At 35.3% G+C, this 72,089-nt stretch overlaps 4 protein-coding genes and 1 long non-coding RNA gene across 5 annotated transcripts; 3 read left to right on the plus strand and 2 right to left on the minus strand.

Moving 5' to 3' along the window:
- The first annotated feature begins 16,672 nt into the window (after positions 1 to 16,672).
- LOC145949820 (secreted RxLR effector protein 78-like) lies at positions 16,673 to 17,110 on the plus strand. The gene has a single exon (XM_083060710.1). It carries the CDS (start codon positions 16,673 to 16,675, stop codon positions 17,108 to 17,110), a length of 438 nt encoding a protein of 145 aa, XP_082916836.1.
- Positions 17,111 to 17,182: 72 nt separating this feature from the next.
- On the plus strand, positions 17,183 to 18,170 carry LOC145949821 (uncharacterized). Its single transcript, XM_083060711.1, has 2 exons — positions 17,183 to 17,629; positions 18,021 to 18,170. Exons 1-2 carry the CDS (start codon positions 17,183 to 17,185, stop codon positions 18,168 to 18,170), a joined length of 597 nt encoding a protein of 198 aa, XP_082916837.1.
- A 3,218-nt stretch (positions 18,171 to 21,388) lies between these two features.
- LOC145949822 (uncharacterized) lies at positions 21,389 to 24,577 on the minus strand. The gene is made up of 4 exons (XM_083060712.1): positions 24,174 to 24,577; positions 23,453 to 23,990; positions 23,093 to 23,299; positions 21,389 to 21,703 (listed from the first exon to the last, which is right to left on the minus strand). The coding sequence occupies exons 1-4, from the start codon at positions 24,575 to 24,577 to the stop codon at positions 21,389 to 21,391; spliced, it is 1,464 nt and encodes a 487-aa protein (XP_082916838.1).
- Positions 24,578 to 36,387: 11,810 nt separating this feature from the next.
- On the minus strand, positions 36,388 to 38,114 carry LOC145949697 (uncharacterized). The gene is made up of 2 exons (XR_014428100.1): positions 37,662 to 38,114; positions 36,388 to 36,642 (listed from the first exon to the last, which is right to left on the minus strand). It is a non-coding gene; the product is annotated as an uncharacterized LOC145949697 (long non-coding RNA).
- A 17,579-nt stretch (positions 38,115 to 55,693) lies between these two features.
- On the plus strand, positions 55,694 to 57,088 carry LOC109795334 (thaumatin-like protein 1b). The gene has a single exon (XM_020354793.2). The coding sequence runs from the start codon at positions 55,776 to 55,778 to the stop codon at positions 56,481 to 56,483; it is 708 nt and encodes a 235-aa protein (XP_020210382.2). The 5' UTR covers positions 55,694 to 55,775; the 3' UTR covers positions 56,484 to 57,088.
- The last annotated feature ends 15,001 nt before the right edge of the window (positions 57,089 to 72,089 follow it).

Genomic DNA, 72,089 nt, shown 5'->3' on the forward strand with positions numbered 1-72,089 from the left:
AGCTTCAGGGGTGGACACGGGGACCTCAAGACTCGGCCCCTCGCCACGAGCCTCGACAGAGGCAGAAGCCGGCATCCCCTACTCGGCAACTGGAAAGTCCACGATAGGAACCTTCGACCTTGCCTGCGAAAACCAGCGCCATGTCAAAATAGAAAAATGACAACATACAGGAAATTACGAAAATCAGGAAACACTACTTACCTCAGCAGCATGGGCAGCCTGCTCGGTGGTTACAGCCGCCACCCCCGGCAGCCTGGGCAGTCTGCCCAGCAGCCTGGTTCGCCGCCTCGGCAGCATCTCCTGCCTGTGGAAGACGGCCCTAGGTCAGAACATAGAAAAGCACAATAGAAGACATCAAAAAGCCGAAGAGACAAGGTACTCACCACCTCGGCAGATTAAGCAACCTGCTCGGCAGTTTGAGCCATCTCCTCAGAGGCCACCTGAGGAGCCCCCTTAGGCGGTGGACTCTCGGTAAGGTCCACCGCACCAGCGTCGACAACCTTGGAGGTCACCTCCTCAGCGTCCGGAGGGGCAGAGGTCCCCCCGACCTCCTTCGCTCCCCTCTTTCTTTTTCGGTTAACTTTCAGGGGGGAAGCATCTTCCTCTCGAGACTCGGGGACCTCGAGCTCGGTAACATTGTAGCGATGCTTTAGCTCACGCCACAAGTTCTTCCCCATGATATGATGGAACTAGGTGAGGAAGATTGGTGTTCCTCAACTCTTCCATGCTTAGGACCGAATTGCACTTGAGGTAGACACTTGAAGAATCTCTGAATCCTCCTTTGAAGAAGCTCCAATGGAGGTGAAGCCAAGAATGAGGTTCGGTTACTTCAAGCTTGAGGTAGAAGCTTGATGAACCAAGGCAAGGTTTGAAGGAACCTTGAAGGAAACCTTAGAGAGGAAATCTCCACGGTTTTATGACTCTTGAGTTGAGAGGAAAATCTGATTTCATTCTCAAAATATGTTCAAAAGTGAGTACAAGTGTAGGAAAATCAAATATATAGGGAATGGTAGCTTGTAGGAGAAGTTATCCCTAACCATGGTTCATTAAGAACCATGGTAGGATTAACTTAAACTCCTACGGTTTAGCTAGCTTCTAGGAGAAGCTAAACCTTGACCATGGTTCTTTTAGGAACCAAGGTAAGGTTAAGCTAACCTTGCTTGAGTTTAGAAGCTTGCAAGACAAGCTTCAAACTCAAGCAAGAATGCTTGAAAAATTCGGCCAAGGAGAAGAAAGGAAGCTAGGCGGCCCATGGTTCAAATTGCTCCTTGATTTAATTTGAAATTCTTTGATTTGGTTTAGTTAGGTTCATCATATGATGATGAAACCTAGCTAAATCAAATCTATGAAAAATTAGGAGCAAAATGAGTCCAATATGTAAAATTTTGCCTAGGCCCAACTCTGGCCCAATTTCTAAGCACACTCCCTAGCTTTGCTAAATGTCACCCCCTTTATCCTACTGAAAAAATAAAGAATGAGTGTGTCAACTAGGGAGGTTAAATGGAGTTAAACTCTCCAAGTAACCTACCTCAAAATCAATATACAAACACTAGAAAAAGCTAGTAAAGTGCCTCACAAATACAAAGGCAAAAATAACCTATACACAAGACTATGTATAAACTGTACAATATAAACAAATAGAACTAAGGCTTTCTCTTCATGATAGAGCATTCCAAGTGAAGATTATCTTGGGCCTGACAAGCCCATCAGTCTTCTCTAGATCCAGCTCTTCCTGTATCCTCCTAGCCATAGCTCTGGTCACTGGGCCCTTGGCCCATGGTCTATCATCCCCTCCTTCTTGAGAAGGATTTGTCCTCAAATCTATAGGTTCATCTTCTTCACCATAGCCTGTAAAAGGAATAAGATCACTCACATTAAAAGTGTTACTCACTCCATAATCACTGGGAAGATCTAACCTGTAAGCATTATCATTAATTCTTTGGAGGACTTGGAAGGGACCATCTCCTCTTGGGTTGAGTTTTGACTTTCTTTGAGAAGGAAACCTTTCCTTTCTTAAGTGAAGCCAAACCCAATCCCCTTCCTCGAAAATGAGGGCTTTCTTTCCCTTGCTTCTATCTAAAGCAGTTCTCTCATTTTGTTGTTGTATTTGAGTTTTAACCTTCTCATGCAATTTCTTAACAAATTCAGCCCTTGATACCCCTTCTTTATGAAAATAATGAGAAGAATCTGGTAGGGGTATTAGGTCTAAAGGAGTAAGAGGGTTAAAACCATATACAACCTCAAAAGGTGAGATTTTGGTAGTCTTATGGACTACCCTGTTGTAAGCAAATTCAATGTGGGGCAAGTACTCATCCCAAGATTTATGGTTACCCTTAAGGACTGCCCTTAACATTGTAGATAGGGATCTATTAACTACTTCTGTCTGCCCATCAGTTTGTGGGTGACAAGTAGTAGAGAAAAGTAATTTAGTTCCTAGCCTACTCGAAAGAGTTTTCCAGAAATGACTAAGGAACTTAGTATCCCTATCTGAGACAATAGTTTTGGGTAGACCATGAAGTCTAACCACTTCCTTGAAGAAGAGTCTTGCTATGTTGCTTGCATCATCTATTTTGTGGCAGGGTATAAAGTGGGCCATTTTACTAAATCTGTCTACTACCACAAAAATAGAATCCATGCCTCTCTGGGTCTTGGGCAAGCCCAAAATAAAATCCATACTAATATCAACCCATGGAGAGTTAGCAACAGGTAAGGGTGTATAGATGCCATGAGGCATTACTTTAGACTTTGCTTGTAAACAAGCTATACATCTAGAGCAAAACCTCTCAACATCCCTTCTCATATGGGGCCAAAAGAATTTCTCTTTTAAAAAGCTTAGAGTCTTTTCAACTCCAAAGTGCCCCATGAGACCACCCTCATGACTTTCTTGAATAAGGAGTTTTCTTATAGATCCTTGGGGTATACAAATTCGTCCCTCTTTATACAAGTACCCCTCAGAAATATAAAAACCTCCTTGAGGCTTTGCTAAGCATTGGGTATAGTTTTCTTTGAATTCGAGATCATTAGTATACAATTCCTTAATGTGATTAAATCCCAAGATTTGAGAACCAAGAGAGACTAACAAAGTATGTCTCCTAGAAAGGGCATCAGCCACAACATTATTTTTCCCTTTCTTGTATTTAATCACATATGGAAATTGTTCTAAGAACTCTACCCACTTAGCATGCCTTTTGTTTAGTTTGCCTTGACCCCTCAGATACTTAAGTGACTCATGGTCACTATGAATGACAAATTCTTTGGGAATAAGGTAGTGTTCCCAAGTTTGAAGGGCCCTAACCAAAGCATAAAGCTCCTTGTCATAGGTAGGGTAGTTAAGAGAGGCACCTTTGAGTTTTTCACTGAAATATGCAATAGGGTGCCCACCTTGTAACAAAACCGCACCTATGCCAACTCCAGAAGCATCACATTCTAACTCAAAAGTTTTTGAAAAATCTGGTAGAGCTAGAAGTGGTGCATGAGTAAGCTTATGCTTTAAAGTTATGAAGGCATTTTCTTGTTTCTCTCCCCATATAAATTCCACATTTTTCTTGACTAAATCATTTAATGGGGAGGCAAGTGTGGAGAAATTAGGAACAAACCTCCTATAGAAGCTTGCCAAACCATGGAAACTCCTAATATCTCCAACACTTTTAGGAGTGGGCCATTCTTGGATGGCCTTGATTTTCTCGGGGTCCACATGAACCCCTTTTTTACTAATTATAAACCCTAGAAAAACTACACTATCTACACAAAAGGTACATTTTTCTAAATTTCCAAAAAGTTGATTTTTTTTAAGAATATCAAAAACTTGCCTTAAGTGTCCTATGTGATCACTTAGGCTCCTACTATATATGAGGATGTCATCAAAATAAACTACAACAAATCTACCTATACAATCCCTAAGGACATGATTCATGAGACGCATGAAAGTGCTAGGAGCATTGGTGAGCCCAAAAGGCATCACTAACCATTCATATAATCCAAACTTGGTCTTGAAAGCGGTTTTCCATTCATCTCCTTCTTTGATTCTAATTTGATTGTATCCGCTTTTAAGATCAACTTTAGAAAATATGATGGCTCCATGAAGCTCATCTAACATGTCATCAAGCCTAGGGATGGGGTGTCTATATTTCACAGTGATGTTGTTGATGGCTCTACTATCACAACACATTCTCCACTTGCCATCTTTTTTTGGAACCAACAACACTGGAACAGCACAAGGACTTAAGCTCTTTCGAACCCAGCCCTTCTCCAACAAATCTTGGACCTGAGACTCAATTTCTTTAGTTTCTTGGGGGTTGGTCCTATAGGCAGGCCTATTAGGTAGGCTAGCTCCAGGCACCAAATCAATTTGATGTTCTATTCCTCTAGAAGGAGGAAGGCCCATTGGACCCTCGGGAGGAAATAGATCATCAAATTCTTTTAAAAGTGTTTTTACCCCCTTAGGTAAAGTCTCATGTCCACTAGATGTGGCAGTGCAAGAAAGAGTTCCTTTACAGAGAAGGAAATAAGAGGGTTGTTGAATCAAGAGGGTTTGTTTGGAAATTTTATTCTCTTGATTAACGACCTCTAGGGAGGGAACTCCTTTCTCCCTAGATTCCTCTCTATCCTTAAGTTTCACAGACTTTTTTTTTTCTCTCTTTTCTTCTTTTTTTATAAATCTCTTTTCACTATCTCTTTTGAGTTTCATTTGTGCTTGATCCTCAGCCACCTGTTGAGGAGAAAGAGGATGAAGCACAAATTTTCTTTCCTTATGTGTAAAGGTAATCTCGTTAGTAAGGCCATTGTGCATGGTTTTCTTATCAAATTGCCATGGCCTTCCTAATAAGATGTGACAAGCTTCCATTGGTACTACATCACATAGCACCTCATCTTCATAGTTCCCAATGGAAATTTTGACCTTTACTTGTTGGTCAACTGCTAAATCACCATCCTCATTAATCCAATGGAGTTGATAAGGTTTAGGATGGGAATTAGTAGTTAAACCCAACTTCTCAACCAGCCTAGTGCTACAACAATTACACCATGAGCCACTATCAACAATGAGAGAACATGCACTGTTTGAAACTTTGCATCTAGTATGAAATATGTTCTCTCTTTGTGATAGAGTATCACTAGGTTGGTTGTTGAGGAGTCTCCTAATCATTAAGAGCTCCCCTTCATAAGGAAAAGTAGACTCTACACCTTTCTCTTGATCACTTGCTTCTTCCTCACTATTACTAGAGGAAGTAGTAGCCTCATCTTGGCTACTATAAATGTCATGCCCCCTCATGATCATTACCTTCTTTGTGGGGCATTGGGAGGCAATGTGGCCTCTCCCTAAACATTTAAAGCACTTAATATCACTAGTCCTAGAACTAGTGTGTGTAGTGTCCTTTCCCTTTCCCTTATCTTTTTCTGTGGCTAGATTTTTGGAGGGTTCAAAAGATTTCTTCTTTTCAAAAGTTTTTCCCTCCTTCTTGGAATCTTTCTTTAGAAATGAAGAGTTGGAGCTATTTTTGTAAGATTTTCTCATTCTTTGTTGTTCTACCCTTACACAAAGTTGGACCAAGTCATTTAGGTCCCTGTAGGGTAGTAGCTCCACTTGGTCTCTTATTTCTAAATTAAGACCACTCAAAAATCTAGCTACAGTAGTAGCTTCCTCTTCCCTGATACAAGCCCTCATCATTAATAGCTCCATTTGTTGCCTGTACTGTTCTACAGACATGTCTCTTTGTTGGAGCCTTTGGAGCTTATTCATAAGCTCCCTCCCATAGTAGGTAGGAATGTGCCTCCTCCTCATTGCACTTTTAAGATCATTCCAATATTGAATTGGAGGATCATTGTGGAGGCGTCTCTCTCTCTCTAGGGCTGTCCACCAATACATGGCATGCCCTTGGAAGCTAAGGGCAGCCAAAGGTACTTTCCTCTCTTCACTTACCCTATGGCAAGCAAAGAGTTGCTCAACCTTCATTTCCCAATCTAAATAAGACTCCACATCATCTTTGCCAAAGAATTGTGGGAGGTCAACCTTGACTTCCCTTGGCCTAGTAATTCTCCTAGGAGTATGTTGGTAGTGATCCCCTTGATTCATGCTTTCATTAGGGGATGTGTATTGGGAATGTGAGCTCCTACTCTTTTTCCTATGTTTCTTCATATCTTCTTTCAATTTTTCCTCCTCTTGTCTTAAAATTCTCAACTCTTCCTCAAGATAAGCAAGTTGTCCTTCTCTTTCAATTCTTTCCTTCTCTCTTTGAATGGACTCTTGCTTTTTCCATAGTTTAAGTGATTTGAGCTCTTTAGTAATGTAAGAAAGACTTTTTGGAGAGCCATCACTTTCACTATGGGAGGAATCTTGAGACATTTTTAATTCAAGAGATATTTTTCACACAAAAATAGTTTTTATGAAAATAAGGTTTTGGAGTGCTTTAGACTTGGCACTTAGAGGTCTAAGAGTACAAATTGAACTTTGGAGGGAGGTGAGCTACTAAAGAGCCACTTAATAACCAAGCCTCTTCAAGTAAAAATCTCTAAACCCCCTTGTACTTTTGTCTTGCACAAAACAATTTTCACAAAGAACTTTTCTAAAGAAAATAACAAGCAAGTGCCTATGTGTACAATTTATAAAATGCTTGAAAACATAAAGAGCATGAAAACATAAATTGCTTGAAAACTTAAATGACTGAAAACATAAATTGCTTAAAACATAAATTGCTTGAAAACTTAAACTAGACGTTGAAAGCAATTAAACCTAAGTGAGAGCTTGAAAGGCACCAAAGACCTTCAAGGACCACTCTCACAAGTACTAATCGTGGATTACTATAAAAGTTCTTAAGGAGAGATGGAGATACACCAAAGGCACTCCAAGACACTCCTTAATAAAGGCCTTGTACAAAAATTTAGAAAATAAAAAATTACAAGGTAAATGAAATTCAAATTTGCTTCAAATGAAATGTAAATTTACACTCCAAATGAAATGTAAATTCACTCTCAAATGAATTTAGTGGCTGCACCTAATTTCAAGGAAAACAAATTAGCCACTAATTTAGAACAAATTTAGAGACGGATTTTGTAATGAAAAACTAGGTTTTAGAAACCAAAATTTCCGTCACTAAATTTAGTTCTAAATTTTCACAAAAATTTTCACAATTGGTTTAGTTTCTTGTTGCTCCAAATCAGCCACCAACTGCAGCCTCACAAGGTGTTTCACTCCTCTCTTTAGAAGCAACTTTGATGTTAGTCACTTCTAGGTGTTTCCAAGAGCCTAGCCACCAAGAGAGAACAAACTCCCTAAGCAACCACCAAAGCCTTCAAGTGGATGTCCTTTGCCTTGGCCTCCTACACCTTTCAAGAAGCACTCAACCACCTTCAAGACTGAATATTAGTGCTAAAACTGAAAATGAACAATTTAGGAAAGCTACACCAATTGGTAGAAGAGAAATGAGACAAGACTAGAAAGAGTTCCACAAAATTTGACAAGCAAAAAATTAAGGCAAATTTTAGAAAGCTAGCACACAAAAGAATAACCTAGGAATGGTACTAGAACGGATTAACAAATCAAAAGCTAAGATTAGAAAACAAAAACAAGACACAAATATGTGGCTGGTCAAGAAGTTTTAATGCAAAAATTAACACCAAAACCGAGAGCAACAAAACACCAAATTTCCACTCCTTTTTGGCTTTTTCTTTGCTATTTTCTTTCTTTTCTTTTTAGCAAAATATTTTTCACTTATTTTTCTTTTGATGTTCAGGAGTTTTAATGCCTTTTTAACACTTAGGAGTCTCGGTTTCAATATGAATAAACTGCAGCAAAAATTTCACACAAAACAAGAGGTGTTCACATGCATTTTGTAGTTAGTGCTTCACTATTTTGTATTGTTTTTAGGTCAAATTTTTAAGCACTCATTCTTTTGTTTTTCTCATGCAATTAGGACACTCACACCTCTGTTTTGTCTCTGTTTTAAGGTCCAAAAAATTTCAATAAGTTTCAGCCACACAACATACTCAAGGAAGACCTAAGAGGAATTAGTGTTTATGAATTTTTTTTTGACAAAACTTTTAATATGACATAAAGGAAACCTAACTCTAGGAAATTTGCTAGAACTAATAGCAAATTAAGAACTCAATTATGTAAATCAAAAGCACATATAGTAAGGTTCAGATTTAATAAGAAAAGACACACAAATTCGGACTCAACAACTCAACACAAAAACTAGGTCAAAACAAGCTAGTCTAGGAATCAATGACATTCAAAGGACTACACATGACTCTAGACAAAACATATGATTCAAAAACAAAAACATACACTAAACAATATCAATGTCCAATCACGGACTCATGTTATAGGAATAGAGAAGACTCAAACAAAAATCAAAAGCACAAGTACAAGAACCTAAAGCACAAACTGAATTGATTCAAGGAATTAGGAACAAGCAAAAATCATGAATCAATTATTTCATATGTGACATAAGGATCCATCAAAATATGTATTAGACTTAGATCCATTCAGCAAACACAATTTTAGACAAAATAAGGAAGGAACAACACGGATTCAATGAAGAAAAATTTAGAAGACATAACCTCAAGAGCACTAGGCTCTAGATACCAAAAATGATGGAACTAGGTGAGGAAGATTGGTGTTCCTCAACTCTTCCATGCTTAGGACCGAATTGCACTTGAGGTAGACACTTGAAGAATCTCTGAATCCTCCTTTGAAGAAGCTCCAATGGAGGTGAAGCCAAGAATGAGGTTCGGTTACTTCAAGCTTGAGGTAGAAGCTTGATGAACCAAGGCAAGGTTTGAAGGAACCTTGAAGGAAACCTTAGAGAGGAAATCTCCACGGTTTTATGACTCTTGAGTTGAGAGGAAAATCTGATTTCATTCTCAAAATATGTTCAAAAGTGAGTACAAGTGTAGGAAAATCAAATATATAGGGAATGGTAGCTTGTAGGAGAAGTTATCCCTAACCATGGTTCATTAAGAACCATGGTAGGATTAACTTAAACTCCTACGGTTTAGCTAGCTTCTAGGAGAAGCTAAACCTTGACCATGGTTCTTTTAGGAACCAAGGTAAGGTTAAGCTAACCTTGCTTGAGTTTAGAAGCTTGCAAGACAAGCTTCAAACTCAAGCAAGAATGCTTGAAAAATTCGGCCAAGGAGAAGAAAGGAAGCTAGGCGGCCCATGGTTCAAATTGCTCCTTGATTTAATTTGAAATTCTTTGATTTGGTTTAGTTAGGTTCATCATATGATGATGAAACCTAGCTAAATCAAATCTATGAAAAATTAGGAGCAAAATGAGTCCAATATGTAAAATTTTGCCTAGGCCCAACTCTGGCCCAATTTCTAAGCACACTCCCTAGCTTTGCTAAATGTCACCCCCTTTATCCTACTGAAAAAATAAAGAATGAGTGTGTCAACTAGGGAGGTTAAATGGAGTTAAACTCTCCAAGTAACCTACCTCAAAATCAATATACAAACACTAGAAAAAGCTAGTAAAGTGCCTCACAAATACAAAGGCAAAAATAACCTATACACAAGACTATGTATAAACTGTACAATATAAACAAATAGAACTAAGGCTTTCTCTTCATGATAGAGCATTCCAAGTGAAGATTATCTTGGGCCTGACAAGCCCATTAGTCTTCTCTAGATCCAGCTCTTCCTGTATCCTCCTAGCCATAGCTCTGGTCACTGGGCCCTTGGCCCATGGTCTATCATGATACCTACAGACAGGAAATAAAACACATCAGCAAAGGGAATTTACACAAACTCCAACAAAACCTAAACAAAATACTCACTCTCTAAGCCTCTCTCCCTGTACGCCGAGTTCGCAAGCGACAGAACGAGCTTGCAATCTAGCGGACGAGGAAGCGCGGCGAGGTTCTCGATGGCGGCCGCCTCCAAAGCCGTCAGCTTCACTTGGCCCACCCCATGAAACCTAGACGGTCGGGGGCACCAATAGAAGGGAAATTTTGGCAGCCCGCCGAAATAGAACGCCCCATCTTCCAATGGGTCGACATTCACAAGAGCAACTCGGAAAAACTCTTGTTTGAAATTTTTGTACGATTGGGAGTAGAGAGTAAACAAACCCCCATCCCTACTCCCACTCAGAGATAGTATGCCGTATGGCGGAATGCCTAACTTCAACTGGTAAAAATGAAGGAAGAAGGGAAGAGACACCTTTATCCCTAAAACTGTACACAAGACTTGAAAAGCCCTCAAAAAACCCCCAACTATTGGGGTGCAGCTGGCAAGGAGCCGAGTTGACAAAGTTCAAAAAATCACACTCGAACTGAGTGAAGGGGAGACAGACACCTAAATCCCTAAAAAAACAGTGGTACATATAGAAATGGGGAGGGTCGGTAGACTTCCCCATGTACACGCCCTCACCGGCCTGATAGGGTTTAAGCTGGATCATCCGGGAAATGGAAGGGTCACAAACCCTACACGATCTCGGGATCCCATTCACCTCAAGAAAGGACCAGAAAACGCTCTGGACCCTCGCCACCTCGCGCCTGACCTAGCCGTAACCAGGGATGCCTGGCTCCAGGTCCTTGGGCGGAGGCGGGTCCTTCTTCTCGGCAGCGGCTTTCCCGGTAGCCACCGCCTTGCCACGCGCCTTGCCCCTAGCAGGCGCAGAAGAACCGGCACCACTTCCACCAGCCATTAAGGAAAAAGAAGATTTGGGAAGAAGAAAAATAAGATCTGGGGAAAAGAAAAAAGAAAACTGTAGAAAGGAAGTACCTGGTACTATTCCTCACAAAACAACCCTAATAATGACAGGGTTACCGGAAACGGCGGCGAAAGCTGTGAAAACAGGGACGGAGACTGGACGGAAGCGAAGGTGCACAAAGCAGCTTGCGCAAGAAGCCAAGGGAGAAAGACAACGAAAAGAGTAAAGTGAAAGGTGAAGAGGCGCGAGTGAGAGAAAAGAAGGTTTTCTCCCAAATTCAAAACGACCACGCCACGTGTCAGCCAAGGGGCACGTCTGACGACACGTTAATGGAAAACCATCATTACATAACTGTTACTTCCATTAACGCGCCACTTGTACGGTAACCAGTTATGACACGTGGCATCTCAGCAAGCGGGCGTACGCGAAAGGTCGCACCCACTTGACGAGCTCGGTCTTAACTCCTTGACCTACGGTCTTCGGAGCTCGGGGGGCTAGTGTACTATCCGTATTCCAAATCCGAGCTCCGAGCTCGGTATCACAGCACGAGCTGACCTCGGACACGCGCTACGTGGCGTCAGCTCGGCACTTAAATAGATCGTAACCGATCTCAGGGAATCTCGGTCTAGGCGAGATTCTCTACCTAATCAAATCACAACTAATCTAAGGCTCAAGGCCCAACGCAACCCTAATATACATCAAGGTACGTGCATTATTTATAGGAGATTCATACTCATACAAATCCTAACTTTGGCATCGGAGTCTCTTTTGCAGGTACCACCTACCTCGGATTCCCGGTAAGAACACATACTATTTAGTATACATGAAACTTAAATATTTGTACTTATGATAATTTGTTGTAGATAAAATTTAAAGTCATTGTTATATAACTTATATAAAAGATAAATAGATCATATGAAAATTAATGAAAAATAGATATTTATCTACCATTTTTTAACCTTTAGTGATAAATTTTATTTTTCACAAGAAGGCAATTTTCTCTTAATGATAAAAGATCATTTCGCAAGATAAAGTTTTTAGACTGTTAATTTAAAAAAAAAAAAAGGAATAGGATTGTAAAACAATAGTATAAGTTCACTGAGGTATTTGATAGAAGCAGTGGATTCAATCATCTTAAATATTAATTAGAAAAATTTAGCTTAATAATGAAAAGCTGTTCCGGGTAAGAGAGGCAAAAGATTTTGTATTTTGTGGCCGATATATCTGAATTGTTATCTTCTTGGAAATCTTCGTGTCAATTGTACGTAGGTCCGGAGCCTCTCTCTGTATGTATACTATGACAACACATATAGGATATATAATAATCATGTATTTTGGTGTTTGTACCGTTGAATTATAGTTTATCCAATTAAGTTTAATTAGCCTTTATAATGATTTGGTTCTCTGTAATCAATTTGTATAGAGATATAAACAAGTCTCACATCAATAAAATAAAAGAAAAAATATCAACTTATAAAACATAAATATATTATAATGATTTAGAAGCTTTTTAGATGATAACCAAAAGTAAAATCGTGAGGGCTTAAATATCCAAAGCAGACAATATTTTATTATTGTGGAGTTGTGTGTGAAATAACCTTATAAAAATAATTCCATAAAATATCTTCTCAAACAAATACAATAAATCATCTCTGGTATCAGAGCCGCAAGATAGCCCTCATAACTCCTCATAACTCATAACTGATAATGTGATATATAAAGACAAATTCTGCTACATGAAAGGTTGGGTTCCTTGTTTGATGGGAAGATTGTTGGGATACAAACAAGTCCCACATTAATAAAATAACAACTTATAAAACAAAAAGGCCTTTTGGGTGATGATCAAAAGTAAAACTACGAGGGTTTAGGCACAAAATGGACAATATCTAATCATTGTGGAGTTATGTGTGAAATAACTTATAAAAATAACCCTCTTATAAAATATCCCCTCAGACAAATATCATAAAATAACCCCATCAATTTGGACTACGTATAGAATATTGTTTTTTTATTTTATAATTACAATCGGTCTTACCTTCTTGATAATGGAATATCTTCTAAAAGATAAAATACAATACATAAGCAAGAATGTTTGAATTGAATTTTTTTAAGGGGAATTGAATTTTTAATATACGATAAATCCTTTCGCATATTATTTTTAATATTATAAAACTGATTTTATAAGATTAGATTGAATTTAATTTCATTTTATGAAGATAATATCAAAACTTAACTGATTGATAGCAGTCCCTGCATCACAAGTCACGAGCAAATACAAGGTACGATGACTGGTGGAGGATGTAGCAGCAGCAGAGGTAACAAGAGATGTACTATGTATTTCTTTGGTAATTTTCCTGAAGCCTACGATGAGTATGATATGTGGAAAATATTCCAACGATTCGAGAGAGTGTGGGAGGTTCTAGTGGCCAGGAAAAGAAACAAGTGGGGCTGCAGATTCGGTTTTGTTAGGTTCTTGGACGTCGTTGATGCCAAAAGACTCGAAGACCAATTGGATAAAATTTATATTGGTAATGCTAAGCTGTATGTCAACCTGCCAAAGTATCCGAGGTGAGTGCCGTGCAGGATGAACACAGAATGGAAAGAAAGGTTCCCCTCGCGGCAGATCGTCTAGGGGTGACTTCGTTCGCAGCGGGTCGACCAGGGAGAATGCAGGCAAGAAAAGCTTCAACCCAACCAAAAGTTAACCTGAATTCCTATGCAGAAGCAGTTCAAACAGGTATGAAGGGTGTAGAGCGAGGAAAACGGGTTTGGAGGCGTAAATCGTCTACGTAGCAAGACAAATGGAACGACGCATCCTTTACGATGATAGAGGTTAATACACACTGGATAAAGGATTGTTGGGTTGGAAAGTTAACAGATTTAACAATGTTTGACAAATTAAAAGAGACCCGACTTTTACATGATGTGGCAACCGTTAAGGTCAGATGTATGGGAGATGATATGGTGTTGATTTCTAGTGCTGATGAAGAGATGCTGAACAATTTGAATCAAGAGAATGAATTTTGGTCCTTCTTCCACTCAATCCAAAAGTGGGAGCCCAATTCCATTCCTGGAAATAGATTAGTTTGGGTTCGGTGCATTGGGATTCCTATTCATGTATGGGGTGAGGAGTGTTTTTCCAAAGTAGTGGAAATAGTTGGCTCGTTGGTTGCTATCGACAATGAAACATCCTTTTTTAATAGACTTGACTCAGTAAGATTGCTTATTAAAACATCTGCCCTTCAACTAGTGAATACACATTTTATGGCGAAGATCAACGGTGTAACTACGTGTGTCCGTATCCAGGAAGAGTTGGCTACCTCGGTTAACCAATGCAGTTGTTGGATAAGATGTAATCCTAATATGTCGGTGGCATCTAATGAAAGTGATGCAGATTTGAGTTTCAACTCATCCTCATCAGAGTATAATGAAAACAATATGAGTGTGGAGGAGGAGAACGCTACTCCAGCGACTCAACATTGTGTGGATAAAGAGGGAAGCAATTTGAATCTTGATCCCATGGTTCTTACCCATCGGGTGGATGATAATGAAAATGACCAAAGGATAACTCATGTGATGATGTGTAAAGGGGGAAGCGTACCATCATTTCTTGGGGATGGACGACTTGACAATAAGATTGATTTGCTTGGTGGAGGATCAGGTTTGGGTTCGCCCATATTAATGAAAAAATAGCAGTTGGATATTAAGAGAACGATCTACATAGGGAGGCAGGTAAGCATGCGTCTAAGGAATGTCAGGATTATAGTGTACCAAGGTTTGACCTTTGTTATAAAGGTGGTAACCAGTTTTTGGAGGTCGTAGCTAAAGCGGGCTCCACCATTGGTTACGTGGCAAATGTATCAAGGCCCAGCTTAAGTGGTATTTCACTTACGGATAGTGTATATGGGCTTTCTAACCCTGGCCCATCTACGTCTACTATAGAACTCGCTCCAAGCCAAACCATCGTGGTAGAGTCTCTAGTTGGGATCCAAACAAATGCTATCGAAGATGTCGGCGGGAGTCGGGAGTGGTGGCTTATCTCAACCCCCAACCTGCTATTGTTCCATCCAATTCCCCATTGACTCATTCTCTCCCCCCCTTTAGATGACATGGCGGACCGGAATCACACCCTTATTTCCAAGCCGCGACCCATTAAAGGTAAACAGGTTGCTTTTGTCAAGCGGCATCGAAGAAAGGTTAGGCAAGAAGTCCTTTCGTTATGCAATTCAATTTCTGATGGAAATATTAGAAATTGAAATAGGATGTTCTGGTTAAAAGATGAGGTCATAGAGGCTAAGAGAGTTTGGGAAATTGGCAAGGCATTAGGCGTGATTTTTGATGGCGAGGAGGAACATATCGTAGAAACATTGGTTAATCTAGAGTCAAGAGATCAACAAGAGTGGCATAGGATAATTGACGAGTCAAGGGTGGATAATGTAGATGGTAGATCATGAAGTTGATGACTCTTAATGTAAGGGGGATGGGAGGGAAAATCAAGCAGAGGTATATTAAAAGGCTCATAATCGAGGAAGACATTCATATCTTGTGCTTGTAGGAAACTAAAAAACAGGTTGTAACAAATGAGGTTTGTTGTTGATTGTGGGGGCACAACGATTGTGACTGGAGGATGGTTCCTGCCATTAACATGGCGGGTGGTCTATTAACTACTTGGAGGAAAGACAAGTTTGATTTGGTCAATCAATTTGAAGGTTTGGGATTTCTAGGTATTGTGGGTAGCTGGAAAGATAATGGTGCGCAAATTGCGGTTGTTAATGTTTATGCCCCATGTCAATCAATGTTAAAATGGGAACTGTGGGCTGAGCTAATTGGTAAGAGGAGTGTTATTTCTGTATCTCTCTAGTGCCTAGCTGGAGACTTCAATAGTATCAGAGTGGCATCTAAAAGGGTCAATTTGGTGCGCGAGAACCATAACCCGACTGATATTTGACTTTTAAATGATTTTATCTTTAATATGGAAGTTGAGGATATTCCTATTGTTGGTAAGCGATTCACATGGTTTAAGCCAAATGGTAGGGTTAAGAGTACGTAGGTTGGACAGAATCTTGGTTTCTAGGGAGTGGTTTCTTATTTGGCCTGGCTGTCTACAGACTGTATTAAATAGATGTATTTCTAACCACTGTCCAGTCAAGATGCAGGTGTGTAACTCAGATTGGGCACCAAAACCATTCCGTACCCTAGATCATTGGTTTCAAGACCCTTCGTTTAAGAAGTTTGTTGTGGACTCTTGGGAAGGAATCTCAATTCATGGGTGGGGTGCATATGTCCTAAAGTAAAAGTTGAGAGTGTTGAAGTCAAAGCTAAAACAGTGGAATCTAGAGTCGTTTGAGAATCCACAGGCCTTACAACAATGGATCGTCAGAGATCTAAAATACTTGGATAAGAAGGAGGAAAACCTTGGGTTGATTGAAGAAGAGATCTAGAAGAGAGTGGAATTACAAAATGAGTTATGGAAAGTGGCAATTAGAAACGAGTCGGTTCTATCACAACAGTCAACAGTGAAATGGTTTAAGGAAGGGGACTTGAATACAAAATTCTTTCATCTCATGGTAAGTTGGAGGAGAAAGAAAAATGCCTTGAAAGGACTATTCATTGATGGTTCTTGGTCAGAGGATCCTATAGTAGTTAAGGGACATGTTAGAGATTTCTTTTATCAGAGGCTTCAAGAGCAGTGCCAAAATAGACCAAGACTAGATTGTACACATTTTAGATCACTTTCACAAGATCAAAATGAATTGCTCATTGCTCCATTTTCTGAAGAGGAGATTCGATCTGCAGTTTGGGAGTGTGGTAGTAATAAATGCCCAGGTCTTGATGGTGTGAATTTCAAACTCTTAAAGGAATTTTGGGAAACTTTAAGAGGGGATATATGTCTCTTTCTTATGGAATTTCATCACAATGGGAGACTGCCTAGGGGCATGAATTCTGCCTTCATCATTCTAATACCAAAGAAGTAGAATCCATAAAGGCTTGAGGATTATAGGCCCATCTCTTTGGTTGGGTGTATGTATAAGATTTTAGCCAAAGTTCTTGCCAATAGGGTCAAGCGAGTGTTGTTGAGTGTTATTGATGAGCGACAAAGCGCCTTCCTTGAAGGCAGAAATATATTACATAGTGTGCTGGTTGTTAATGAGGTTATTGATGAGGTTAAGAGGATGAAAAAACCTATCATATTTTTTAAGGTTGATTTTGAGAAGGCGTATGACTCTGTGTCATGGGAGTACCTACTATACATGCTTCGGTGCTTGGGTTTTAGTTCTAAATGGATTGGATGGATCAGGGAGTGTCTCAATACAACTTGTCTATCAGTGCTAGTTAACGGTAGTCCCACTGACGAATTCCCAATGAGAAGGGGGTTGAGACAAGGTGATCCCTTGGCCCCCTTCCTCTTCACGATTGTAACAGAGGGGTTGTCAGGATTGATGAGGGAAGTAGAAAAGTAGAAGAGATTTAATAGTGTGAAGGTCGGAGACAATCAAGTTGAAGTTAGTTTGGTTCAATATGCAGATGATACAATGTTCTTTGGAGAAGCTTCTTTGCAAAACGTATTTCTGATAAAAAGTTTAATCAGATGCTTTGAGGTGGTCTCAAGGTTAAAGGTTAACTTTTTCAAGAGTAAATTTGGTTCCATTTGTGTGGATCAGGCCCTAGTTGAGGATTTTGCACATTTGTTAAATTGTACACTTCTATCTCTACCGTTTCCCTATTTAGGCCTCCTCGTCGGGGCTAATCCTAGGACTGTGGTCACCTGGAGGCCAATTATCTCAAAAGTTCAGAAGAAACTTGCGATGTGGAAGCATAAAGTTCTCTCTATGGCTAGTAGGGTGTGTCTGGTGAATTCTGTGCTAACTTCCCTCCCTCTTTATTATTTGTCTTTCTTCAAAATCCCAAATCGGGTGGCTAAGGAGATAGTTTCCCCACAAAGACGCTTCTTGTGGGGTGGAGTCGGGGATCAAAAGAAGGTTTGTTGGATTAGTTAGGATAAGGTGACCTTACCTAAGGCAAAAGGGGGATTGGGAGTCAAAAATATCATATTCTTCGACAGAACGCTACTGGCTAAGTGGAGATGAAATCTCTTCCACCAATCCAGCTCTATGTGGGCTCAGGTTCTACAATCAAGGTATAGAGGTGGGCACAATCTGTGTGCTCAAGCCTCCTCTCAGAAGGATTCTATATGATGGAAGGATCTTTTAATGGTGTGTGGTGGAGTTGAGGAGGATAATTGGTTTGATAAGTTGATTGAGTGGAGAGTTGGATGGAGTGGGGTCTAAAGTTAGATTTTGGCTAGATAAGTGGGTGGGGCCTACTAATCTTGCAGTTGCATTCCCTAGATTGTTCATTATCTCTGATCAGCAATTTGCTTCTATTGCAGAGATAAGGGCAGTTATGAATGGAGAATGGGTGTGGCACCTCAAGTGGAGGAGAAATAGATTTGAGTGGGAAATTCCTTTGGAACAACAACTTTTGCGCCAAATTAATAGTCGCATCTTCAACTCCTCCTAATGTGTAACGACCCGCCACGGTCTTTACACTTAGTGGAATCGCACTACAACTAGTTAACTAAGAGAATATTAAACTAGATAACACATACATACAGGCATAAATATAAAGATCAAAATAATTAAGTTTCTGTATATAAAATATAGCACCATATATGTACAGTCATCCCAAAATATTCCTTAGTGCCGGTCAAGCACATACAAAAAAAATGTTACCCAATATGGTAACTCAAAACACGAGACTCAGCTCCCTGTCTCACAACGATCACCTCTACTCCAAGCTATCCCTGACCGGCTCCCATACCAAGTATGATCATCGCAGTTCCACCACATGGAAACAAAAGGGTAAGCTAGAATTCAAAAATCAATAGTACAAGTACAGAATAAAATCTATATTACACATGTATCCCAAATCCTGTCCCTGAGGACCCTTTCATCTCAATCAATCATTCATTCAGCAAACATGAAGTCAAACACCACACTTCATCATATTAATAATCATGCAATAAATGCATCTCATGACAGATATCAATGCATATCAATCATCTAATGCGTCGTCACGCATACACCTAGGAGATCTCCATAATAATAGAGCTGTATAAGTGACATTACATCCTACCGAAACCACCCCAACTGTTCTCACGCCCAATGCGCCCGCTCGGTCACAGCTAAACAGGATATATAATCCTCACTCGGGTTTACTCGGATGATGTCACTTACACACTTGGAAGTCCAGATCCACCGTCAGGTATAGCACAGCTGGGTACGGGCTTACCACGACCTTGGCATGGATTAACCAAGTCAACTGTGGAGTTCTCCCACCGACTATCCGCAAGGATCCACGCACCTTCCCGAGTACTTGGTTAAGGGAATAACCCTCGACCTCATACCCTGCTCCAATACTAGCTAAGGACTTAGAGGAGACTCACCCAACCCAGTGGCCTATCTGAGCACCACTCTCAAGAAACTCTATGTGAGTTCTTCCAGTTCGAAAATATTTTTCCTCTCCTCAAGTCCTAGGCTAGACTCATGCCATAGGCATCACATGCAATCATGCATCATACATCATAATGGTCTGCCCACCATCATGATCAACAATCATACACATGTCATAAGACATCACATGCAATAATGCATCAAACATCATAAATCATTATGATCAATAAACATACTCATATCATATCCAACCATTCATACGTATCATCACAATCATACATATGAATCATACCTCACCATACATCATATATCATACATACATGATCTAAACTTCGACTTTAAACATGCATAAGCATCAATTTAAATTAATTATTTATAAATATAATCACGATCGGTGCAGTCAGCTTGCGCCTAGCCTAACACCAACCCAAGAGCTCTAAGCTCTTCCACGCCTGACGCGCTCAACCTGCACCGGGCCTAAACCTATTTAAAGAGTTCAAAACTCTCATCTAAACTAACAAATTCAACCACATGCAAACAATCTAGCTTCCCTTACCTGAAGATTGGCTCAGATAGCCAAAAACTGAACAAAAGTAGAATTTCCCTTTGAGGCTCAACTCGGAACTTCAATCCTCCCAAAACAAGCTTTCTAATCTGAATTTCAAGAAAAGACAGAAGGAGTTATTGATCTAGAGGAGAAAATGAGTTAAAGAGAGAAATTTGGGAGAGAAAGGAGCTCACTGACCCAGAGACCTTCTCTCTAAAACTTCTCTCTAAAACCTCTAATTCTCCTCACGGCCCCCTCACCCCTATTTATAGGCAATCCGGAGTGGCCAGAACGGCCTGTACCGATACTGGAACGGCCCGTTCTGAACTACCAGATCACGCACAAAATCGACGCCCAGAACGGCCCGTTCCGGGACTCATCCGGAACGGCTCGTTCTCCCTATGGAACGGCCTGTGCTCCCTCTGGAAAGGCCCATTCTCCCTCCGGAACGGCCCGTTCTCCTTCCCAGAACGGCCCGTTCTCAACTACAATATGTAGTTCAATTGAGTAGTTTGTAACGACCCGTTCCAGTTTGGGAACGGCCCGTTCTGGGCTACTGAATCAGCCTTTTTTTTTTTTTTTTTTAACATTGTTACAATACTCCCCAACAAATAGGAATTTTCGTCCCCGAAAATAGGCTTACCTGAAAAGAGGAATGGATACTGTTCCTTGAACTGACTCTCTTCTTCCCAGGTTGCCTCACCAGTAGCTGCATCCCAAAGAATCTTCACCAAGCTAATGGACTTGCCACGAAGCTCTTTCAATTTGTGATCAATCACAGCTACCGGTCTCTTCTCGTAGGTCAAGTTCTCTCTAACTTGCACCTCATCCATCTCTATCACGTGACTCGGATCTCCGATGTACTTCCTCAACTGTGAAACGTGAAACACATCATGCAGGTTGGACAGAATCGGAGGTAACGCCAACTGATAAGCTACCAGACCTACACGACGAAGGATCTGATAAGGACCAATGAACTTCGGTGTGAGTTTCTTGGCCCTTACAGCCCTTCCCACTCCAGTAGTAGGTGTCACCCTGAGAAACACGTGCTCTCCCTCCTCAAACTCTAGAGGTCTCCTCCTCTTATCAGCATAAGACTTTTGTCGACTCTGAGTAGCTCTCAACCTCTCCTGAATCTGTCTCACCATTTCAGTAGTCTGAAGAACTAACTCTGGACCAACCACTACTGACTCACCCTCCTGATACCAACATAATGGAGTCCTACACCTCCTGCCATATAGAGCCTCAAAAGGTGCCATGTCAATACTCGCATGATAACTATTATTGTAGGTAAACTCTACCAATGGCAACACCTCCTCCCAGCTACCCAGATGATCCAACACACAAGCTCTCAGAAGATCCTCTAGTGACTGAATTGTCCTTTTCGACTGACGATCTGTCTGTGGATGATAGGTAGAACTCAACCTCAATCTCGTCCCCAACGCCTGATGTAGAGTCTGCCAAAACCCTGAAGTAAACCTTAGATCTCTGTCAGAAATAATACTAGAAGGCACTCCATGCATTCGTACTATCTCTTGGATATATAACTGTGCAAGCCTCTCCAAGGACCACCTCTTGTTGACAGGAAGAAAGTGAGCACACTTTGTCAACCTATCAACAATCACCCAGATAGAGTCACTGTTCCTAGCTGTCCTAGGAAATCCAACCACAAAGTCCATAGTGACACTATCCCACTTCCACTCAGGAATCTCCATCAACTGTAAAACCCCTCCGGGCCTCTAATGCTCAATCTTCGCCTTCTGACAAGTCAGACAAGCGGCTACAAACTCTGCTATCTCCTTCTTCATACCAGGCCACCAAAAACTTTTCTTGATGTCTTGATACATCTTAGTCATACCAGGATGTATGCTAAGACGACTCATGTGTCCCTCCTCTAGAACAGCTCTCCTCAACTCTGAATCACAAGGCAGACAAATTCGACCTCTAAATCTGAGAATTCCATCTGTACCAAGCTCAAAACCAGCTGCCCTCTCAGTACCAAGTAATCCCAAAGTCCTTAACAGCTCTGGGTCCTGTAACTGTTTAGTTCCCACCTGCTTCAAGAACTCATTAGTTATGGTGATCATACCACAACTAATGTGATCCTGAACAACCTCCACCTCTAGTCTCAAATCTCGGAACTGCTCAATCAACTCCAACTCCCTAATCATCATAGCCGACATGTGAATGGATTTCCTACTCAATGCATCAGCTACCACATTTGCCTTTCCAGGATGATACATCAACTGGAAATCAAAGTCCTTTAGAAATTCCATCCACCTCTTCTGCCTCATATTCAACTCTTTCTGATCAAACAGATATTTCAAACTCTTGTGATCACTATATACACTAAATCTCGCACCATACAGATAGTGCCTCCACGACTTCAAGGCAAACACCACAGCTGCAAGTTCCAAATCATGAGTAGGATAATTTCTCTCATGGGTCTTCAGTTGCCTCGAAGCATATGCCACTACTCTCCCTCCCTGCATCAACACACAACCTAACCCCTGATGAGAAGCATCACAGAACACATCAAAATGCTCACCAGTGTTAGGTAACACCAAAACTGGAGAAGTGGTCAACCGTCTCTTTAGCTCCTGAAAACTCTGCTCACAAGCGTCCGCCCAAACAAAAGGCTGATCCTTTCAAGTCAGTTGAGTCAAAGGCATTACTATTCGAGAAAAACCCTCAATGAACCTCCGATAGTAACCCGCCAACCCAAGAAAACTCCTAATCTCTGTAGCAGTCATCGGACGCTCCCACTGAATCACAGCCTCCACCTTGGCTGGATCTACTGCAATCCCCTCTGCCGATATCACATGCCCCAAAAATCTCACCTCGGACAACCAAAACTCACACTTGGACAGTTTGGCATACAACTGTCTTTCTCTCAACACCTCCAAAACCGACCTCAAATGCTCACGGTGATCTTCCAATGATCTAGAATACACCAAAATACCATCAATGAAGACCACCACAAATCTGTCCAAGAACGGTCTAAAGATCCTGTTCATGTAATCCATGAACACTACTGGAGCATTAGTGACACCAAAAGGCATCACCACATACTCATAGTGACCATACCTAGTCCTGAAAGCAGTCTTCGGTATGTCACTCTCCTTCACCCTGATCTGATGGTATCCGGATCTCAAATCAATCTTTGAAAACACTAAAGCTCCCCTCAACTGATCCATCAAATCATCAATCCTCGGATGTGGATACTTATTCTTTATCGTTAATTTATTCAGCTGCCGATAATCAACACATAAACGGGCCCCACCATCTTTCTTCTTTACTAACAGTACCGGGGCACCCCAAGGAGAAACACTGGGCCTCACCATCTGTTTCTCCAACAAATCCTCAATCTGTTTCTTCAGCTCTACCAACTCAGCTGGAGCCATCCTATAAGGAGCCACTGATACCGGTCATGCACCTGGTACCAGATCAATGCTAAACTCAACATCACACCTGGGTGGCAATCCTGGCACATCATCTGGAAACACCTCAGGAAATTCACTGACAATCTCGATCCCAGCAATAGCTCTCTCTGTCTCAATACTCAAAGCTGCAAACAACATGAAACACTCAGCTCCATCCCTCATCAACTGCTCAGCCTGACCCGCTGATACTAACACCTCATCCTCCAACTGAGGAAACACCAACTCTGTCCAAGCACAATCTATAAGGATGTGATGGGCAGATAACCAATCCATCCCTAAGATTATGTCGATATCCACCATGGGCAACACAATCAGGTTCACTCGGAACCTCCTACCAGACACCTCTATCGGGCATCTCACACACATCTCCGACGTCACTACAGAAACTGAAGCCAAAGTAGACACAGACAAATCAACATGCAAAGAAGATACTGACAAACCCAATCTCTTCACACAATCAACAGAAATGAAAGAATGCGTGGCGCCAGAATCGAACAAAAATAAAACATCCTCATCTACTGCCTTCCCTTTCCCCTTCACCAAGTCTGATGAAGTGGAAGCCTCTGCACCTGATAATGTAAACACTCTCCCCGCAGCTGTAGGTCTGGGTGGCCTCGGGGAACTCCCAGATGAAGTCGACGGTGTCTGACAATCTCTAGAGATGTGACCTGGCCTACCACATCTAAAGCAAACATTCTCCGGAAGGGAACAATCTCTAACCATATGTGCTCCTCCACATCTGTAGCACCGCACTGACGATGCTCCACCCTGAGGAGTAGTAGGACGAGGTCCCCTACTAACAGCTTCTCTCTGAGACTGTACAGGTCTGTCATAGGGTCCCCTCTGCTGGCCTCCCCTCCTGTACCCGGATGATCCCTCCTGAACTCTAGCAGCCTTACTGCTGCTACCACCACCCTCCAAACTCTCAACAGTCTTTGCCTTCTCAACCAAGGCAGGAAACTCCACTATGGACATAGGGACTATGACCCTTTTCAGCTCGTGCCTCAATCCCTCTGCAAACTTTCTACATCTCCAAGCCTCAGATATGGCCTGAGAGTAGAAACGAGCTAGATGCTCAAACCTCATAGCATACTCAGAAACAGACAAGCTCCCCTGATGTAATCTCATGAACTCTGCCTCCTTAGTGTATCTAACGTTGTCCGGGAAATATTTCTCCAAAAAGACCCTCCTGAAGCAATCCCAGTCAACAAGCACACCCCTGCTCTCTAACATCTGCCTGGTGCCTCTCCACCAGTACTCAGCCTCGCCCCCCAGCATGTAAACTGCATAAGCCAACTTTCTCTCATTAGAAGATCCCAAAACACTAAAAATCTTCTCCATATCCCTCAACCACTGATCTGCCACATCAAGATCTGAATCCCCTCTAAACTGAGGAGGCTGACATCCCCTAAACTCTGCTAAATCTCTCCCCTCCTGAGAGACCATCGGTCTAGCTGCCTCAGCCGCAGCTCTACCTGCCTCCATATGAGCAAAGTGAGCACTCTACTACTGCATCGCCATGGCTATCATCTCCATGGCCCTAGCAATCTGGTCATACTGGGGTCTCACCATACTACAAGAATTCAAACATCCTATTAGTAACATAATACCCCCACAATTCACCAAAGGCTAGCACATATCAGAGATATGACACAACAGAAACCTAGAAGGATCACTCCCCACAAAGTATCCTAAAAGACTCGACCGACTCTGATACCATAAAAGTGTAACGACCCGCCACGGTCTTTACACTTAGTGGAATCACACTACAACTAGTTAACTAAGAGAATATTAAACTGGATAACACATACATACAGGCATAAATATAAAGATCAAAATAATTAAGTTTCTGTATATAAAATATAGCACCATATATGTACAGTCATCCCAAAATATTCCTTAGTGCCGGTCAAGCACATACAAAAAAAATGTTACCCAATATGGTAACTCAAAACACGAGACTCATACAAGTATTATCATCGCAGTTCCACCACATGGAAACAAAAGGGTAAGCTAGAATTCAAAAATCAATAGTACAAGTACAAAATAAAATCTATATTACACATGCATCCCAAATCCTGTCCCTGAGGACCCTTTCATCTCAATCAATCATTCATTCATCAAACATGAAGTCAAACACCACACTTCATCATATTAATAATCATGCAATAAATGCATCTCATGACAGATATCAATGCATATCAATCATCTAATGCGTCGTCATGCATACACCTAGGAGATCTCCATAATAATAGAGCTGTATAAGTGACATTACATCCTACCAAAACCACCCCAACCGTTTTCACGCCCAATGCGTCCGCTCGGTCACAGCTAAACAGTGTTGAGCTTAGGAGAGCTTAAAGAGTTTTGATGATCACAACATGAGAACAACAACTTGGAGCACAAAAACAAAGTCAAAGAAGAGTCAAGAAAATGCTATGAGTTGGAGCTATGTAATAGAACTTAGGAAATAAATTGTTGTGAATGAATTTTTGTATTGTGTGTGCTTAGTATGCTTTGTGCATAATCAAATCTTATCTAAACCAAGTAGAGAGTATATGATGATGAGTTAAAAACATTGGAAAGTTATTTTGAGTCTTAAAATGAAGTTTTAAGAACTAACTCAAAATAATCGATTATTGTTAAATATAATCGATTATTTCAGCAAATAGGTTAAGTGGAATGCCTTGCTGTAATAATTGATTATTTGCCAAAATAATCGATTATCCCAGGAACAACTCTCTGGAATAATCGATTATCCAGCTAAATAATCGATTATATTGTTCTTGGTTGATTTCCAGAAAATCTGAAGAACAAAATAATCGATTATTCTTTAAAATAATCGATTATCTGTGTCTGAAACTTTTATAAATAGTTTGAACTTTGAGAAACTTTAGACATGAGTTAGAACTGATAAACAATTTGTGAAAAACGTTTTTGTGAGTCTTTGTGACATCTTGGAGAGTTTTCTTTGTGAAATCCAAGAGTGAAAACGTTTGTGAAAAGCTTTGATAGAAGATCATCATCATCATATTCTTGAAAGGGGAAGATAAAGATTTGTTCAAGAATTCCAGGTGAATTCGTTCCTTTTATTCTTTGTGAATCTTTGTGGAAAATCTTGAGAAGGGTTTCTCAAGTAATAAGGTTTCTTGTAGTGGGTTCTACAAGGGGTGCTTTCTTGGGGTCAAGAAAGTGGTTATCTTTAGTATAGAAGTATATGCATGTATGTTTGCTTGTAAACCTTCTTGATTAAAGATAGTGGAACAAATCTTAATCAGGTGTTGATTAAGGACTGGATGTAGGTCACATGTGGAGTGGCTGAACCAATATAAAAGACTTGTGCAATCTTCTTCTACCTTATCTTTTACTTTGAGTAATTGCTTAATTGAATATTAAAGAAGATAAAACTTGATTAACAAGTGTATGTGAATCTTGATGGTTTAAATCTATAATTGAACATTATTGTTGAACCTCATTATGTTGTAATCAAGTGAGCATATTGCATTCATATTTTTGTAACAAGTCTTTAGAAGAGCTTCATTTGGAAATTCTGTCATAGAAAAGTTTTGATTGAAATTAAGATCCAAAATACTCTGATAAATTTTTAAAGGGTCATTGAATCCAATTCACCCCCCCTCTTGGATTGTGCCATTCTTTTCTATCAAACAGGATATATAATCCTCACTTGGGTTTACTCGGATGATGTCACTTACACACTTGGAAGTCCAGATCCACCGTCAGGTATAGCACAGCTGGGTACGGGCTTACCACGACCTTGGCATGCATTAACCAAGTCAACTGTGGAGTTCGCCCACCAACTATCCGCAAGGATCCACGCACCTTCTCGAGTACTTGGTTAAGGGAATAACCCTCGACCTCATACCCTGCTCCAACACTAGCTAAGGACTTAGAGGAGACTCACCCAACCCAGTGGCCTATCTGAGCACCACTCTCAAGAAACTCTATGTGAGTTCTTCCAGTTCAAAAATATTTTTCCTCTCCTCAAGTCCTAGGCTAGACTCATGTCATAGGCATCACATGCAATCATGCATCATACATCATAATGGTCTGCCCACTATCATGATCAACAATCATACACATGTCATAAGACATCACATGCAATAATGCATCATACATCATAAATCATTATGATCAATAAACATACTCATATCATATCCAACCATTCATACGTATCATCACAATCATACATATGAATCATACCTCACCATACATCATATATCATACATACATGATATAAACTTCGACTTTAAACATGCATAAGCATCAATTTAAATTAATTATTTATAAATATAATCACGATCGGTGCAGTCAGCTCGCGCCTAGCCTAACACCAACCCAAGAGCTCTAAGCTCTTCCACGCCTAACGCGCTCAACCTGCACCCGGCCTAAACCTATTTAAAGAGTTCAAAACTCTCATCCAAACTAACAAATTCAACCACATGCAAACAATCTAGCTTCCCTTACCTGAAGATTGGCTCAGATAGCCAAAAACTGAACAAAAGTAGAATTTCCCTTTGAGGCTCAACTTGGAACTTCAATCCTCCCAAAACAAGCTTTCTAATATGAATTTCAAGAAAAGACAGAAGGAGTTATTGATCTAGAGGAGAAAAAGAGTTAAACAGAGAAATTTGGGAGAGAAAGGAGCTCACTGACCCAGAGACCTTCTCTCTAAAACTTCTCTCTAGAACCTCTAATTCTCCTCACGGCCCCCTCACCCCTATTTATAGGCAATCTGGAGTGGCCAGAATAGCTTGTACCGATACCGGAACGGCCCGTTCTGAAATCAGAACGGCCCGTTCCGAGACTCATCCGGAACGGCCCGTTCTCCCTATGGAACGGCCTGTGCTCCCTCTGGAACGACCCGTTCTCCCTCCGGAACAGCCCGTCCTCCTTCCCAGAACGGCCCGTTCTCAACTACAATATGTAGTTCAATTCAGTAGTTTGGAACGGCCCGTTCTGGGCTACTGAATCAGCCTTTTTTTTTTTTTTTTTTTTTAACAATGTTACATAGTGCGACTCTTGGAGTTGCGTGGCAGAGTCTTCAGGGATGTTTTCTGTTAAGTCGGCTTATCAAATCATACTAGCTGAGTCAGTCATTACTGAAGATCATGATATCTTCAAGTTAATATGGTCTATCCCCACCTCTCCTAAAGTTCTCTTCTTTGCTTGGAGGCTTGTAAATCGAGGACTCCCAACTGTGGATAATGTGGCACGCAGGAATATATTACTTGGCAAGCATGAATCTAGATGTATCTTTTGCAAGGTTGATATTGAAACCACAACACATATCTTTTGTACATGTCCGATGGTTGACAGAGTTTGGAAACAGTGCCTTTCCTGGTTAAATTGTCCTGCACCTCTCCCTAGGCAGATTTTTGACCACTTTTCTTTCCTCCCAGCACTAATTCAGAATGAGTCAGAGGCAGAAACCTAGCATACTGTGTGGCTGGCTACAATGTGGACCTTATAAAGGTACATGAATAAGTGTATCTTTGACAGTGGAACATTTGAACAAGGTAGTATAGTTAAAGACATTCTCATTTTTTGTTGGAGGTGGCTATCCACCCTCAAACCATCCTTTGCCTATTCTTTCTCTCAACGGAGTAGCAATCCTGGGCCGTGTATTTGTTTCGACGGGTGTGGATAGGGTAGAATTTTCTGATAATGAGGAGATACAAATGTATCAAGTATTTCTCTGTAATCCTAGAAAACTCTATACTTTGTATATGGGTTCGGGTACCCCTTGTACCTGTTATATATTAATTTTGTTGTTTTCAAAAAAAAAATATCAAAACTTATATCATAGTAATTAATGATTGTTATTTGGTCTATTGTGTCACTCATGATCAAATCATTATCAAATTACTTATATGTGTCTAATTTTGGTTGTTTCAAGCTTAAGATATCTTATACTCAACCTGAGGAGATGTGTTAGAGATCTCATATTGATGAATGATAAGATAATAATAGTATATATAAGTAAAGATTAATCCTCACTTTTAATTTTATAAGGTTGAGTTAACTTAATATATTTTCATGACATTGTATATATGTTTTTTACTTTTCATAATCACTTGTTTGACTTCTGTTGCAATTGTGGCTTTCTTTCATCAATCTCCATCCATTGCAGTAGTGCATCATCTAGTCACGTTGTCATTTGTCATTGTCACATACAAAACAAGGAAATAATAAATAGAAATAAAAAAATTATTTTTATTAGGCTAAGAAAACTTCAAAAGAAAATGGTATGAATGTAATGACATGGCATAGTCCTTACACGTAACAAAATCACTAACTATTGGTAAAAAAAATACAATTTTTGTCTAAGATTATCATATAAACAATTCTTGGATATACTAACAAAAATATATACATATATAGAAATTTGCATCAATATCTGAAATACTAAACAAGTATATATGTATATAGAGTAAACCTAAAGAAGCAAGCATAATGTAACCTAAGTTTCCAGTCAAGCAACACTATACAAAACTATACAGAAGTAGCCCTTTAGCTACACCTCCACCTATTAGCACGACTCTCCACACGCTCGACTCCTTAAACCTAGCCCTGTCATGCTGCCATGTAAACCTAATCATCACAATCCAACCATTAGGAAATATGCAATGATAAACTAGATTTCAAAAGAAACCAACATAAAGCAAATATAAAAGTATAACAAATATACAACTAACAACCACATGTAAACCAACAACAAGATATAACTTGTGATTTATATCATACAACATCCAACATGGCATCAACAAGTTCGAAAGGCAAGCAATTCAAACAAATCATACTCACACCATAACCATGCCATACAACCATGTAATCACCAAAGCAACAAATCATGCCTAAATGCCTTAAAACATTTTTAGCATCACACCTCAACAATATACATTTATATGCATTATCCCAAGTCAATGGATATATATCTAACAATATTAATTAACTTACAACATATCAATGCATTTCAACAAATTCAACCAAACGACCATATAAGAGGCACATCCCAGAAATTGGGCAAATAAGGATAAAACATGATAAAAAAGTGAAATATCGTGAAATAAAACCCTCTTGAGAAGCCATCATCCCTCTCAACTTGTGGCGTTAATAAGAGGCACATATCCCTCACAAATTTTTGACGGAGTTAATCCGTCACAAATTTGTGAAGGATTTAAATTTGTGACGGAGTCACAAATTCCATCACAAATTTGTGACGGAAACAAGTCCCTCATTAAGTTCGTCATAATTTGTGACGGAATTTTATTAATTTATGGACATTTAATATTAGAAATTAGTGACGGAATTTGTGATGCCTGATATTAATTCCATCACTGATTGTGACGGACTGAAATTATCTGTCACTAAATATTTTGTGACAAAATCAGTTCCATCACAAATTCTGTCACAAATTTGTGGCGGAAACAAGTCCCTCATTAAGTTCGTCATAATTTGTGACGGAATTTTATTAATTATAGACATTTAATATTAGAAATTAGTGACGGAATTTGTGATGCCTTATATTAATTCCGTCACTGATTGTGACGGACTGAAATTATCTGTCACTAAATATTTTGTGACGCAATTTTTGTGACGAAATCAGTTCCGTCACTAATTCCGTCACTAATTTGTTTTGTGACGGATTTTATAAAATTTAGTGACGGATTTGTTCCCTCTCTAATTTTAATTTTTCTTATAGTGCCTTAACAACATACATTTATATGCATTATTCCAAGTCAATGGATATAGATCTAACAATATTAATTAACTTACAACATATCAATGCATTTCAACAAATTCAACCAAACGACCATATATATATATGTGAGTGTGTGAGAGTGTGTGTGTGTGTGTATATATATATATATATATATATATATATATATATTATTCCAAATCAATATACATAGAACAACTATCACCAATCAACATACAACATGCAATAGATTCACCTAATTAACCTATTCATGTTTAACACTTAATCATACATTTAACAAGAATTTTCAAAGCAACCTGTGCCTAGTGCCACACACCTTAGGCCTAGTGTCATTGAGGTAGGGAGCCATTTGCCTCACCTATGTTCGACGCAATACAACTCGTTCCTAGTTGGATTAGGTAGAAATCCTTGGGTCTTCACACTTGGCATGGCAAAGTCCCACGCCCAAGGCCATTTCAATATAAGGCAACTCTTTCTCCTCATATCTGGTGCCACTTCTTTGGCACCTAATGTCAATCTAAGCAAAGTGAATTCTCTCACCTCACACCCAATACCATTCAACCCACACTTGAGGTCATTTTAACCTGAGACAATTTTCTCTCCTCGTGCTCGACATCACCAATCTTGCGTCCAACATGAACAAGATAGAGAGTCTTTGATTGAAACAACATTTGATGCCATGAAAGCTCGCTTAGGGTGATGGTGAGTTCTACTGTTACAAATTTGGTTCAAACCACCTAAAAATAGAATATCACCAACATGGAAGGCAAGAAAACACTTATACACATCATTAATAACTCATTTTGCACCAAAATAAAAAAAATGCAGCAAAAATTCTCCAAAATCACTAAGTTTTCTCATTGATAGCCAAAAATATCAAATTCAACTATCACCATTCATAATCATGCAATTCAACCATATAATTGCAACTATTTAACTTCCAAATCACATAATCAATCCATCAACAACCAAACAATTCAACAATAATCGAGGATTTAGCTTCCCTTACCTTAACTCCAAACAAAAATGAGAAAGGAGAATAAGAAGAATGGCTTTGCCAAGAACTCTATACAACACACCTTGATTTTTAGCAATGAGTTTTTAATCAACACCCACCACAAATCATTGATGATCTTCTACACCTTTGCGAAGCCTAAAAAGAAGAAAGGGAAGATTAGAACTCTAAACTCATTCTCTCTAGTTTATCTTTCTAAGTTTCTGAAAGCTTATTATGTAACATCTTGATCATTTTCCATAATATAATAAATTAACTTTTATAGAAAAATTATATTATTATAGGCTTGATTAATTAATTAATTAAATTTATAATGTGAACAATATTTTATTAATTAAATAAAATAATAAAAGGAGTGGTAGATTAGAGAGTTTTGATTGGACTCTAGACCCAACCCGAAGGCTTATTAAAATGAAATAAAATAAAGGAGATTAAGTTGTTATGCATCTTTTGAAAAATCTAGAGCACTCGAAAGACAAAACCTTGAGGAAATTATTATAGGAGACATGAAATAGTGGTCAAAGCTATAATTAAGAAGCACATTGTTCCACAGGATTGTCACTCTAGGTAGGGGGAGTGAGATTGTCAAATTCACAAGCATATATGAGGGATAAGGATAGAGAGGTGAACCCTAAGCCTCTTAGATTATTTGTTGAAATTGTATCATTGTGTATGATTATGATTGTGAATTGAAGAATTTGATTGCATAAGCATGATTTTTGGGAGAATAAACTATGCAAATCATGGGTTTGTGAAGTGTGAATTCTATAATGGCGTTAGGCAGTTGTACATTAGTTTTATTCAAACAATATTTTTTATGTATTTTGTTTGTTTAATAAAATTATGGTTAAAGTATTGTGAATCCTTTTACAATGTATTGATGAGAAAAAATTCATTATATTTTTTTTATTTTATAAAATTGTTATATTGTAATTATTTATTTATTTGGGGTAGAAGAGTGTCATATATGAGATTCAATTCTTAATAGAAATCTTAAATGCTTCTTTATGCAGGATCAAACTGAATCTCTATTTAGAGAAAACCTTTTAAAACACTTAAAAACTCCTAAGAAATTCCTTATCTCCTAGAGTCTTTCAACATTTCACCTCATAATAACTCAACACATAATTAATGATAAATAAATATAATAATTAACAAAAGGTACAATATTATAATGAAAAGATTATTAATTTGATAATCAATTATGCATTAAAAAATAGAAAATCCGTTATTACATTCATAAAAATTATTTTCCTTAACTAATTGTGTAATTAACTAGTTATTACCTCTTCGATTTTTATTATTAAACACAATTTAAAAAAAAATAATGATTATTTTTATAAGTCACTTTACAAATTAATCAGATCACCTTAAAATAAAGAGAGATAGATTATTCACTTTAAATGTTCTGATATTGACAACTATCTCCTCTTAGTAAGTTTTCTATACCAAAACAGACTTTTATTCAAATTGAAGTGTGTTTATTTAATTAAATAAATATTAATTCTAAATCGAAGCTTTCAACCTAAATCTTTCTCGTAGTAAATTCAAGTGACCCGTCAAAGGGAGTATTTGAAACACGCATACATGTTCCAAAGAAACGTATTTTAGCAGGAACTTAACCTAAATCTTTCATTTTGATTTAGCCATTGATTAGCAACATCTAGACTTGTATCAATACCAGGGTCTGGTACTTGTCGCTTTCAAGTTTGAGTTTGAGCTTTGAATAAAAAGCCAACAGAACCGAAAGTATAGTCTTTCATGAAATTGTGGAGCTAGCGGTAGTTAATAGGAAACTGGAAGTGGGAAAGCTGTTATTGCAAGTAGACTTTAATGTGTGGCCACATTATATCTTTGCATGCCAAGTGCATCGGTAGAATAATATATTCTCCGTTCAATAATGATTATAAAAAAAAACTCTTCGATCTATTTTAATTGCTGTTTTAGCATTTTTTTTTTAAATTTTACTATCGCTTTTCAATATTAATATTAAAGTAATATCAAATATATATTTTCTCCTGTACTTTAATCATTATTAATATATTCTTTAATTATTAGAAAGAATTCGAAAGGTTTAAAGTATATTGAAAAATTGTATAAATTATTTTATAAAATCATTGTATTAATTGTACTTTTTAACTTGTGCTAAACTTTTAAGGGTCTATTTGATGGTAGAATAAGATAATTATATTCTATCTTGTTATAATTTGTTATTTGTTGTGCCAACATCATATGAGAGTGTTATTGGTAATATATATATATATATATATATATATATATATATATATATATATATATATATATATATATATATATATATATATTATCTTGGGAGAACAATTGGATTAGAAACTAACAAGATAGAATAACTTTTTCTTCTATTCTTTTTATATTCATTATATTATATATAATATTATATTGAATTATATTAAATAATATATAGTATATTAAATTATATTATATAATAATGTATATTATTTCATACAAGTGTATGTTTTGACTTGCTTAAAGTCTAACATATTTATATATAATAATAAAAAAAAGAGACACTTAATGTCTCTTTATAGTTTCTTTCTATATATTAAAATAGTTGTAGCAAAAAAAAATTTGAAAATGGATAATCTATATAGACTAATTTTAAAAATTAAGGGTAAAATTGTTGAATCAAAAGTGAAAACCAAAAAGGCTGATTATTGAAACATATCTCCTTTATATAATAGGTGTAGATTATGTATTATATTATAAAACAAAAAAATATATAATAAATATTACACATAAAATATTAAATATTAATTTAAAATATATATTATAAAATATTATATATATATATATATATATATATATATTATAATGTATACATTAATTTATATAATATATATTAAAATTTTCTTTCAACATTTTATTTTATAATGTTTTAATTTTAACATGTAAATTTAAATTATATTTAAATAAAATATTAAAATGAAAAATAGTATTTAAATAATTTTAAAGAAAATATTTGAAAAATAATTATAATTTTGAGAAAATTGTATAATTTTAAGAAAAGTAACTATATAAATAAAATTATATTTTTATATAATATAGTTAAAAGTATATTTATAATTTGAAATTTTAAATAATTAAATTAAATTTATTTTTAAAAAGTTTTATGTAATTTTAATGAAACAAGTTTTATTTTTACTTGAACATAATTTGTGTCATATCTTAGTGATGTATATTAAACACAAAAAATATAATATAACTATGTTATCTAGTTTTTACCTAATCTCCCCCACTTTTGTCATCAACCTTCTTTTGATTTTATTTTAATTGACCATGTTACAAATGATTGATAGTCTTTGTGTGTAACATCCTATTTTTTAAAATAAATAAATAAATTAATTAAAATATTTATAAATAAAAGAATATATTTTATTATTAAAATAAATGGGGATAGCTCATAAAAAATAATTGAATTAGACTCTAGGTCCAACTCGAAGACTAGAGAAAAATAATGAGAGTTAGATAATTATGTGCTTATTTTGAAAACTTAAATATATGAAGAGAATCAAACGAGCTTGTTGGGGAAAGCTTAGATTGATGGCAGAAGCTACCGGAGGGACATCGCTTCTTGAGACTCGTCATTCCAGGTAGGAGGGAGTGAGATTGTTGAATCCATTAGGCATATATGAGGGATAAGATAGAGGAACGGTCTCTAAGTCATGTTGGTTGTTGAATTTGCTAGCTCTATGTGATTGCTTTTGAATGAATTGATGTTTTATTCTCTTATATTATATGAGTACGAGTGCTAATTGACATCGGATTGAGTAATATATTGGTATAATTGATGTATTAATAGATTAGGGTATATTGTGTATGAACTCGAGAAGCTTGATGGATTAAATGATTTGCATGATTTGAGGGTATATTATTATTATTTGAGTGTGGATAATCTAATTGTCTAATTGGATGATAAATTGAATTAAAATGATGTGTATGAATATATTAGGGGTTAGGGTTGATGTATGGCTTAAGAGTTTTGGTGTAGTTTGTTTAATTTTGAAAATTTTGGTGTGAACATATCTCAGTTTTTGGGTTATTTCTCTCTACATAATAAACCAAATACATTTCTATTTGTTGGGTTAAAAACTAGACATTTGGGGTTATAGTTTAGATTGAGTTATCATATAAAAATGTTAAGAAATAATTGAATTATATAAGTCACAAGATGAGTCTTGTGACACCCTCTACCCCATTATTAATATACAACAAATACAACAATAAAATATTTCTTTTCTTCTTTTTGGGTAAATAAAATCTTTCATAGTTGACAAATATTTCAAATATAACAAGGTAGAAGATTCACATTCGTAACTCATAAATCATAACTCCAGTGTAGAAATTATAAAAGAAAAGAAGTTAAGATTTTCAATACAATTTAGTGTAAAACAAGAAATCATATATATACAAATAATAATAAAGGAAATATAAATTAACTCCAGTAAAGGTGGCAGTGCCTCCTAGTTAGGAATCAATTTATATTTTCCAAATCATGTAATAAAATATAACAAGGATATTCATTCTGGTCTTTTATCAAGAACGTTCAAATTACAATTCTTAACATACATTTTCCTTGAATTATAAACTTTATCTACGTTATCTCTTCGTTAGAAATTACAAAGAAGAGAAACTAAAGTTATTAAAACAATAACATATTAAACTAAAAATAACTATGCCCCGATGTCACATCCTATCAGAGCATGCCCAATTGAAGCCTTTAAGCCTCATCACCAACATCCTCATGATGCTGATCATCTGCAACACAATTTAAAACATATACAAAAACAACAAGGGAGTGAGAAACATCTCACTCAGTTTCAGGTGCAGAAATAACTGCTAGATAGCACACACACACACACAACATATATAAGTCACATGTAAACAATACATAAATAGTCAATATCACATATATATACTCATTTATCATGCTTATGATGTCATGGACTCAACTCATAAATGCATGCATGTGGCGCCATACGGAAGATTCACAATTCATCGTTGGTGACCCTAAGGTACACCTGGTTACATCACTGGTGACCCTAAGGTACACCTTGTTAGCATGTTACATCGTGGGTGACCCTAAGGTACACCTTGTTAGTCGTGGGTGACCATAAGGTACACCTTGTTAGCATGTTACATCGTGGGTGACCATAAGGTACACCTTGTTAGTCGTGGGTATGCGGCCTCAGCGGCACACCTGGAGTAATATATGCATATGATGCATGTCATACATTCATAATCTCATGGACTCAACATTTAACTTATTACATAATTTCATTTAGTACATCATATCATTATTTGTCATAGTATCATAATCATAGTTTGTCTCAATAGTCCATTCTTAGGTCTCATGTCATTTGTCCATATTTCACATGGTCATGTCATCAATACTCCTCATAAGGTCCGCATAGGTATTCACAGAGATCCAGAGAGCATTCTTATTCATATTAAACCTCATGTATTATTAACATTAATTTCATATTCATTTATTACTTCAACAAAGAAAAAGGTAGAGTAAATAGAAAATCAGACAGAACAACGGCACTTTCAACAAAAACAAAATAGAAAATCGGACAGAACAACGGCACCTTTAACAAAAAGCAAAGTAGAGTAAATAGAAATTTAGACAGAACAACGGCACCTTCAACAAAAAGCAAAGTAGAATAAATAGAAATTAAACAGAATAACGACAAAGGATTGGGGGCCAATCCGACAAACAACTATCCAACAATTATCCCCACACCCCTGAGCGAGGTTCTCACTCCCCCCCTTACCTGGATAAGCAGGAGCTGGAACTTGGGCAGGGCCTCCTCCTCTGGATTATCTCTTTCTTCCCTCTCTTTCTTTCTTTCTTTCTTTCTCTTTCTTTCTCTCTCTCTCTCTCTCTCTCTCTTCTCTTTCTCTCTCTAAAATTTCACTTTCTTCCTCTGTATAAAAATTTTCACCCCCCCTGCCCTATTTATAGGCAAACTGGTGTACCCGGAACGGCCCGTATTGAATTCGGAACGGCCCGTTCCGGATCCTTCGAATTTGTGCAAATTTCTCAACTGGAACGGCCCGTTCAAAATCGGAACGGCCCGTTCCCAAAAAGCAGAACGGCCCGTTCTGAAACCAGAACGGCCCGTTCTCAAACCCAGCAGAACGGCCCGTTCTCCCTCCTGAACGGCCCGTTCTCCTTGTTGGAACGGCCCGTTCTGGGCCCGTTCCCAACCTAAAATTTTAGCTTATTTTAAATGCTCAGAACGGCCCGTTCCACTTTCGGAACAGCCCGTTCCGAGTTACTCAAATGCCCCTAATACCTTTATAAAATTACGAAAATGTCATCAACAAAAATAATAATAATAAAAATTTGGGTGTTACAAGTCTCATGTTTTATGCGTGAAAACGTAATGTCTAAAACTTATAAGCTTTGTGAGGACCCTTAGATGACCAAATTATATTTTGTTGTATTCATAAGAGTTGTAGGATTGGATGTTAGTTTTTCAATGACATTGAAATCACTTTAAAAAAAGTGTAGAACTTAAGTTATGATTTAATTAGTGAAAAAATAACAAGTTATTAGTTAGGCTTAAGTACTATGGATTTGTAATTTTTAAAAATAGTCAATTATAAAATCAACTTTTGAGGCCAACATAAAAGTTGTAAATAATTATCTTAGTTTTTTAATAAAATTAAGATTAACATGATAACATAGGTATATCTCTAGATAACGTGCTTAGATCACACAATGTCACAAAAGCTTAAGATAAGAAAAAATAATTTGAGTTATGTTGGTGAGTTATTTTATTCTTTAGGTGCCTGTATGTAATATGAGTAATAATAGTGTATAATGTTATGATGTTTAAGATTCGATGATGATGATGATGTTATAATGATGAATGCTATAATATGTGATGGATGAATAGTATGAGTGATAATAATGTAGAATGTATAATGTTATGTTGTGTGAAGATGTTGTTGTATGAGAATTTATAGAGGTATGATGTTTTGAAGTACTATGAGTAATGTGATGAGATATGATGAATAAGTCCAATGCTACGAACTAGCACTCGAGAAGTGAAGTATGCATACTACGTTATCGTATTAGTGTATTGAGTTCATGCATTCATACTTTGTTTCATGAGATCGATAGTGTGAGTCTATCTAGGTGGGATATCATAGGTTGTCTACCTTTGTCTTAGGGTATTATGGTGGGGAAACCTCTATCAAGAATGAAAGACTACCATGACTAGTTATAATACCTCGATTAGACCGTAATTGACATCCCCTAATGAGGTGGTTTGGGGGGATTGTTGTTGTAGAGTGATCCCTACACTATTCAATGGGGTGATCTTGTTCCATTACTCCTAGGCTATTATGTACACTCAATGATGATAAAGAGATTGGTACCACATGTATTTAGAGTTAGGAGCATACATCTCATGAGTCTTAGTTGATGATTATGTTATATTTGTGATTGATGGAATAAAGGTGATAGATGAAGTGTGATGTATTAAACTGCTACTAATATTGTACAAGAGAATTGATGGAGTATGAGATGTAATTGTTATTTGATTGGTGTGTGTCTATCCTTATGTTTTGTATATGTTGTGATACATGAGATGTATTCACACTCCTTGTGTTTGTATTTTTATTTTTCAGTTAATCATCACTTGTAGGAATAAAACAGATACAAGATGATGAGTTTGAAGAAAGAGAATAATAAAGAAGGGTCTAGCTCTAATAGTGTAAAATAAGGGTCGAGTTTTAGGGTTAATAAATATTTTATGTTGAAGTTTATATTAAGTTGTTTTGTAGTCAAAACTTATTTGATTCAAGATGTTTGTATTGCTTTTTAAATGATGTTTTATATGTTATTGAAGAACGATACGAACCCTTTACAAGCTTATGAGAAACATTATTACATTGTTTTATTTTCTAAAAATTTTTGTAATATTTTATTTGTTAAATCTTTGGGAATGGAAGGGTGTCACACTTTGAGGTGCCAACATTGTTGGTACATCTTGGATTTATAATGATGTCATTACATGTCTCACTTTTCACTTTAAAAAAAAAACTACTTTGTTATCATCATATACACTAGATATTGGATATGATTAAAACTTATCATGTTTTAATCCTATCTTACCACCAAATGGACTCTAAACATCCAATAAAATGGAATGGATGGAGTATATGCTACCAAATAAGATTTCCCCCCTTTTTAGGTGAAAGTAGGTAGCTAATTAAATATGTTGGGTAAAAAACTCTTCCCTTTCCATATGCATTACAATAAGAGAATACACGAAAACATTATAAAAAATAGGAAAAATTGCACGAATTTATTTAATGTGATTTAGATGTACCATGATAACATCTCAATGAATATTTATTATCTCAAACTTATTTAATGTGGTTCAACTCATATGCTTACATTTTTCCATAACATCTCATATGACCCTTTCTCACATTTAGGGAAGTAAACCTTTTCTATGTGTTCAATGATTTTCTCATCTCAAGAGTTTTTTTAATCAATCTTGCATTCTAAATCTTAAAAGAAGAAACAAAATTTTAAAATAAATGCAATATTTTAATTTTAAAAATACCCTAATAAAATCATATTATTTTTCTATATATAAACAATATTTTAGAGATTTAAAATTGGAAATTTGAATTGTTATTCTAACAATTCCTCCCTAAGTTAAAATTTTCAAATTTCATCTTTAATTATTGGATCATGGATGCTTGTCACAATCATGTTGTTGCTACACAATATTTATTGTTAGCTACTACCAACAAAGCACATCACTTGATTTATACACTACCATGAAGGCTTTTGACATGCAAATCCATCATTAATTTCATCAAATTTCAATACTCATGTGATAGGTCACCACTCACCATGCTACACAAACCTAACTTTGATATCACTATTGGGACATCATAAAAGAAATAGGAAAAGATCCCTTAAATTTACTTATTGTGATTTGACTTCTCATGTCTATGTTCATGACAACATCTCAATCCATATTCTCAAATTTATTTTTATTATGGTTTATCTCATTATGCCTACATTTACAACAACAATTCATATGATTCTCTCTCTTGATGACCTCTCTCTACAATGTACGTAAGATAATTTTTCTCATCTCAATGAACTCTATTTATTAATCTTGCATCATAATCTTAAAAGATCACAAGAATTTAATTAATATAATATTTTAATTCTTAACAATATCATCATAAAAGGATAATATATTTTTATATATTTAAACTATTTTCAAAATTTAAAATGAAAATTTTGAATTCTTATCCCATAAATACGCGAATCTCACGTACTTACAGCCAACACTTCAATGTAGGGGAGGAAATTGTATTCAATTCCATCGCTAGTGCTTCTGCACCAAACATTATTTTAAAAAATAATTGTGCGTTCAAGAATATGTTATACCCCTTGTAATATTTAGTTTTTTTTAAAGAATAATAAATTGTACTCAATAATATAAATTATATATTTTCTTAATAAGAAAATAAATTTATTAACAAATACATAAATAGATAACGTAGAAAGAGTGCTAAGCTACTATAATACAAATTTAGTTTATGGATTTGCCTCATTTTGGAGTAAATAAAAAAAATTAAAATCTCTAAATGACATGTAAAACTAGTAAGCCCAATGGTTACAAGACGACATTCTATGCTTGTAGCCTTGGGTTCAACTCCTAACTCTAACATATTATTTTTATATTTTTTTTATTACAATGCTTTTTACAAGACAAAACCAAAATAAACTTTATAACTTAAATAAAATAGAAACAACATTAAAATATCCCACTTAGACCTTTTAGCTCTCCATGCATGCTATACATATTATCGACCTTGTCTCCTCTATGTGTTGAGCCTTCAACAATTGGGCCTCTAGTAGATTGTCCACCTCTTGTTACAATGCCTCGTGACCTTTCTAAGCCTGCCTCTGATGATGGGTCCAACTAAGTTTTGAAATAGGTCTTGATCTTGATGCTCTTCATCATAGGCTTGGGCTTGCTGATCATTCTTTTCATGGACTTGAATTTTGACGTCCACATCATTCCCTTCTTCTTGAGAAGGATTTGATATCAAATCCAAAGGTTCATCATCTACATTGAAAAGAGACAAGTTAGAAAAATTGAAAGTAACACTTACCCCATACTCACCTAGAAGATCAATTTTATAAACATTATCGTTGATCCTCTCTAATACTTGAAAAAGACCATCTCCCCTTGATTGGAGTTTGGACTTCCTTTACTTAGGGAACTTGTTTTTCCCCATATGAACCCAAACCCAATCACTAGGTTTAAAAACAAGATTCTTTTGCCCATTGTTAGCTTGCTTGGCATAAGTCTCAATTTTCTTTTCAATTGTTCCCTTTACGTGTTCATGGAGTTTCTTTACATATTCAGCCTTATCTTTTGCATCCTTATGCTTAAAAACATAAATATTAGGCATAGATAATAAATCAAAGGTGTCAAAGGATTAAATCCATACACAATTTCAAATGGTGAGTAATAAGTTATGCTATAGACAATCCTATTATAAGCAAATTCTACATGAGGCAAACATTCTTCCTAAGACATAAGATTCTTCTATAAAAGTCCTAAGCAAAGTGCCTAAAGTCCTACTCACTACCTCAATTTATTGTCCATCTGTTTGTGGATGACAAGTAGTAGAGAAAAGTAACTCAGTACCAAGCTTACCCCATAATGTTCTCCAAAAGTGACTTTGGAACTTGGTATCCTTATTACTTACAATGCTCCTGGGTAGTCCATGGAGTCTCACAACTTCCTTGAAAAAAAAGTCACCTACATGGCAAGCATCATTATCCTTTTTATAGGGTATAAAATGTGCCATTTTTTTAAAACCTATCAACAACCACAATAGCAAAATCCTTGCCATTCTTTGTTCTAGGAAATCCCAAAAAAAAGTCCATAGATATATCCATCCAAGGAAAATATGGAATAGGAAAAGGAGTATATAAACCATGTGGCATCACTTTTGATTTTGCCTTTTTACACACAATGCAATGTTGACAATATTTATACACATCATGTTTCATATGAGGCCAATAAAAATACTCATGCAATGTTTCTAAAGTCTTATGGATCCCAAAGTTTCCTATTAGCACTCCCTCACAAGCTTCTCTGACTAAGAGATTTCTAACAGAACACTTTGGCACACACAATCATTTCTCTTTGAACAAATAACCATTATGCCTAAAGTAACCATTTTTGCTCAAAGTTTCACAAGTAGCATAGATTTCAACAAAATCAACATCATATTCATACATTTCTTTTAAAGATTCAAGTCCAAACATTTTGGTTTCAAGAGTAGAAAGAAATACATGCCTCCTAGACAAGGCATCAGCTACAATGCTCCCTTTCCACTTTTTAGATTTTATGACATATGGAAACTGCTATAAAAACTCTACACACTTTGCATGTCTTTTATTTAACTTCCTTTGGCCCTTTAGGTACTTTAAGGACTCATGATCACTATGGATTACAAATTCCTTAGGCAAGAGATAGTGTTGCCAAGTTTTCAAAGCTCTCACCAAGACATATAATTCCTTATCATAAGTGGGATAGTTTAGGGCACCCCTTTTTAACTTCTAACTAAAATAAGCAATTAGATGACCCTCTTGCATCAGAACAGCCCCAATACCCGCATTAGATACATCACAATCAATTTCAAAAGATTTAACAAAATTAGGCAATGCAAGAATAGGGGCATTAGTCAATTCACGCTTAAGGGCAACAAATGTATTTTATTTCTTTTCTTCCCATTTAAACCCAACATGTTTTTTTTTTATTGATTTCATTCAAAGATGTAGCCAAGGTACTAAAATTTTAACAAATCTCCTATAATAACTAGTCAAGCCATGGAAGCTCCTCACTTCGCTCACATTTTTAGGGGTAGGTCATTCTTATACTTTTTCTCTGTCCACTCAAACCCCTTTATCATTCATAACAAAACCTAGGAACAAAATTTGATCAGTGTAAAAGGTACACTTCTCAAGATAAGCATATAATTATTCTTGCCTAAGAACTTTCAAAACAACTTTCAAATGACCAACATGCTATTCAAAAGTGGTGCTATAAATCAGAATATCATCAAAATATACCACAAGCCAAAAAATTCTCTCAAAACATGGTTTATTAATCTCATGAAAGTTTTTGGGGCATTAGTTAACCTAAATGGAATTACAAGCCACTCATACAACCCATGTTTTGTTTTAGAGGCAGAGTTTTCCATTCATCTCCCTCCCTAATCCTAATTTGATGCTACCCACTCTTTAAATCAATTTTAGAAAATACATAAGAACCATATAGTTCATCCAACAAATCATTTAACCTGGAATGAGGTACCTATACTTGATGGTAATATTATTGATTGCCCTGCAATCTATGCATATCCTCCAAGACTCATCCTTTTTAGGCACCAATGTGACTAAGATAGCACATGGGCTCATGCTTTCTTGCACCCATCTGTTACTCACCAATTCCTCTACTTGAGCTTAAATTTCCTTGGTTTCTTGAGGGTTGTTTCTATAGGATGGCCTGTCAGGTAGAAATGCTCTTGAAATAGGATCAATGTGATGCTCAATTCCTCTTAGAGGTGGTAATCCTTTTGGCACTTCCTTTGTGAACTGATCTTGAAATTCTTGTAAGACAGATTCAATGCTATAAGGAAGTACAATTGAATTAGAATTTTCAAAAATCAAGGTGTTACTCTTGTAGTAAATCAAGAACAGGGGTTTGTGTGCAAAAAACATCTTTTCATCTAACTCACTTGGGCTAACCCATTCAACTTGACCTCACTTGTTTCACTCTTGCTATCAAGTGTTTAACTATTACCCTCAAGTGTTTCACTCTTTTTATTTTTATGCTTTTTAGGTATTTCACTCTTTGTCTCAAGTGTTTCATTTTTCTCTCTTTTCTCTTGCGCTCTCTTTTCTCTTATTTGTATTTGATCCTCACACTAGTGGAAAATCAGCATATTACGTCACCCCTTTTACTTCGGAAAAACAAAAATTTGACGTATAAAAAATGCGGTGGCATTTTTGTAATTTTCGCGAACTTTTTTACGTCGGACCTGGTAAGGTCTGACGTAAAAAGTCAAATCTATGTCGGAGGTATGTTGTGTCCGACGTAGATTTGACATTTTACGTCGGACCCTACCAGGTTCGACGTAAAAAAGGACGCAAATTTGAATAAGAGAGCGCGAGGCACACCGCGCGCATTCACTCTTCATCACTTTTCATTTTTTCTCTATAAATCCTCTCCCTCTCCTTTGTTACTAAATCATTTTTTTGTCTTTTGCAGAGGGATGAACTCTTTGTTACTCATTCGCACATTGTTGCTGCTCCTCAGGTATGAATCAAGGTTTCGTTAGCACTTTTCTACTTCGCATTGCTACTTTGGCTATCTATTTTATTCGATTTTTTGGTTGTTCTATTTGTATAGGTAGTGGGCGTTTTCTTTTGGGTTGTTCTACGAAGCAAAATGGCTTGTTCTGATTGCAGAACAGGCCGTTCTGCTTGCATTCTTATGCTTTTTTTTTTTCACTACTTTTTTACGTCGGATTTCGTAATGTCCGACGTAAATTTACGTCAATTTTGCAGGTCCGACGTAAAATTTACGTCTCTTGCTTCTACGTCGGTATATTTTCTGACGTAAAAAGCTCAAAATATCCGACGTAGTACACCTCTTTTGTACTAGTGTCACAAGCCTCACTAAGAGATAATGGTTTGAAAACAATTTTTCTGATCATTATGCTTGAAAGAAATTTTGTTGGTGAATCCATCATGTATTGCTTTGGTGTCATACTACCATGGTCATACTAAAAGGATATGACTTGCCTCCATTAGAACCACCTCACATAGCACCCTATCATTGTACCTACAATTTGAGAAACACACATCCACCTGCTGGCTCACTATCATCTCTCCATCTTCACTAAGCCATTGAAGTTTGTACAACCTAGGATGTGGGTTAGTCTTCAAATTTAATTTGGACACCAATCTGGAACTGACCATATTTGTACGACTTTCACCATCCACTATCAAATAAAACAATTTACCATTGATGGAACACCTAGTGTGAAAAATGTTTTCTCCTTGGTTTCACTCCAATGGTTGCATTTGACTTCCTAGCAACCTCCTAACTATCAATATATCATCTTGTAGTAGTTCCTTTTCTATCTCCTCCTCCTCTTCTTCTTCACTAGCCAAGGATTCAATTGTAGTTTCCCCATAATATCCTTCATGATCATTGTTCTCCTAGTTTGACATTCAGATTCAATGTGTCCTCTACCCAAGCATTTAAAGCACTTGTGATGTTTTTGGTCCCTGTTTTTGAAGATGATGTATTAGGTTTTGTTAGTGATTTTTCCATATGGAGAAGTCACTACTGGATTGGATAAAGATCCCCCTCCTCCTTAGGCATGTCCCTCCAATTCGGATTGTAAGAACTCAAGGAATTTCTCCTTGCAATGCTCTTCCTCTTGAGTTTTTTTTCAACTTGTAATTCCTTATGTAATAATTCTTCTAACTCTACATACTCATACAACTCCACAACATCTCTTATATTTAGGTTCAGTCCACTGAGAAAATGAGCCATTGTTGCCTCATTATCTTCCTCTATATTGGCTATCATAAGTGTTATCTCCATCTTTTTATAGAACTCTTCAACAGTCATACTATCTTGTGAAAGCTTTTGCAGTTTTAGATGTAAGGTCCTATTGTAGCTGGTTGGAACATACCTCTTTCTCATGACTTTTTTCATTTCAACCTAAGTATCAACTTCTGGTTCCTCATCTCTCAACCTTTCCCTCTAATATTTATTCCACTAGATAAGTGCATAGTCTAAAAATTTAGCTGTTGTGAGTTTGACCTTCTACTCCTCAATGTAGTAATTGCAAGAAAACATATGTTCAATATTCATCTCCCACTCTAGATAAGCATCTAGATCACTCTTACCTTTTTTCTAGCTCTTTTATTTCCATTGTTACCTCCAACATCTTGATTTAGTTGATTTTCAATTCCTTCAATCTTTTCATAGAGATCTTCATTATTTTGCGTCATCAATCTTTGCATTTGTGTAGTTATAGCTTCAAGTAACAATCTTTGAGCTTCATCCAAATTAGGAGGGTCACCACCACCTACTCCTGTCATAATTTAAGCTAAAGAAACAAAAGTGACAATAAAGAATCCCACCACATTTCTCACGTGTTTGTAATCAAAGATATATCACTCGTGTTTAGTGTTCTCTTTAATGGTTTTTTCTATAATTGTTCTCTCTTGCCTTTTTTCACTCGTTCTCTAACTCGAGGTTCTTACAAGAATCAAGCAATCTTTAATCAAAATTCACCTTTTCAAGATAGCAATCATAAGGCTCAAACAATAGAATTTTATCACCAAACAAATGAGAAGTAGCAAAGAACAATTCCATTACCTATAAGCAAGCAAGACAAACATGGAATTATATGGAAAACAATTATTAAAAAAGACAATTGATACTTAAGAATTTTATCAAACAAGTAGTGTATATATGATATAACAACGCTATATATATATATGTATATATATTTGTTCTATTTTTTTATCAATTTCAAAAATTGCACAACTAGGTAAACTTTTTTTTCCTTAACTTGGCTGAATTCTTGTTCAAAATTCAAAAGATGATAGATGCAAAGCAATATGTAAATAAAAATTCACAGAAACAAAGAAATAAAATGGACAGTACCCGTGATGAACAGTAACGATGAATAGTCATGAACAATGCCCATGAACAACAATGTGAACAGTAATAACTTGAACCTTGCTCTGAATACCAAATGATGTGACTCAAAATTGGGATTTTTTAAAATTGGAAATTCAGGAGTTGGGATTTGGAATCAGTTAGAATTGGAGAATTTTTTTAAAAAAAAATTCAAATGAAGAAAACAAGAAAGGAATGAAAGGTGCCACAAACAATGTTGTTTGATAAGCCTAAGGATCACCACAAGAATTGGAGAATTCTTGATAAGATCAAAAGATGCAAGGAAGAACCCTAGCAGAGCTAAATCTCATATTTTAGAAAATGATCAAATGTCCCTTCCATTCTAGAATCCAAAAGGATTAATACAAATTTAAATTATGGGTTTGCCTCATTTTGGAGTAAATAAAAGAAAATTAAAATATCTAAATGACATGTAAAATTAGTAAGGCTAGTGGTTACAAGACGACATTCTATGCTTGCAGCCCTAGGTTCAACTCCTAGCTCCAACATATTATTTTTATATTTTGTTTTTTATTATAAAGCAAGACAAAATCAAAACAAACTTTAGAACTTAAACAAAATAGAAATAACATTAAAATTATCTCCTAATTGGGCCTCCTACTCTCTATGCAAGTTATACATATAATCGACCTTGTCTCCTCCATGTGTTGAGCCTTGAACAATTGAGTCTCCAGTAGATTACCCACCTTGTGCTGCAATGCCTCTTAGACCTTTCTAAGTCTGCCTCATGGGTCCAACTAAGTTTTGAAAAAGGTCTTGATCTTGATGCTCTTCATCATAGGCTTGGGCTTGCTAATCACTCTTTTCATAGGCTAAGTTTTGATGTCCACATCACTTTCTAATGTGTCTACAGCCACATTAGCTTTACACTAATGATAATGCAACTTAAAATCATAATCCTTCAAAATATTCACTCATCTAATTAGCCTTATATTCAATTCTTTAGAGAAAATAATATTTGAAGCTCTTATTATTACTAAAAACATGACAAACTTATGACTATATATATAGTGTCTCCAAATCTTAACTGCAAAATAATGGGTGCTAATTTTAAATCATGGTTTGCATAGTTTTTCTCATGTGGTCTTAGTTACCTAAAAACATAAACAACTACCTTCTTATCTTGCATGAGTACAAAACTTAGGCCTAGTTTAGATGCATCATAATCAATTTCAAAAAGTTCATTAAGGTCAAGTAATACTAACATAGGTGAGATAATTAACCTTTTGTTTTAGTTCTTTGAAACATTTCACATTTTTTTATCCACACGTAAAGGCTTGACGCTTTCTTAGTAAGTTGAGTCAAATTAAGGCATATCAATCTCGGAGAATCCTTCAATAAATCTCCTATAATACCTAGCCAAAGCTAGAAAGGTATGAATTTCAGCTTTGGTGTTTCCCAATGCAAAACCACTTCTACTTTGGTTAAGTCTACAAATATTCCATTCTTGGATATCCATGCATGTCCCTAAAAGATATTAACTCTTTTAACCAAAACTCACATTTAGACAAGTTAACATACAATTAATTATTTGTCTTTCAAAATTGTAAAAATAATCCAAATATGTTCATCATGCTCCTCATGAGTCTTGGAGTAAATGAGAATGTCATCTATATAAAGACAATTACAAAGTGATTTAGAAATGAGTGAAAAAATATGTCCACATAGTCCTTGAATCCTATAAAAGCATTTAGTTACACTACAAGAAATGTTACATATAGTGACATACAAAAAGTCTCACTATAGGTATAATATATGTAGGTATATATCTACTTAACATATAGTTACATACAATTTTAATGTTGATTTGGAATGAGATTTAACAACATATTTTGTGACACTATAGCTTATACCTACACTTTTTAACAGTATACTGACATACTTATAAATTAAATTTTAATATTTTAAATAAATTATTAATTAATTTAATATATTTATTTACCTTAAATCAAGCATATAAAATTCAAAAAATGTATTTATCCTTGTTTTTTTTTCTTATAATTATCAACTATTAATAAAATACTAACTTAAAATCTTATCTAATTATATATAATATTCTCATATCAAATTTAAAACCAGATATTAGTTATACAACAATATTAAGATCATATAGTAAATTGTCAATAAGATTCTAGTTAAATAATTTAAAATAATTAATGTTTCAATTATATTGTTAATTAGCAAATAATTTATTTTAAAACTAATTAATTTTTTATATTAATTATTAGTAAAATTTAATAACTTTTAATTTAACAATTAATTGGATCGATAAAATTCAACACACACCATGAGTTATTGAGCGGAATAACTTTACCAAGAGTTATTTTGTAAGTTATCTTAAATCAAACATATAAAATTCAAAAAATGTATTTATCCTTGTTTTATTTTTTAATTATCAACCATTAATAAACTACTAACTTAAAATCTTATCTAATAATATCATAATATTTTCATATCAAATTTAAAATCAGTTCTTACATTTTTCGACAAATATAAATTTGTCTGAAATATTTCATCAATAATATAGCTTTTCCTACAAAAATTTTCTCATCGAAAATATAAATTTTTCAACAGATTTAATTTTGTTTTATAATAAATCATCTTCGATTAATATAACATTTTGTATATATGATTTAAGAGTAAAAGATTTTTAATTTAACGGTTGAATTTATAAAATTCACATTTAATATAAAGTTATACGTCATCTTGTAACTGATTTTGTCTAAAAAATAATAGATAATCATACCCTTAACTGATTTTTCTTTTATATATTCTAATTTTATTTGTAATAATATGGTTATATATTTAAATAGTTTAATTTTAATAATTTTTTAAGTATATTTTTGTCTTTTCACTTAAAATATTTAAATTTCTATATTTTAATTTAAATTATTGTTTAAGTATATTTTTGTCTTTTTGTCTTAAAATTTTGAATTTCTATATTGTAATTTTAATAAATTTTTATTTCTATTATTTATTAATTCTTTTCTTTTTTAATGTTTTATAACTATTAAAATTTTATAATTTTAATCTCTCTAATTTTATCTTACTTTTTATTTTATAAATATAATTTGGATTATTCATTTTATAATTAAATTAATTTTTTTTAAATTTTTTATGAGTTTACATTATAAAAATGTATTGAAACCCTTCAATCTTTATGAATGAACTTGTTTTGATTTACATAATTATAATTGATTTAATATCTTTAAATAGGATAATTATTTAATACAATTTTGAATTAAAAAAAAAAATTCACAGAATTTCCCACGGATTTATCCGTGGGTAATTTCCCACGGATTTGTCTGTGGGTAATTTCCCATGGACTAATCCGTGGGTAATTTCCCACGGATTAGTCCGTGGGAAATTTCTCACGGATAAATCCGTGGGAAATTACCCACGGATTAGTCCGTGGGAAATTACCCACGGATAAATCCGTGGGAAATCCGTGGGAAATTCTGTGAATTTTTTTTTAATTCAAAATTTTATTAAATAATTATCCTATTTAAAGATCAATGAAAGTTTTCATGAAAATGACATGCATAGTATTGGATATAATTTAGAAATAAATGATAGATACATATATATGATATTTGTATAACATAATTTAACTTTTTTCTCCTTATTTAATTAATAACGTTATTTTCAAAGAGATGAGTGATTTTTAATAATTAAAGAAAAGATATGGTATTCTTAAATTTGAACGTCATGTGTTGGTATTTTAAGTAAAAAAAAAACACATTTATGCTAATTAGTTTATAATTTATAATAACCTAAACATATAATTATATATAGGTAATATAATATAAGTCATACCTCACACACTTTGATTTATATTTATCTTATTTATATTTTGAAAACACCCATATAATAATGAAAATATTATATAGTGCATTGTTGTGTGTATCGATGCGATTAGGATTGGTTGCATTTGAAAAATAATTGGCTTAAATTTTATTTAATAATTTCAGACGGATTTAAATCCGTGGGAAATTCTGTTCAGAAATTTCAGATGGATTTAAATCCGTGGGAAACTCTGTTCAGAAATTTCAGACGGATTTAAATCCGTGGGAAATTCTATTCAAAAATTTCAGACGGATTTAAATTCGTGGGAAACTCTGTTCAGAAATTTCAGACGAATTTAAATCCGTGGGAAACTCTGTTAAGAAATTTCAGACGAATTTAAATTCGTGGGAAATTCTGTTCAGGAATTTCATACGGATTTAAATCCGTGGGAAATTCTGTTCAGAAATTTCAGACGAATTTAAATCCATGGGAAATTCTCTCAAAAATTTCAGATGATAGATTCGAAGACTTGTGGTGGTAAATCATACAAGCAACAAATAGAGTTAATTAAGTAGGGTGCAATTTTAGCATAACAGAATATCTATGCTAATCATATAATCAATTTCATGCATGTGAACGTTGATGTGCATCGAATAAACAAAATGTATATTGACTGTAGAAATCATATCCTTCATTCGATGTTAACAGAATTACAATTCGTAAGGATAATGAAAAGGATTCAGAAGACTACACTAAGCTATGCTACGCTACGCTAAAAAGGAAAAAGAAATGGTGGTCGAGAAATCGTACCCAGCCTTCTCGTGCACGTGAGCCATATGCGCAAGCGAAGAGTGCGTGTGAGGTTTTGTGAGTTTGAGATTTCTGACCCCTTGCTACGAGCATGACTCGTCAATTTATAGAGATTTGGGGAATTGAATTAATTGTATCTGACGTGACCCAAATGCATAACCGCTCTAAACCTCCACATTGTGGTTCATTTTCGGGCATGTCTCTTGATAACTCCTGGAATCGCTTATAACTTCCCTAAATTGTTCTCCAGTCTTGACACTCATCCCTCGATTTACTTCGATCGCTCTTAATCATGTCTCTTTTACGTTCTTCATTCTGAGAGGTTGCGAAGTATGCTCGTGTATGTCCAGATCCCCGGGATTTCGAGTGACCTACGAAAACATATACTTGAGTGTTTCCTGATTCTTCTTGTACTTTGAGAGGTTTCGAAGCCGTGTGGCCTTTTCATGAGCAGCAGCTTCAAGGTTCAAGGCTTTCGAGTGTTTCAAGAAAAGTGTCTTCGCGTATCTCTTGATTCTCCTCAGGCTTCGTATATCTCTACTTCAGAAACTTCTCCGCTCTTTTCCGATCATCTAAGATATCGAGAACCCCTGTATTTCAAGTATCTTCGAATTCTCTTTTCTGGTACTAACAGGTCCCTTATAATATTTGTTTGTTTCAATTTAGTCCCACTTTAGTTTTTGGTTTCAATTGGGTCCCTAATAATTTAAATTATTGCAATGTCGAACTTCCGTCCAAATTATTTAAACGGAGTTAACTGTTGGCCACGTGGATGCCACGTAGATGCATAAGTGGATCCAAATTTCTTAAATACACCTGGAACCAGAACGGCCTGTTCTGAAACCAGAATGGCCCGTTTTGTTGCACTCATGTTGTGTGTTAATTTTGTATCTGTTATGGTTTTAGAACATGCTGTTCTGGATTCAAAACGGCCCATTCCAGAACGTCAACTACATACGTACGTTCAACAAAATACCGCAATGTGATTCAAAAATTGAAAATAAAAATTCATAACATATTATAAACTCAAAGACAGAAATATGGTTCAAAAACTGAAAACAAAAATTCAAAACATAACATATACTAAAAAAGTTCAAAGAAATTATTGGGAAGAAAAATCATCTGGATAACGTTGAAGCTGGTGCCAATAATACATCTTATCCACCATATAACACTGAATGGCTGATAGGATATCAACATTATCTACCTGTACATGTGGTTGTGTGGTAAAATATTGGTTCTGTGTATTCTCTTCCTTTACTTTAGGTTGTATCTCCTCAAGAACAAGTTATTGTTGTTGGGGTACATCGTCAATGACTTCAAGGGGAAACACTATGATGTTTCATCCTTGACTGTATATTATCAATTTGGTAGTAAGTGGTTCACTCTAGTTTGACTAACAATGAAATAAAACCTGCTACCATTGTCCTTAGTGATACATTACATTGTCCTTAATGATACACTGTATAGCCCAAATGTTTAGCAATTGAAGTTATCAATCCCCATTGACAATATTACCAAATCCAATATTTGAAATGCTTTGTACCTTGGGTCTTTTTCCTTGTACGATTCACAACCGTGAACGATGATTATCGATCGTTTGTGTTTGACATTCTAGAACCAGAACGACCCGTTCTGAAACCAGAATGACTCGTTCTAGTTACACTATTGGTGTGTTAATTCTGCATCTGGAACGACTCGTTCCAGGTACAAAATAACACACCAAGAGTGCAACTAAATAGACCGTTCTGGTTCTAGGTGTATTCAATAAATTTGGCATCCACATATGCATCTACGTGGCATCCACGTGACATTCACGTGGCCAACAATTAACTCCGTTTAAATAATTTGGACGGAAATCTGACGTTGCAATAATTTAAATTATTAGGGACCAAATTAAAATAAAAAATTGAAGTGAGACTAAATTAAAACAAACAAATATTATAAAAGGACTAAATTAATATTTTAACCTTTATACATAACCTAAAAGTCGTATCTTTCTTTTTTAATTACTAATAAAATAAGACCTCCCAAGTTGATGCACTAAAACAAAAGAATTGTTTTTCATGTAACTCTTCTAATTGTATCTTCAATTTAACTAACTCCTAATTTGACATCTTATATGTGCTATTGTAATTGGCCCAATACAAGACATTAAATAAATTGAAAATTCAATTTTTCATATCAACTGGCAAACCAAGAATGCCATATGGAAATACTTTAAGAAAATTTTGCATAATTGCTTTATTTTTTAAATTGACTTCCACATTCACTTCTATAAAAGATAATAACAAAAATCTTTTAATTTTATTTTTCGAAAATGTATTTATTCAATCGACAGGTGAAATCATAAGATCGTCATGATTGAGAAAAATTACATACTTCTTTACACGGTTGAAACTTGAGAAGGTCATAAATAAAAATAACTATTCCATACCTAAAAATATATCTATTACAAAGGTCGGACGATTAAAATCGTTGTTCTTTATAAAAAAAATCGTGGTTAAAAATAACTATTCCATACCTAAAAATATATCTATTACAAAAGGTAGGACGATTAAGTTCGTTGTTCTTTATAACAAAAAAAAAAAAAATAAATAAAAAAATCGTGGTTGACCCCCACAGGACCACCATCTAGAGGACAGCAGTAACTTTTCGAGAGAAAAAACTGAAATACATTTCTAATTTCTGAAATTTGAATTGCATGCATATGTTATCGGTCTTTTAATTTATATTTATTTAATTAATAAAGTTGCATATAGTTTTGAAACTAAATAATTAAACATGTGTTATCAAAGTAAAAATTTAATTTTAATTAAAAATAATACCAATAGATATTATAAAAACATATATAAAGTGTATATTATGAAAACATTATTACGTGTGAATTCAATACCTCATATCCAAATTTCCTCACGTGCCCGACACGAATAGTTGAAAATTCCAGCCTCGTAGCATTATATATAGCAAGACACGTTGGAACTCATACCTCACCAGCAAACTTGCAAAAACAAAAGCACAACCCCTACGGAAATAAGTAACCATAAATGATGAGAACTCGTTTTGCTATATATCTTAGCTGTGTATTCCTCTTCTATGGTACATTAATTCAACTTTACAAATTTCATTCGACCACTTCTCTTTCTATTTTTTTTATTGACTTAATTGTTCATTTTATATTTTATACATTGCAATTGTGCAACTTTAATATCTGGGTTCCAAATCCAATCGCATAAATTAGGTCCTATGCATATTTCAATTATGATCCCTTCTTCAAATTTTTTATTTATTAAATGTTTAACAAATTTTGTTATTATTACACTAGACGATGACATGATAGATGATGTATTGCACCAATCTGTGGATTATTTATGGTAAATCTAAAATATAATTTATATATTTAAAAATATTTGTTTATATATAATTTATTATAAAGTTTAATTTTACGATAAATATGTTATATGTATATTTCACGTACTAAAATACTAATTTTATAATATGAACAAATATTTTGGTTGGCATGCAGTGGCTCAAGGAGCGAAGGTTACATTCACAAACCAATGCACATACACAGTATGGCCAGGAACCCTAACGGGTAGCCCACCTCAACTGAAAACAACGGGTTTCGAGTTGGCTTCAGGAGCCTCCAATTCTGTGGACCTTCCATCTCCATGGTCGGGTCGGTTTTGGGCTCGAACCGGATGCTCCGACAGCAACGGAGGGTTCACCTGCGCCACCGGTGACTGCGCCTCCGGCCAAGTCACATGCAACGGCGACGGTGGAAAGCCACCCGCAACTTTGGTGGAGATTACCATAGCGCCAAACGGAGGACAAGATTTCTACGACGTGAGCAACGTGGACGGGTTCAACGTGCCCGTGTCGGTGACCCCGCAAGGTGGGAGCGGTGAGTGCAAAACCTCGATTTGTAAAACTGATAACATCAACGCTGCGTGCCCCACAGAGCTCCAAATCAAAGGCTCCGACGGGAACGTGATCGCTTGCAAGAGTGCTTGCGTGGCTTTCGGGGAAGATCAATATTGTTGCAAAGGAGCATATAACAGTACCGAAACATGTCAACCTACCAAATACTCTTTGTTTTTCGAGAACCAGTGTCCCGATGCTTATAGCTACGCTTTCGATGATATAAACAGCACTTTCACCTGCTCCCAAGGGCCTGACTATGCCATCACATTCTGTCCTAATTGAGAATCCTCGACCTCTACAAAAGACACACTTTGTTGTTGCTCCTCAATTAATCAGTATAAATAAGTGCATATATACCATTACCAATTTATATAATGAGCCATAGGTGAGGCATAAATAAAGCATTATGTGTGCTTTTGGTGACGACATGAGTAAGGGCATACCGGTATATATATTATAAACACTTTGTTGCTTATATTAGAAAAAGTATATGATTTTTGTTGACATGATTATTAGTTAATCAGTTAATGCATATTTGTACGCTTTTAATGATTGTATTAATGAATTATGTTGCGTACGTGTTACTCAAGTTGTATAATTTTAGTTTTCAAAATTTTAACCGATTAAATCTAGTCACTCAAGTGTTCAAGTATTACTATCATGTGATTTTAATTCTTTAATTTCTAATTGCGTAATTATAATATCTTAAGTGTTAAACTTATGTAACTTTAATTTTTTTTTATTAAAAATTTAATAATTTTGTTGATACGACAGTAACAAGTGATATAATATATTGTACTTCTAATTAATTTTCTTCTATTATATTTATTTTATTTTAAAAGTATTGTGATATATACTAATTTATATTCCTAAAAATATTAATTTATCTATAAATATATTAATATATATATATATATATATATATATATATATTTTGTTTAGTAACAACAAATAAATATTATTTTACATGAATGAAAATTATAATATATGTATCTTAAATAGTTTAACAATTTCATAATTTTAAAACATTATATATATATATATATATATATTATAATTTAAAATTATTATATTTTAAAAGGGAGGGACTAAAATTATACAATTACGATATTTAAAAGATTAAAATTGTTCGATTAAAATATTAGAGACTAGAATTAAATATATTGTGACACTACATTAACTAAATTTTTTTAATTAAAATCTTCAAAATCAAAATTATATAATTGTAATATTTGAAAGTAAAAAAGGCAATTAAGCCATGTATTATCATTGAATTTTTATAATTTTAATAAACTCTGTGATTAGTTTGTTCTGGCGTTTTGTTTGTGTCGTACATCGATCGGAGGTATTTTAAAAGGCCTCAAGTCTCACATTTGCTTGAATGTATATTAGCATCTGTGTTTATATATTAATTTGCATAAAAGATGTTTCATGTTTCAAGGAGACAAGCAAACGGTATAAGTTCTCGCGTGCGAGGATGGTCTTGTGGGTGTGTGGTTTATGGTTTTGGGGTTTTGAATTTCTTAATAATTTAAATATTTTAATTAATTTTATTCAAGTGTGTTTTATCTTATCCAAAATGACCATTTTGGACTTGGTGTTCAATGTAACACCCAAAAAGTACAATATTAGAAAATAAAATAGAAAATATTTTTTTTGTTCTAATAGTTACTTATTTTACATGTCATAATACTAAAATAAATGTCATGTAGTAATACAATACTTGTTAATAAAAATTACTTTTACTTAAACTATATATAAATACTATATATGTTCGTATATTATTAAAGAGTGTAAATATATATATAGACTATAATGACACATAATATATGATGTTAAATTTTATTTAAAATTAATACTAAAATTATACGTAGCTAAGTTATATGTCAAATTGATTTATATATATATATATATATATATATATATATATATTGTATCTTTAGTGACACTTTTTTTATGTCACTATATACTTGAACGAAATTAGGTATTACTAGTAGTTATTATTAATGAAAAAAATTATGAAAAATAGTTAGTTTGGCTTAGACCCATTAATGAATAATAATAAAGACAATAATATATTATGTGGTTAATCAAGTAATTAAATAAAATCAAGTTAGTAAATTATCAAATTAACTAGTTTAGATTTTTTTTCTTAAAAAATAATATAACATAAAACTTAGGTAAGTGACTAATAGAGATATTATAGGGTGATTATAAATAGATTTACCAAAAACTAAGTGAGATTTTGTAGGTCTCACTCAAACACTAGCTTGACCCCTATATAACTAAAAAAAATAAGTCTCCCACCACCTTCCTTTGTGTGTGTTGACCAATTTGTGAGGGAGAAGAAGAATTTTCAAACACTCTTCACTTTGTTCTTTCCATAAGTGAGTTCTCCTACCCCTATCCTCAATACCTTTTTCTCCCTTTCAACCCCTTTTTCCTCTTCTACATTCTTCATTTTCTATTAAAGCACTTTGGAGCTTGTAAGGAGACTTTGTCCTTGATACCCACACTAAAAACTCTTGATTAAGGAGGTAATAAAGGAAGGGGTTGGACTCTTTTTTCTTTTTTATCTTACTATTTGAAGGGATTCTTTAGTCCCTTGTTACATTTATTAGTATTTTTGAGTTGTATGGAGTTAATTTTCTATATGTCTTGTTTGAAAAAATGGAAGTTGTCCAACACCATTTGCGAGGGGCTAAAACTTTGTTTTAATGCTTCAAATTAAAATGATGTATAGTATATGAAAAATGGTAGTGGGGTGATATACTATCTATTGAGACTTGTTTGCATATGAAAATAACACAATAAGATTGAAAAAGTTGTCTAAAATTTGCATCTATTGGTGGCTACGGATTGAACTATATAAATTAGGAACTATGCTCTAAATTGTGTTTGGGGACTTGAAATATGTATATTATGAACTATAAAGATATTAGAATTAATTTGGTTGAATTTGAAATTAATTTGAGTAATGTATGCCCTAAAAGAGTGACTTTTGGCTCAAATAAATAATTATATTCATGACAACTTCTTTTTTATGTTTAAACATAGTTCAATGTTTCAAATTGTGTTTGGAGACCTGAAATGTGTGTATGTTATGAATTGTAAAGATATTTGAATTTAATTTGATTGAGTTTGAGTTCAAGTTGAGCTTGAATGTGACTTGAAAGTGTAATCTGTAACACCCCAATTTCTTTAAAAGGATATTTTTATTAGTAATGACATTTCTGTAATTACTGAGGACATTTTCGTAATTTTATAAAGGAATTAGGGGTATTTGAGTAACTCGGAACGGGCTGTTCCGAAAGTGGAACAGGTCGTTCTGAGCATTAAAAATAAGCTAAAATTTTAGGTTGGGAACGGGCCCAGAACGGGCCGTTCCAACAAGGAGAACGGGCCGTTTCGGAGGGAGAACTGGTCGTTCTGCTGAGATTGAGAACGGGCCATTCTGGTCTTAGAACGGGTCGTTCTACTTTTTGGGAACGGGCCGTTCCGACTTTAGAACGGGCCGTTCCAGTTCAAAAAATTGCACAGATTCGAAGGATCCGGAACAGGCCGTTCCGAATTCAATACGGGCCGTTCCGGGTACTCCAGGTTGCCTATAAATAGGGCCAAGGGGGGTGAAAATTTTATATTCAGTAAGAAGTGAAAATTTTCGAGAGAGAAAGAGAAGAGAGAGAGAGAGAGAGAGAGAGAGAGAGAGAGAAAGAAAGAAAGAAAGAAAGAGAGAAAGAAAGAGAGAGAAAGAAAAAAAGAGAGGGAAAGAAAGAGGGAATCCAGAAGAGGAGACTCTGTCCAAGTTTCAACTCCGTTTATCCAGGTAAGGGGGGGAGTGAGAAACCTCGCTCGGGGGTGTGGGGATAATTGTTGGATAGTTTGTTTGTCGGATTGGCCCCCAATCCCTTGCCGTTGTGCTGTCTTATTTTCTGTTTGTTCTACTTTATTTCTTGTTGGAAATAATAAATGATTATGTAATCCCAATCCCTTGCCGTTGTTCTGTTTGATTTTCTATTTACTCTACTTTGTTTTTGTTGAAGGTGCTGTTGTTCTGTCCGATTTTTTATTTATTCTACTTTGTTCTTTGTTGAAGTAATAAATGAATATGGAATTAATGTTAATAATAAATGAGTTTTAATATGAATAAGAATGCTCTCTAAACTCTGTGAATACCTATGCGGACCTTATGAGGAGTATTTATGACATGAGACCTAAGAATGGACCATGAGACCTAAGAATGGACTATTGAGACAAGTTGTGATAATAAGAATATGAAAAATAATGACATGATATACTAAATGAAATTCTGTAATAAGTTAAATGTTGAGTTCATGAAATAATGATTGTATAACATGCATCATATGCATATATTACTCCAGGTGTGCCGCTGAGGCCGCATACCAGTGATGCTAACAAGGTGTACCTTAGGGTCACCGGTGATGAAACTTGCTAATGAGGTGTACCTTAGGGTCACCGGTGATGTAACTTGCTAACGAGGTGTACCTTAGGGTCACCGGTGATGTAACATGCTAACAAGGTGTACCTTAGGGTCACCGGTGATGTAACCAGGTGTACCTTAGGGTCACCAGTGATGTAACCAGGTGTACCTTTGGGTCACCAGTGATGATATGTGAAACTTCCTTATGGCGCCACATGCATGCATTTATGAGTCGAGTTCATGACATCATTGCATGATAAATGAGTATATATGTGATATGTGTGTATTGTTTACATGTGACTTATATATGTTGTGTGTGTGAGCTATCTAGCCTTTATTTCTGCACCTGAAACTGAGTGAGATGTTTCTCACTCCCTTGTTGTTTTTGTATATGTTTAAATTATGTTGCAGGTGAACAACATCATGAGGATGTTGGTGATGAGGCTTAAGGCTTCAGTTGGGCATGCTCTGATAGGATGTGACATCGGGCATAACTAGGCTTATTTTAGAAGTTATTATTTTAAAAAGCTGTAATCTTCTCTTCTTTTGTAATTTTGAACGTTCTTGAGAAAAGACCAAAATGTACATCTTTGTCATACTATTTTATTACATGATTTGAAAGTGATATATTAATTCCTAACTAGGAGGCACTACCACCTTTACTGGAATTAATATATATTCTCCTTTATATGATTTCTTGAGTTTAATACTTATATTTGACTTTTTATGATTGATGAGTTACGAATGTGAATCTTCTACCTTATGAGATTTGAAACAATTGTTTTATACATGAAAGATTTTATTTACTCAAAAAGAAAAAGAAATTATTATTTACATTTATTGTGTATTAACGTTGGGGTAGAGGGTATCACATAATCTAGACATGTTACACGTTGATTTTGTTATGACATCTCTATCTTCTTTATGGCTCTAAATATGAATGTTTGAGATGATATTTAATGTAATTTTATGCTTTAAATGAGGCACCAAGTTTGTATATGAATGTAGTGTGATGTCAGAATTCTTAAATTGATTATGTTGTTTGTACAATGTGGTTTATACACATGGAAATTTACTACAAAATTATGCAGAAATATTTACCCATTTTAATGTGAAAAATGAGTGTATTATGAAATGGTGGGTACAAGTGTTGACATATTTTGATAACTTATTAAACTAGTTTTGGCTTGTTATGATGATTAGAAATATAGGAAACTTAAAAAAATTAGTTGGCTGCCCTACATCTTCAAACAAGGGAAAATATGTTTTAAAACTTACAATAAAAGTATCAAAAGTTGCTAAGAATATATACCTAATATGTAGTGTAACACCCTAGAATTTTTTATAATTAATAATAATTAATTAGAAAGATAAAAATGATTTTATTTTATTTTTTGATTAATAATTTTATTTTATTTATTTTAATAGATTTATTCATTAAAAGGAGAATTAGAAATAATTAAAAATAGATGGGTTTAGAGAAATAAGGAGTTATACATTAGAAGAGAGGACAAAGAAGGTCTGATATATTTTTTTTTACCTTCACGTTCTTTGACCCTCTTGTGCTCTTAAGAGAACACATCTGGAGAGTAAGGAGAAGGGATCATTGGAAAGCAGGCAAAGGCTAGATTTCATATGTTGCATCGCTCTAAATAAAAGGGGAGTGAGAACACTCATCTCTGGAAATTGGGTGTATGCATGAAGGGTAGAGGGATTGGCCCCAATCCCATAAATGTTTCGTTTGATGAAATCTTGTGTGATGCTATTTGTCGAATGGATTATTAATATGAACTTTATTTGGTGATCTGATGTTTTGTAAGTAATTAATTGAATGGATTATTAATAGAACCCTAAGGGAGAAATTTTGATGAATTTTAAGGGTAAGAGTCATAGATGTTTAATTGATGAATGCATATTGAATGGTGAATTCTTGTTGGACGTAAAATGAGTTCTGATTGATTATAATTTGTATGATTGATTATGGTGATCATTGTTTCAAGAATTTTGTTTCGATGTTGGTGAATTTTGTCCTGGATCACAAGCGGCACCAGGCTTGAGTGCTCTGAGTCGAGTGTGCCTTGATGATTGATTACATAATGATGAATGTGTATCTATATACCCTGTGATGATGATTATTATCTTGATGTGTGACTATTGATGTGGATGAATATAGATGTTGATGAACGATGAATTATATGATGATCATGATGTATTTATATAAAAGCATTGCATGGTTGTGGCATGCATCATACTTGCATGATTTTGTGGTTCTGGTGGGAACCTGATTTTGTGGTTATGGTGAGAACCTGTTGGTGTTCTAGTAGGAACACTTTTGTGTTGGTAGCCTAAGATTAACTTGGGAATTAGATACCAACTATATATTCTTGAAGATGATGGTCGTGTACCCCATGCATTTAGACGTAGGTGCACACCGCATTGCATTACTGTGTATGTGTTTGTGAGATTAATTGATGGTGTTTACAGTTGAAGTTGATGTAGTAATTATTACTATTATATTTGTTATGGTGAAGGGATGGGATATTGAGAGTTACGACTCATTTCCTATAGAGTAAGATTGTTCTCACTCCTTGTTTGTTTATTGATATGTTTTTGTATGTTTTGAAAACGAGGATTCTTAGTATTTGGAGGAGTAAGGAGATATCAAGGTGCTTGTGGAAACTCTGATGATGCCAATGTGACACTGGGGCTTGGGAGTAGATAGGAATTATGTTATCCCTTTTGTTTTAGTTAAGTACATGCAAGTTGTAATTTGACTTCTACTACTTTGTTTACTTATTCTTTAGATGAACCAGATTATTTTATTTATAAGTTTATATGAGGATGAATTAAGAATTTATGAACTATGTATTTATATCATTAATTGGTATCTCTCTTGGGGGTAGATGGGTATCACATATAGTATAAATAACCCATGAAGTTTGAGATGATTTAGTGCTTAAAATAATAAGTTATGACCCTAGGAAATTGCCTTTACACTATAAGAAAAACGCAAATTTCCGATGGACATAATCCGTCGGAAAAGAGGAATATCCGTAAAAAATTCTCTATTTCTGAAGGATGCAAATTCGTCGAAAAAAGGGACGTCGGAAAAAAATCTGTCAGAAACATCTTAATTCGTCAAAAATTTCTAATGGATACATCCATTGGTAATTATCCGTCGAAAATTACCGATGAAAATTTTTTACGGATAATTTTTGTTTAATTTTAATAAATTATTAATGTAACAACCCTTTTATTTGGTCTCTCAAGGGTTCTATTTCACGACATTTCATTTTTTAGTGTTTTATCCTTACTTGCGCAATTTCTGGGAAACTTTCCAGAATGTCACCCATCCTTATATTACTCCAAGTCAAGCACGCTAGTTGTGAAGTTCTGATGAGATAAGCTACCGAAATATATATGCATGTTGTCAGTATAACTTGTACAAATTAATTCGTTTAAGTTATCTTCGACTATACAATCTCATACTTGTACTATAATAATAATATATAATAATTTTATATTACGAATAATAATAATAATAATAATAATAATATATTTAATTAATCTTTATTTATATGTACTATTTTATAATTAACAATCTACATATTTCTATTTAAAATTATAATTTAAATTACTTATTTTAATTTATAATGATAACATAATTTATAAAATTATAAATATTTATTTATTACACACTTATAAATTAAATTTTAATATTTTAAATAAATTATTAATTAATTTAATATATTTATTTGTCTTAAATCAAACATATAAAGTTAAAAAAATGTATTTATTCTTGTTTTATTTTCTAATTATCAACCATTAATAAAATACTAACTTAAAATCCTATCTAATTATGTCATAATATTTTCATATCAAATTTAAAATCAAATACTAGTTATACAAAAATATCAAGATCATATAGTAAATTGTCAATAAGATTTTAGTTAAATAATTTAAAATAATTAATATTTCAATTATATTGTTAATTAGCAAATAATTTATTCCAAAGATAATTAATTTTTTCTATATTAATTATTAGTAAAATTTAATAACTTTTAATTTAACAATTGGATCGATGAAATTCAACACACACCATGAGTTATTGAGCGTAATAACTTTTCCAAAAGTTATTTGATTCCTCCTCTCTCTCTCTCTCTATATATATATATATATATAAATATATATATATATATGTATATATATATATATATATATATATATATGTATATATATATATATATATATATTCTCTCTATATATATATATCTCTATATATATATATATATAGAGAGTGAGAGAAAGAGAAGGGTTATACTAATACCGGTGTAACCTTTACTAAGTATAACACATCACTCAATAACTTTATATTAAATGTGAATTTTGTAAATCCAACCGTTAGATTAAAAGTTCATTTCACTTTATATATTTATATCAAATTTTGTTAAAATTTAACAATAACGTGAAGGTAATCAAAATGTTCATATTTTAGTTTATTTTGAAATATATATATATATATATTACGTTAATTTTGTTTTATAAGAAATCATCATCGATTAATATCAAAATTTTGTATATATGATTTAAGAGTAAAGAATTTTCAATTTAACGGTTGAATTTACAAAATTCTCATTCAATATAAAGTTATTAGCGGTGTAATACGTAGCAAAAGTTATATCGGTGTTATTACAACCCTCCTCATATATATATATATATATATATATTTAAAATTTTATTGATCTTTTTTAATATATAATAGTCAATTTTTGTATAAAATTCTTACATTTTTAACAAATATATGTGACACCCTTCTACCCCAACATTAATACACAATAAATGTAAACAAAATATTTTTTTTTCTTTTTCTTTTTTTGAGTAAATAAAATCTTTCATAGTTGACAAATGTCTCAAATATCACAAGGTAGAAGATTCATATTCATAACTGATAAATCATAACTCCAATGTAAAAATTACAAAAGACAAGAAGTTAAGATTTTCAATACAATTTAGTGACAACAAGAAATCATATATATATATATATATATATATATATATATATATATAATAATACAGGAAATATAAATTAACTCCAGTAAAGGTGGCAGTGCCTCCTGGTTAGGAATTAATTTATATTTTCCAAATCATGTAATAAAAATATAACAAAGATATTCATTCTGGTCTTTTATCAAGAACGTTCAAATTACAATTCTTAACATACATTTTCCTTGGATTATAAACTTTATTTACGTTATCTCTTCGTTAGAAATTACAAAAGAAGAGAAACTAAAGTTATTAAAACAATAACATATTAAACTAAGCTAACTATGCCCCGATGTCACATCCTATCAGAGCATGCCCAACTGAAGCCTTAAGCCTCATCACCAACATCCTCATGATGCTGATCACCTGCATCATAATTTAAACATATACAAGAACAACAAGGGAGTGAGAAACATCTCACTCAGTTTTAGGTGAAGAAACAAAGGTTAGATAGCCAACAATTATCTCCTCATAAGGTTCGCATAGGAATTCATAGAGAACATTCTTTTTCATATTAAAACTTATTTAGTTTTAGCATTAATTCCATATTCATTTATTACTTTCAAGGAACAAAGTAACAAGGAACAAAGTAACAAAGAACAAAGTAACAAGGAACAAAGTAACAAGGAACAAAGTAACAAGGAACAAAGTAACAAGGAAAAAAAGTAACAAGGAACAAAGTAACAAGGAACAAAGTAGAACAAACAGAAAGACAGAACAACAGGCAAGGGATTGGGGGCCAATCCGACAAACAAACTATCCAACAATTATCCCCACACCCCGGAGCGAGGTTTCTCACTCCCCCTTACCTGGATAAGCGGAGTTGAAACTTGGGCAAGGTCTCCTCCTCTGGATTCCCTCTTTCTTTCCTCTCTTTCTTTCTCTTTCTCTTTCTCTCTCTCTCTCTCTCTCTCTCTCTCTCTCTCTCTCTTTCTTTCTCTCTCTAAGATTTTCACTTATCACTCCGTTATAAAATTTTCACCCCCCTGCCGCTATTTATAGGCAACCTGGTGTACCCGGAACGGCCCGTATTGAATTCGGAATGGCCCGTTCCGGATCCTTCGAATCTGTGCAAAATTTTCAACTGGAACGGCTCATTCCAAAATCAGAACGGCCCGTTTCCAAAAAGCAGAACGGGCCGTTCTAAAATTAGAACGGCTCGTTCTGGGGTTCACGTTTACACTTATTGACCATAGTTGGAACGCCCAGTTTCTAACACAACTTTTTAGGCATTTTTAAAATCTCGGAACGGCCCGTTTCCCTTTGGGAACGGCCCGTTCTGGTAAAACAAAAATGGGTCTTTTTATTACTTTGGAACGGCCCGTTCCACGTTTGGAACGACCCGTTCTACTGCTCGAAAAATAGTATCTTTTCTTCATCTGGAACGGCCCGTTCCATTTTCGGAACAGCCCGTTCCGGCGTAAAAAAATATATATAATTTTACAAAAATTTTATAACCCTTTAATTAACTAAAATAACTATACAAAAATAAATAATAATCAACATTATATTAGTAGAAAATTCGGGATGTTACAATTCTCCCCTCCTTTTAGAAATTTCGTCCCCGAAATTTACCTGAAAACAGAAATGGATAAGCTTCTCGCATCTTGCTTTCTAACTCCCATGTAGCACTTTCTTCAAAATTTCCTCCCCAAACGACCTTAACCAAAGGGATTTCCTTTCCTCTTAGTTGTTTCACCCTCTTGTCATCAATCCTTAAAGGAATCGTTTCATAGGTGAGATTATCCTTCAACTGAATGTTGTCAGACTCAATGATATGGGAATGATCATGGACATACTTTCTGAGTTGGGAAACATGAAAGACACTATGGAGATTTGAAAGAGATGGAGGCAAGGCAATTTGATAGGCTACTTCACCGATCCTTTTAAGAATTTGATAAGGACCGATGAAACGTGGAGTAAGCTTACGGGATTTCAGTGCTCTACCTACTCCTATCCAAGGAGTGACTTTAAGGAATACATGATCGCCTTCTTTAAACTCAAGGTCTTTTCTCCTCTTGTCATTATAACTCTTTTGCCTACTCTGGGTTGCTCTCATCCTCTCTTGGATCATCTTAACCTGTTCAGTAGTTTGTTGAACTATCTCAGGTCCTAACATGGCATCCTCTCCAGGTTCTACCCAACATAAAGGTGTTCTACATCTCCTACCATACAAAGCCTCATAGGGTGCCATCCCAATACTGGAATGGTAGCTATTATTGTAGGTAAACTCTATTAAAGGTAGGAAACTATCCCAACTACCCCCATGTTCTAAGATGCAAGTTCTCAACAAGTCTTCCAAAGATTGTATGGTTCTCTCAGTTTGGCCATCTGTTTGGGGATGGTAGGCTGAACTCAATCTAAGCTTAGTGCCTAAAGCCTTATGCAAACTCTCCCAAAATCTAGAGGTGAACCTAGGATTTCTATCAGACACTATACTAGTAGAAACTCCATGCAACCTCACGATCTCACTGATGTACAACTTGGTTAACCTCTCTAAAGGATACCTAATATTAATGGGAATAAAATGGGCAGACTTAGTCAATCTATCCACAATGACCCATATAGCATCCAAGTTCTTCACAGTCTTAGGTAATCCAACTACAAAATCCATAGAGATGTTATCCCATTTCCACACAGGCACATCTAAAAGTTGCATCAGACCTGAAGGTTTTTGGTGTTCTACCTTAGCTTTCTGACATACTAAGCAAGTATACACAAATTCCTCCACTTCCCTCTTCATCTTAGGCCACCAAAACATCTTTTTAAGGTCTTGGTACATCTTAGTGGCTCTTGGATGGATACTAAGGCTACTCTTATGACCTTCTTCTAGGATTGCTCTCTCTGGCACACTAGGAATGCACAACCTATCCTTAAATCTCAACACTCCATCCACTCCAAATCTAAACTCACTCTCTACACCTTGATTCAACTTCTCTACTTGACTTAATAAGAAAGGATCTACCTTCTGACCTTCTCTAATCTCATCTATCAAGTTATTAGTCACTTTCAAAGCTCCCAACTTAATACTCTTAGAGGTCAACTCACACCCTAAGCTCATATCCCTAAACTCCTCAATCATTTGCAATTCCCTAATCATCAAGGAAGACACTCTCAAAGATTTTCTACTTAAAGCGTCAGCTACAATATTAGCCTTGCCGGGGTGATAGTTCAATTGAAAGTCATAATCCTTAAGGAATTCTAACCATCTCATCTGTCTCATATTCAATTCCTTTTGGTCAAACAAGTACTTAAGGCTTTTATGGTCACTAAACACCTCAAATCTAGACCCAAACAAGTAATGTCTCCACAACTTAAGCACAAATACTATTGCAGCTAACTCAAGGTCATGGGTAGGATAGTTTTGCTCATGAATTTTAAGTTGTCTAGAAGCATAGGCTACTACCTTACCCTCCTGCATAAGCACTCCTCCTAAACCCATTTTAGAAGCATCACAAAATACCTCAAAAGTCTTATTAGGATCAGGTAACACTAACACAGGGGCACTAGTTAATCTTCTCCTAAGCTCTTGAAAGTTTTCCTCACACCTAGAATCCCACACAAAAGGTTGGTCCTTCTTTGTCAGCTTAGTCAAAGGAAGAGCTAGCCTAGAGAAATTCTCTATGAACCTTCTGTAATAACCGGCTAGTCCTAGAAAACTCCTAATCTCAAATACTGATTTAGGTGTTCTCCACTCTAACACAGCTTCTACCTTAGCAGGATCTACAACTATTCCACCCTTGGATATCACATGCCCTAGAAAGTTCACATTATCCAACCAAAATTCACATTTTGACAATTTAGCATACAACTTCTTTTCCTTAAGGGTTTGAAGAACGATCCTAAGGTGCTCAACATGCTCCTCCCTAGTCTTGGAATATACTAGGATATCATCTATGAAGACCACTACAAATCTATCCAAGTAAGGGTGAAAGATCCTATTCATGTAGTCCATAAAAACACCAGGTGCATTAGTCACACCAAAAGGCATAACTAAATACTTATAGTGCCCATAGCGGGTCCTAAAAGCAGTCTTAGGAACATCCTCAGCTCTCACTCTAATCTGATGGTATCCTGACCTTAAATCTATCTTACTAAATACACAAGCTCCAACTAGTTGATCCATAAGGTCATTTATCCTAGGCAAGGGATACTTATTCTTAATGGTCACTTTATTCAATTGTCTATAGTCTACACATAGTCTCATGCTCCCATCTTTCTTCTTAACCAATAAAACAGGCGCTCCCCAAGGCGAAACACTAGGCCTAATGAATTGTTTCTCTTGTAGTTCCTCTATTTGTTTCTTAAGCTCAACTAACTCTATTGGGGACATCCTATAGGGTGCTATAGATATAGGTGAGGTACCTGGTACAAGGTCTATGCTAAACTCAATCTCTCTCTCAGGTGGTAAACTAGACACATCCTTAGGGAATACTTCTAGAAATTCTCTCACTAAGGGAATCTCATCTAGCTTACTATCAGTCTTAAGTGTTAGGAAGCAAAGATCATGTATACTCTTTCATTTTCCTTTAAACAAGTTTTAATGTCGGCAGCACTAAGAAATTCCATACTCTTACATTCACCAAAGGAAATACATTTCTCAAAGCAGTTTAAAAGGACATTGTGAGAAGATAACCAATCTATACCAAGAATTACATCTAATTGACTAAGAGGCAAACAAATTAAGTCAACTAGAAACTGCTTATCAGAAACTGTCTATAACGACCCACCATGGTCTCTACACTTAGTGGAATCGCACTACTACTAGTGAACTAAGGAAAATATTAAATTGGATAACTCATACATACAGGTATAGATAAGAATAAAAATAACCAAATTCTTTAAATACAAAATAAAATGCCATATATGTACAGTCATCCCAAAAATAATATTCCCTAGTGTCGGTCAAACAAACAAAATCGTTACCCAAAATGGTAACCCTAACACGAGGATCAAACTCCCCGTCTCGCAGCGGTCACCTCGACTCCAAGCTAGCCCTGATCTGCTCCCATACCAAGTATGATCATCGCAGTTCCACCACATGGAAACAGAAGGGTAAGCTAGAATTCACACATCAATCATACAAGTATAGAACAATAATCTATACCACACAATCGTATTCATAGAGTTACTCCATACACTCTATCCAATACTACTCATACATAAAATACAATCCACCAATCATGAAGTCAAACACCACACTTCATCATATTAATAATCATGCAATAAATGCATCTCATGACAGATATCAATGCATATCAATCATCTAATGCGTCGTCACGCATACACCTAGGAGATCTCCACAACAATAGAGTTGTATAAGTGACATTCCATCCTACCGAAACCACCCCAACCGTTTTCACGCCCAATGCGCCCGCTCGGTCACAGCTAAACAGGATATATAATCCTCCCTCGGGTTTACTCGGATGATGTCACTTACACAATTGGAAGTCCAGATCCACCGTCAGGTATAGCACAGCTGGGTACGGGCTTACCACGACCTTGGCATGCATTAACCAAGTCAATTGTGGAGTTCGCCCACCGATTATCCGCAAGGATCCACGCACCTTCCCGAGTACTTGGTTAAGGGAATAACCCTCGACCTCATAACCCGCTCCAACACTAGCTAAGGACTTAGAGGAGACTCACCCAACCTAGTGGCCTATCTGAGCACCACTCTCCCAAATTCAGTGGCCTCCCAGAGCACCACTCTCATATATCAGTGGCCTATCTGAGCACCACTCTCCCAAATCCAGTGGCCTCCCAGAGCACCACTCTCATATATCAGTGGCCTATCCAAGCACCACTCTCAAGAGACTCTATGTGAGCTCTTCTAGTTCGAAAATATTTTTCCTCTCCTCAAGTCCTAGGCTAGACTCATGCCATAGGCATCACATGCGATCATGCATCATACATCATAATGGTCTGCCCACCATCATGATCAACAATCATACACATGTCATAAGACATCACATGCAATAATGCATCATACACCATAAATGGTCTACCTACCATTATGATCAACAAACATACTCATATGAACATATACGCATGTCATATCATATTCAAACATTCATACGTATCATCACAAAGCATACATATGAATCACACCTCACCATACATCATATATCATGCATACATGATCTAAAACTTCAACTTTAAACATGCATAAGCATCAATTCATTCATAAACTTATTCACGCTCGGCATAGCCTGAGCTCGCCCAGCCTAATCCCAGCCTGAGAGTCCCAAGACTCATCCACGCCTAGCGCGTTCAACCTGCGCCCGGCCTAAATTCCAGTAACAGAGTTCACAAACTCTCATCCACACCAACAAATCCAGCCACATGCAAACACAAAATACAATGCATAGGCTCCATACAACTTAAATAAACCTAGAATCAAC

This window comes from Cajanus cajan, chromosome 7 (genome assembly GCF_000230855.2).
Source record: "Cajanus cajan strain Asha chromosome 7, NIPB_CcT2T_4, whole genome shotgun sequence".
In the NCBI taxonomy this organism is placed as follows: domain Eukaryota; kingdom Viridiplantae; phylum Streptophyta; class Magnoliopsida; order Fabales; family Fabaceae; genus Cajanus; species Cajanus cajan.

What these genes read in the sequence shown, in the direction of transcription:
- LOC145949820 (XM_083060710.1), top strand. Translation starts at nt 16,673, where the DNA reads ATGTATAAGATTTTAGCCAAAGTTCTTGCCAATAGGGTCAAGCGAGTG.
- LOC145949821 (XM_083060711.1), top strand. Translation starts at nt 17,183, where the DNA reads ATGTTCTTTGGAGAAGCTTCTTTGCAAAACGTATTTCTGATAAAAAGT. An exon ending in GAGTCGGGGATCAAAAGAAG is followed by an intron (nt 17,630 to 18,020) that starts GTTTGTTGGATT and finishes ATCTCTGATCAG; the next exon opens with CAATTTGCTTCTATTGCAGA.
- LOC145949822 (XM_083060712.1), bottom strand. Translation starts at nt 24,577, where the DNA reads ATGGAGGCAGGTAGAGCTGCGGCTGAGGCAGCTAGACCGATGGTCTCT. An exon ending in GTTTCTGAGTATGCTATGAG is followed by an intron (nt 23,991 to 24,173) that starts GTTTGAGCATCT and finishes TGGTAGCAGCAG; the next exon opens with TAAGGCTGCTAGAGTTCAGG. An exon ending in TTGAGTTTAGCATTGATCTG is followed by an intron (nt 21,704 to 23,092) that starts GTACCAGGTGCA and finishes TTCTTGAAGCAG; the next exon opens with GTGGGAACTAAACAGTTACA.
- LOC109795334 (XM_020354793.2), top strand. Translation starts at nt 55,776, where the DNA reads ATGAACAAATATTTTGGTTGGCATGCAGTGGCTCAAGGAGCGAAGGTT.